The 55000-nt window shown below is 39.1% G+C and overlaps 1 protein-coding gene and 1 long non-coding RNA gene across 2 annotated transcripts; both read left to right on the forward strand.

The window, feature by feature from the left end:
• Nucleotides 1–26749: 26749 nt before the first annotated feature.
• Nucleotides 26750–28970, forward strand: LOC118762191. The gene is made up of 2 exons (XR_004997967.1): nucleotides 26750–27777; nucleotides 27823–28970. It is a non-coding gene; the product is annotated as an uncharacterized LOC118762191 (long non-coding RNA).
• Nucleotides 28971–32770: 3800 nt separating this feature from the next.
• Nucleotides 32771–40915, forward strand: LOC118762190. Its single transcript, XM_036500721.1, has 2 exons — nucleotides 32771–33849; nucleotides 40808–40915. Exon 1 carries the CDS (start codon nucleotides 32866–32868, stop codon nucleotides 33589–33591), a length of 726 nt encoding a protein of 241 aa, XP_036356614.1. The 5' UTR covers nucleotides 32771–32865; the 3' UTR covers nucleotides 33592–33849; nucleotides 40808–40915.
• Nucleotides 40916–55000: the final 14085 nt, after the last annotated feature.

Genomic DNA, 55000 nt, shown 5'->3' on the forward strand with positions numbered 1-55000 from the left:
CTCGCCCTTCCACTTGAAATATTGATTTCTTTCATAGGTACAAGGACATACATTTTGTAGGGAGGCGGTAGTCAAATCAGTCTATCCCCAAACATCACTGGTACTTCGTTTTATTAACCCAAGTCAATGATAATGGCCATATCACAAAATATCGCAATTTTGGTAGTCGTCACTCTTCCGATTCTAGCAAGCACAATTATTAAAGGCGTGTAAGTTTAGAACTGCGACTATGAAATCTTACATCAAACTTTTATGGGGGGGGGGCAGTTATTTCCATTCCTCTAATGTGAATTTTGCTATTAGTCGTCCTATGAAAAAGAGAAAAATAAAAAAAAGGTTTCAGCAAAAATCACAAGTGTAATTTGTTATGGATATTATTAACCCCACTCAACGACTGAGCCCTGATCAAACATCTCTGGGATCAAAATCATTCCATCCGTAACCAACCAGATCTTATTTTCCCGTGCATAGTCTATCTCGGACTACATTGCTAATATGCCCTTTAAAAAATGTGTGAAATCTGGTTGTATTCGCAGCAGACTATTAGGCTGTCTCCTTGGTTCATATTCCTAATGTAACATTGTTTAGAGGTTTGTTTGTACATAATGTGAAATTTGAGTAGTTTAACCAGTTCTTGTGCAAACATTTAACCATTAAAGTAGAATACTTAAAACATATATAATTGCAGTGGATATGACATGCTAAAACAATGAACAGCTCTAAATATTGCTGTCTCAATTTTATTTAGTTTTGGTAATGGCCACATCTTCACAAAATTGATATAATTATTGTCTGTCGCTATGTTGAGGTTCGCGGTTGCGATGTAATCGAAGTATAGAAGAATGTTGGTATTACCAATACAAAGGGAGCAGTGACAGTTATTGCTTGGTTATTAAAAGCACTGAGCATTTATAACAAACTACATAAATAACCAATAAGTAATTCACTTGCTGAAAAATTATCGAATAAATCGTAATTTCGAGAATTTGATAGATGCAACACATTTGCACGTCAATATATTTTAATAAAAGTATTTGTTACTAACAAAGCTTTGATGTTCCGTTCTATAAACAGAAGGAATAAGAGAGGAAGGTGGAGAGAAAATAGAGGAAGGGTTGAGAATCGGTTGTGATAAAGCTAAGCACATGATGAGCGATGTCTGCGACTCGGATTTGATTCCCATTTCATATGGAAATTCGCCACTTGGAATTAGCAGAAACCTTACAACTTCTCGTTTTCTCCGTCTAAAACCATCTCCAAGTCTTGCGCTTTTATAATAAAGGCACGTTTGTGCCTCCGTACAATAAACGTGTTTAGCATGTGCCTGAATGATGGTTTCCTTCCTCTTTTTCGTTATATTTGTCTCGTCTTTTTCAAATTACACAGTCAGGCTTCGTTCATTTTGTTGTTATTTCGACAGATCTTAATGACAATATACACAACAATCTATTTTAGTGGAATTCGTTGTAACTAATTCCGAAAACATTTTCAAAACAAAGCATTCATTAAAGAACTATATAAAAACGCGCCAAAGCAATGTCTGTTTACGGAAAACACGTGCTACTGCTTTTGTAAGGTATCTGCAGGGAGCGATTTTCTGTCATCGTTTTATTGAAGCTTTTCTATCATTTACAGATGCGTTTTCACTGTCATTAAATTAGTAGTCTTCATAAAGGACTAAATATCGATTTTCATCTTCGAATAGTCGCAAACGGCGATATTTTTGGAGCCTGCTCACACATCGCTTTCCCTCCTGGCGAGTAAAATTGTCTAGTATTATGTCTTTAGTTTTACTTACATGGATTTTTTTTAGTGGCTAAATGTAAATATATCGTATATAATATCTTTTACTTATTTCAACCAGTGACCTACAGTCATGCTGGAGCACCATCTTGAAAGGTTTTAGCCGAACAAATCTACCCCAGTACTTAATTTTTAAAAGCCTGGTACTATATTCTATCGTTCTGTTGTCGAACGTCTGTTACGGGGACGTAAACAAACCACCATCGGCTTTCAAGCAGGGGCCGGGACAACACAAACACTAAGATGTGTGTGTGTCTCATCGTCATTTAACGTCCGTTTTCCATGCCAGCGTGGGTTTGACGGGAGTTGGCAAGCCAGAAGACTGCACCAGGCTCACTGTATGTTTTGGCATGGTTTTTACTGCTGGATATCTTCCCTAATGCCAGTCACCTTACAAAGTAGTCTGGGTGTTTTTTTTACATGGTACCAGCACCAGTAAGGTCTGCTTTGATACGCTTTTTACAGCTGGATGCCCTTCCAAATGCCAACCACTTTACATTGTAGACTGGTTGCCTTTTACACCATCATTGGCGGGATTACAAAGTAATTTGCAGGACAAAGATCCTACGAGAGATGGGGGTTGTATTGGAGGACGTGGCCTTGTGCCAGGTAATGAGAGGTTAGAATATGATGAAAGAGCAGAAACACGTGTTTTGCTGTAGAAGAGATATATGGTTATCGCAGTCAGAGAGAGGGATGGTGGAAATGTGCTAGAGTATACCCTCAAAGTACAAGGATGAGAATATAAAAGGGATGATAGAATAATGCCATGGTGCACAAGTAGGGAGAAGAAAGTTCAGATGACAGCATATATGTATATATTGATTTCTTAACATGTACAAATTTTATATATTAAGCAAAAGGACTTTTGAATAATTATTTATTTAGCACTTTTAAATATATGTGAATTAGATTTTAAAAAAATCTAGAACTGAATTGGAAAGAGAATGTTCTTTGTTAATTTGAATCTTTCTATGTGTGTATATATGTGTGTGTGTGCATATATGTATGCATAAGTATGTGTGGTGAATTTTTAGTGGCCTTGTTAGGAGAGGAACGGAAAAATGAAAAACAGGAAAAGTCCTTTCTTTTACCGCTTTCCTCCCACTAATCAAGCCTCCAAAAATTCACTACACACTTACACATATTGGTCCAAAATAACAAAAAACATTCTCTTCCAAATTCAACTCCAGATTTTTGCAGCTAATTCACATAAATATATATCTAAAAGGCATAAATTTTCTGTCAAAATATCATTCCTAATGATTCTCTGAAACAAGATGAAAGTCTTAATAATTAATTATTCAAAATTGTGACTTCCTCTTTCTTTTTCTTATATATATCTGTTATAATGAATCCATAGACACATACAAAACATCCAAGGGTATATTTTTTCCCCCCTCTGAAGATATTTGGCTCAGGTCATATAAATATAAATTTAATATTTACTAAGTATTAATTGAAACAGCTGTAAGTGAAGATGATTAATTTGCTGTTAATAATAAGCAATTATTAACTTCCCAATTTCCATTTTCTTTTTCTTCTTTTACATGAATATAAACTATGTTTTTATGTATACACCTATTATTCTAAGGAAATTAATTCTCCGAACATGCTAGGTATTGAACCAGTATTTTGTTGGATGAAATCATCCCTTCATGAGGTTAACACAACCTCTAATCGAATATATGTAGCCGGTTGAGTAAAAAGTAAGCAACATTTTGAACCATGAAGAATTTGTACTGGATTTTTGTAGAGTTTTGAATTTTTTTAAACATTTTTTTGCAATTGTCTGATAGTGCAGACATAGACTTGCCCAAATGCATCAATAGATCAACATTGATATTTTATCACCATTGTTACAATCATCTGAAATGGAACTGTCAAAGTGTCATATTCGAGCAATTTTGCCATTCAATTTCAAAAAGGGACATAAAACAGCAGAAACTGCTCACGATATCGATGACATCTAATTGAGGAGATGACCAGTTAGTGGTCAGCTCGAAAATGGTTTAAACGATTTCGCATGGGAAACCTGAGCCTTGGAGATTGTGAACATAGTGGACACCCATCTGTAGGTGATGGCAGTCGATGAAAAACCATCGAGAAAGATCCATGTAAAACAACTCAAGAACTGGCAAAAGAATTTGAACTTAACCAGAAAACTGCCTGCAACTATTTGCATGCAATCAGAAAATCAAAAAAGCTCAACAAAACAATTTTAATGAAAATCAGAAAACACACAGATATGAAATTTGCTTGTACTTTTGTAAGCAGACCAATCCATTTCTTGAACATATTGTAACTTGTGATGAAGTACAATAATAAAAAATGTTCTTCGCAGTTTCTGAACCAAAATGAAGCACCAAAAACCTTCCCTAAACCCGAGCTCTTCAAAAAGATGACTGTTTGGTGGTGTACTGCTGGACTCTTCCATTTATAACTACTTAAAACCCAGAAAAACAATTACTGCAGAAAGATATTGCCATGAAATTGTCAAACTGAACAAAAAACTGCTACTCCTCCATCCCTGACTGGTCAACAGAAGAGGGCCAATCATTCTTCATGACAATGCTTGACCACATGTTTCACTAATGATGCTCCAGAAATTGAGGGAACTTGGCTACAAAGTTCTTTCCCATCTAGCCTATTCTCCAGACCTTTCTCCTACCAACTACCACTTTTTCAAGCACCTTGATGGTTTCCTGCGAGAGAAGGAGTTCAAAAATCAAACCGATGCTGAGAGTGCATTCAAAGAGTTTATGTTACTGCAATAAACAAACTTGTAACTCATTGGCAAAAGTGTGTTGATTGTAATGGTACTTACTTTGATGAATAAAATTTCTGTATTATTGAAATGTATTGTATACTTTTTACTCAGCCTGATAATTAATTTCGGCTTACCAATGTTTCCACATTTTTTTCTTTATAATAGTCCCATACTGTCTCATACTCTCCTGTACTGTCTCATACTCTCCTATTTATAGTGACTAAGGTTATTCTGCTGATTACATGAGAGGGGTGCACCATTATTACTAATCCCCTACAACACATACATCATTCATATGCAGCCTGAACACCACATGTCAAATCCCACACTAAAATGAACCTTGAAAGGATCCTTTAATAGCAATCTTGTCTTCTTCAACACAAACACCATATCAAGAATATTATTTTGTACTTCTTCCCCATCACCCCACCATAGAACATGAATAGCATACCACTAGAGCCTCACAGTTGTTCCAAAAGTCAGGCGTCGTTATCAAAGAGGACCTCCTCCAGCTAAAACATCTTTTACATGTCTAAGGACACGTGTAATAGAGTAGCCCTCCTCAGAGTCAGAAAATACTTCAGTTTTCCACAATTACTGACGGTCTAGAAATTTCAGGGCCTCATCATCATCATCATTTAACATCCGCTTTCCATGCTAGCATGGGTTGGACGATTTTGACTGAGGGCTGGCGAACCAGATGGCTGCACCAGGCTCCACTCTTGATCTGGCAGAGTTTCTACAGCTGGATGCCCTTCCTAATGCCAACCACTCCGAGAGTGTAGTGGGCACTTTTTACATGCCACCGGCACGGGGGCCAGTCAGGCGGTACTGGCAACGACCTCGCTCGAATCTTTTACACGTGCCACCAGCACAGGTGCCAGTGAAGCGACGTTGGTAACGATCACGCTCGAATGGTGCCCTTTTACGTGCCACGGGTACGGAAGCCAGTTGGCTGCTCTGGCAACGATCACGCTCAGATTAGAACCCTGCTGGCACATGCACAAGTGCCAGTAAGGTGACACTGGTAATGATCATACTCGAATGGTGCCCTTTTATGTGTCACTGGCACAGAAGCCGGTTAGCTGCTCTGTCAACGATCACACTTATATGGTGCTCTTTGCACCTCATGATAGAGTATTTCTTGCATCTCTGGGGTGGTGATGGTGGAAGTGCTACTACTACATACACAGACATTGTAGACTTCATTCACAGAAGACTAAATCAGCTTGTTACGGCATTCTCCATCTGTTTCTCTTCCTTTACTATATAATAGCCACTCTTCCTCAAAGCTGGTTGTTCTCATGCCACCAGCACTGAGGCACAGCCAACTCATTTCTCATCATTCACATCCTGTCAAATTCACCCATGCACCACAGTAACCTTTACCCCCCACCCCTAGTCCTGCCTCTCCAAAACATACAAAAGTTTGAGTGACTCATAAATGGAATGTATGTCACCAGATTTAGGTGGCAATTGTTACTACACCTTCATTCAGTCCCTCACCAAAAATCATCACTTACATCATTATTGTTTTAATGCCTCATACTTGCATGGGTCAAATGGAATTTTGTTGAGGAAGATTTTTTATGACCAGATGCCCTTCCTGTCACCAACCCTCAACCATGTTCAAGTAGATTGATATTTCCCCAAGGCTGAACATATTTTCACAGGACATTGGAAATGAAGGACACTGCTTTTATGAAAGTGATTCATTTTTTGTAACATTCATAAATACAGATTTTCTATGGCCAAATGCCCTTCCAGTTACCAACCTTCACCTGTTTTCAGGCAACATAATATATCCTCATGGCTACACATATTTTTAGTGGACGACTGGAAACAAGTAACAGTGCTTGAATGACAGTGATGGTCATTTACAACCTTCAAGTGATATTATGACAAAGCTACACATACACACACATACACATATGTATGCATATATACATACAATGGGCTTCTTCAACAAGGCTTTGGTAGGCTGGGGGTGACACCAATTTGGTCGAGGTGCCCTGCAGTGAGACTGAACCTGAGACTACATAGTTGGAAAGCAAGCTTCTTGACCATTCAGCCTGGCCTGGGCTTCAGCTGACAGTAGTACCAAAATTATACGATATAGATTTTCTAGTCCAATAATCATCATTAAATGCAATAATTTTACTCCTTGCTGCTAAAATTACATCTAAATCTCATCTAAATCTCTCTTAAAGAAGAAACCGTTTTAGTTAAAGCAAATACTTAAAGAGTAAAGGGGATATCATCATCATCATTGGGATATATGTAAAGAGAATTATTGTTAATATCAATCTGTAGAAATCTAAAATCAATATCAATCCATAAGGTGTACCCAATGCAACATATGGACACATAGGAGGTGCAGCAATATCAGAGGAAAGTTAACAGGGAAAATAGTTTTTTGTGGGTGGAAGGTGCACAAGTACAATAAACACTAAAAATGTACAGAAAATAGACTCCATCCAATGCCAGTGGGGTAAGCTAGAAGTAGTTCTAAGAGTTAATAGCCTCTGTTATCTAGGTAACAAAGTTAGTGGCGGAGGTGGATGTTCCGAGAGTATAGCTGCCAGAATAAGAATAGGCTGAGCAAAGTTCAGAGCACGCCTACTTCTGTTGGTAACAAAGGGCCTCTCCCTGAGACTGAAAAGCAGACTGCTGTGTGCAAAGAGCCATGCTACATGGGTGTGACTGGCAAGGACATGTGGAGGCTTGAAAGAAATGAAGCTATTATGCTTCACTGGGTGTGTAACGTCAGTGCGCATGCATGACAGAGTGTGAGTGTCTTGAGAGAAAAGTTGGGCCTAAGAGGCATCAAATGTTGTGTGCAGGGAAGACAACTGCACTGGTATGATTGTGATGCATATGGATGAGGACAGCTGTGTAAAGAAATGCTGATCTCTAACAATGGAGGGAACCTGTGGAAGAGGTAGAGCCAGGAAGACATAGGATAAGGTGGTGAAGCATGATCTTCGAACACTGAGCCTCACAGAGGCAATGACAAGTGATTGAGACCTTTGGCAATATGCCATGCTTGAGAACTCTCATCAAGCCAAATGAAACCGTAGTCATGGCCAATGCTGGTGTCACATAACAGGCACTCATGCCAGTGGCAGGTAAAGGGTAACATTGGGCCTCACGGAGGTGATAAGTGACTGAGACTTTTGGTGATATGCCAAAAGTGGACAAGAAAAGAAGACAACTTGACTGCAGGAAATAGCAGCCAAGACATAGAAATGAGATGGACAAAGAATGAGACTTGAGTGCTAGAGAAATCATTGCAAACTAAGGAATAATGCCACAAAATGCAATGAGTTTAAAAAGGTCAGAAATACATGCCAATCTTGACTGAAGTAAATGAAACAGACATGGTGGCAAAAGAAGGCAGGAGTTGCAGGATGCTGCAGATAGATGTGACTTCAAGTCATTCTATTCTAAAGGCTGTTTTTGGAATTGAGTCTGATGGTTCAACTCTCGTCACTCAACTGAGGGCAATCTTTAGACAGACAAAAAAGAGATCACGAAGCGCTGGGCAGAGCATTTTTCAAATGTTCTGAATATGGACTCAATTGTTGATGAAGAACTGATCAACAACCTACCACAGAGGCCTATCCTTGAAGAACTGTCCGTTGTTCCACGAATGGAAAGTTGTCTGGGAATGATAACATACCAACTGGAATATATAAATGTGGTAGCAGTTTCCTGTTGAACAAATTATGTGAACTCCTCTCCTTAATCTGGGAATCAGGATCAGTCTCACGGGAATTTAAAGATGCTTCTCTTGGCTGTCTTTATAAGCACAGGCAACGAATGGGAATATGACAACCATAGTGCTATCCTCCCTTTTGTGTATTGGAAGGGTTACTTTAAACAGACTAAACAATGCCAGCTTATCATCATCATCACCACATCATTTAACGTCTACCTTCTATGCTGGCATGGGTTGGACTGTTTGGTAGGAGATGGATAGGCGGAAGACTGCACCATGTTTCAGTGTCTGTTTAGGCATGGTTTTTTACAGCTGGATGCCCTTCCAAATGCCAACCACTTTACAATGTGGACTGGATGCTTTTCATGCGATACCAGTACTGGCAGGGTCATCAAGACAAAGAATCTTTGAGAGGGGAGGGGGGCATTAGAGGAGGTGATTTTGTGTCAGATGATGGAAGGTTAGAGTGTGACAGAGAGGCAGAAACAGGTGTCTTGCTGTAGAGGAGGTACATTGTTACCCAGCCAGATAGAGAGAGAGAGAGAGAGAGAGTTAACAAGAATGAAGACAAAAATAGGTGTGCTGCTGTAAAGTAAGATACATGGTTACCTAGACAGAGAGAAAGAGAGAGAGAGAATGGGTGACAACAAGAGTGTAAGAAAGAGCAGGAGAGAGGTGGTGGTGAAGTGCCAGGGCATACTCACAAGGAACAGGGATCAGATCATAGATAGGATGGTAAAGTAAGAAAGAGAGAAATAAATGATGGCTAGTGCCAGGGCATACCTTCAAGGTATGGAGGTCCTTAATATACATGGCAGAATATTGCCAAGAAGGTGCAAGGAGGGATTGGGGGTGGGGAATGCAGTGACTGGTGAGAACCTTGGTATATTGAAGGGGTGGAGAAAGCAATGATACAGTGAGCAGGGCAGTGAGGATAGGATTGGGGAGAGGGAGATAATCATAGTGTATGGAGAGGAAATGTGAGGAAGAGAAGAGATGCAGTTTGGGAGAGGAGATGTAGTTTGCTTTGTTGGGGTAGGGTGTGTGAAAATTTTATTGTTATGTGTGGGTGGAACACAACGCTTCTAGAACTCAGTTTCACTGATGTGGGTGGGTCTTCTCATATCGCCAGACATTTTGGTCATTTTGTCATTTCCTCCTTAATGTGGCCTGAATCTCAGTGTGGCTTTCGGGCTAGTAAAGACATAGTGGATATGGTTTTCAGCCTGAGGCAACTGCAGGAAAAAGGCTTATGAGCACAACTGAGGCTTTTTTTGTCACTTTTGTAGATTTTAGTAAAGCTGTCAACACTGTCTCTAGGGACACTCTTTGGGTTGTTCTTAGAAAGATAGGTATTCCCAAAAATATGTTCAATGTCATCATTTCTTTTCATCAAGAGATGGTAGCTTCTGTTAGATCTGGCAGAGAAGTGTCTGATTCATTCACATTCTCAAATGGGACAAAACAAGACTGTGTTCTTGTACCCTTCTTATTTGCTTTGTATTTCTTTGTCATGTTGGAAATGAAGGTGTTAAAGAAGGAGTAAAGTTTGAGTACAGAACCAGTGGTGGCATGTTCAACTAACACTGCTTCAAAGCAAAAGCTAAGACTTTGGTGTAAAAAGTTTGTGATTTGCTCTTTATAAATGATTGTGCACTTGCAGCACACACTCTCAAAGACATGCAATGGTTTCTAAACAACTCCTCATGTGCACTGTAGGCTTTTGGTCTGACCATCAACATTAAGAAGGCTGAGCTTGTCCATCAGCCCATTTGTGACAATCCTCCTCCTGTTGTCCCTACTGTGTATGTCGATGAGAATGCATTCAAAACTATTTCCTCTTTCATTTATCTTGGTTCCATTGTGTCCAGTGATGCTAAGATGGATAAAGAAATCGAGTCCAGAATCAGGGAGGCTAGTTCCACTTTTGGTAAGCTTTATCACAAGGTTTGGAACAACCACAATGTATTGTTGAAGCTGAAAGTCAATGTCTATAAGCTCGTGGTTTCGATATCATTGCTTTATGGTGCTAGATCTTGGACCCTGTACTGAAAGCACATCAACCAGCTTGGTGCCTTTCATATGTAATGTTTTCATACCATCTCCAACATTAAACCGAGTGACCATATTCATAATAGTGAGGTTCTAACAAAATGCAACAAATCAGGTATAGGAGCCATTCTCATCAAAATACAGCTTGGATGGTCAGGTCATCTCTCACATATGAGTGATATCGGAATTTTGAAGCAACTCTTTTTTTTTGGTCAATTACCAAAAGGAGGGTCAGTTGGAAGGCCATTCTTGCACTTCAAAGGCTAACTAAAAGACAATCTGAAGCGATGCAACATTCCCTTTTCTTCCAGGAAAAACAAAGACCTGGGACCAGTCCTGCTTCTCAGTTCAAAGATTTTAGTAAAGTTGACTCCAGCATTGGGACTAACTTCAGCAAACATGAAGGCGAGCTGTAAAAGAAAGAAGCAAATTTAGTATATTTCATCATACATTCATTGAAAGATATTTTAAAGTGGTTTTGTAGGGGAAAATGTCTGATTCCATTCATGTAAATACAATATACCGGAATAAAGTATAAAGTCAAAATTTATCATAAATAAACTGTTATATAAGTGTTGTAATTCCGTTCTATCTTCTTTCAAAGCAACTGTATAGTTGTTTATATTTTGGTCAAAAGAATTATCATACAGGATGTACAAACCTAAAATTTTGGTTTGCACAACTAGAATCATCCTTCAAGGTTGTGTGCCACTGCTATGGTTTTGTTGTCATCTATACATTGTAACTAACTGATAGGTGGATGAAAGTTTAACATTATTTTCACCGTTCTAGGAGAATTTTTCATTTAAGTAATTAAAAAATGTTTCTTAAAGCTAACATAGTAATTAAATAATGTAAGTCACATGTCACTTGTGAGTTGTATATGCTGGGGGAAGATGTGATTTCCCCACATAACTACTGACATATTGTAAGCAATTTTTTGTAAGTTTGTTCCAAGAGACTGTGATATTTTAGTAGGTTTTGAATATTTTATTATTAGTAACAGCCATTGTACCTAGCAGGTTTATACTTATCCAACTCTTTAGCCTACAACACTCGGTCTTCCATCTATAATATGGCTGCATTAGACACAATTTTGGGATACATTTGAAAATTAAAGAAACTGCATTTTATACACTAGCAAATATGGTAAGTTCTGAAGTAAAACTTTACTTACAAATGAATTTATGAGTTGGAAATAAAACCTAGGATCAAGAGGCCTTAAAATAAGCTTAGAAAAGACTAAAGTGTTTGTAAATATGAGAGAAAATAGAACCCTACTACAGTCAGAAAAATGGTTGTACTTCATCTACAAAAAGTTGTAGGTAGAAACTCTATATAGTGTGCTCATACTCAGTTTAAATTGTGGATATACAAGAGATGTAGCAGTCTCACTGGCAAGCTGACAGAAAAGGCAAACTTTGTATGTGTCAGATACACAGGAGCAGTAAACTATAAGAACACATTAAAAAAATTCTTTTAAATGTCTGGAATGCTTCTTAGAAATAGTTGATAGTTTTTGTTACCTAGGTTATCTAATTAGCTGTAGGGATAGGTGTTTTGAAGATATAGTTATCAGAATAAGAACAGGTTGGAAAAAGTTCAGGGATCTACAAATTTTGCAGGATAACAAAGGGATTCTGTCTTTGAGGGAAGAATAGGATTGTATGAATAGAATTGTGTAGATGTACTGAGGATTTTCAAAGATTAGAAAAATATGAAGTAAACATGCTCCACTGAACCATGATATTTGTATGCCTAAGCATTGGCGAGGAGACTGCACAGGTATGGATGGTATGTAATTCATATGGAGGATGATAGCTGTATAAAAAAAAGATTCAAGATGAGGGTCTGTGAAAAAAAGGAGAGCTACAATGAAGTGCTGAAGACTGATTTCAGGATATTGAACCTCACAAAGGATATAGCAAGCGAATGCAATGACTGGTGACATATAGTACCTAAATTTGCTTAATGTGTAAATAATTTTGGTTTCAAGTTTTTGCACAAAGCCAGAAGTTTGGAGGAAGAAGTAAGTCGATTACATCAACCCCAATGCTCAACTGGTACTTATTTTATCGTCCTTGAAAGGATGAAAGGCAAAGTTTACCTCAGTGGAATTTGAACTCAGAAAGTGAAGACAGACTAAATGCTGCTAAGCATTTCACCTGGTGTGCTAACGATTCTGCCAGCTTGCCACCTTCTTTATAACTCATATTAAATTGAAATTAGAACTGACATTCTGTAGAAAGCATAAAGTAACAAAGAAAATAACAGCTATTTTCCCCTCTAATCTTTAGTTTCCTTTTTTCTTCATCCTTGTTATTCAATGTGTCGTCTGTTCACTGAGTCGTCATTTCTGTGTCAGCAACGCTATCTGTTCCTCCTCCCTTTCTCTCTATTCGTCTCCTCTTCTTCTTTAGCAACATTTCTCCCCGTCTCCTGCTGCCTTTCACATATTTTTCCCACTCTTTGAACACACACACACTGGATTTTATACCATCTGTTAGGGTTTGGGGATATGACTGCAGAAAAGAGACATAATAGCTAAACACTTTGCAATATTTCGTTTCTTTCTCTCTTTTTTTTTTTGCCTTCAAAATTTGGTGGTGGCAATCAACATTATAATTACGTGTATTCCATCTGCAATAAACGAGTACAATATGTGTAATACGTCAGCAATAAAAGAGTACAATATGAGTAATACGTCAGCGATAAACAAGTACAATATGTGTAATACGTCATCAATAAAAGAGTACAATAAAATTCTGTTAAACATGGCGACGTTAATTAATTAAAAAAATGTATTAATTGAGGGTAAATATCAAACTTTTGATTTAATAATCACCAAAACAGCTCTTTCTTCTTTGATAGTTTGTTATTTGAATGTAAAGAATGTTTATTCATTATTTAATCGATAATAAACATTCTTAGACTTCATCAGACAACTTTTACACACTTCTGTGATGTTTTAGAAATTAACGTACAAACTAAATTATTATTATATGAACTTAATTAAAAATTACTGAAATTGTTGTAGCGAACGATTTGTACTTCACCTTTGAATTCCTAACCACCTTTTTATTCTTGACCACATTCTTTTTTATTCAATAACGGAAATTCCTGTATCAATGAAAATAACGACAAGCTTCCCTTAGAATGATGCTTTAAATTTCAGTTGTTTTCAGACCAAGATGTTTAATTATAAATTATTATTTGTAAAGTCATTTATTGTAGAAAGAATCAATTAAGCTGATATGTGATATTTCCAAGACGAAGAAATTACGTTTTCAAAATACTCACCTGTCATTCTCTTTCTAATTAATAATTAAACACGTTCAGATTTTTTTAAACAAAATTTTTTTTTTTTAATGTTTTAAGGGTGATCTTTCGTTTGTAGTAGCACGTTTCCGTCGATGATTTCCGTAAAAAACTTTTATTTTTTTACATATGGGCTTGCGGGAACATTTGAAGTAATGAGAGCGAAAGAGACTAAGAGGAAGCGATTTTATGACGAGGGAATTTCTTTTGAAGTAACCGAAGCATTGATGTACATGTGTGTGTGTGCGCGCGCGCGTGTGTGTGTGTTTGATGGGGTGTGGGAGACAGACAGTATGTTGTGTAAGTGAAGTGCTTCTGTTAGTGTGTGTGAAGAGACAGAGAGAGTAATGTGTGAAAGAGAGAGATAACTGAAATTTTTTACTCGGTGTATGTGTATATGTATGTATGCATGTATGTGTATGTATGTGTGTATGTATCTATGTATGTATGTATGTATGTATGGCCGATTCAGTGTAATTTTTTACTCGGTGTATGTGTATATGTATGTATGTATGTATGGCCGATTCAGTGTACACTGAATCGGCCATACATACACACACACATACTTACACACACACACACATACATAGATACATACTCACACACACATACATGCAGACATACATATACACATACACCGAGTAAAAAATTACACTGAATCGGCCATACATACATACATACACACATACATACATAGATACATACACACATACATACACACACACACATACATGCATACATACATATACACATACACCGAGTAAAAAATTTCAGTTATCTCTCTCTTTCACACATTACTCTCTCTGTCTTTTCACACACACTAACAGAAGCACTTCACTTACACAACATACTGTCTGTCTCCCACACCCCATCAAACACACACACACATGTACATCAATGCTTCGGTTACTTCAAAAGAAATTCCCTCGTCATAAAATCGCTTCCTCTTAGTCTCTTTCGCTCTCATTACTTCAAATGTTCCCGCAAGCCCATATGTAAAAAAATAAAAGTTTTTTTACGGAAATCATCGACGGAAACGTGCTACTACAAACGAAAGATCGCCGTTTTAACTTTTACTTGAGTAATATTTCCACTTTACAAATTGTTCGACGCACTTAAACTTTGAAATAAACTACACTAATGTTTTTTGTATTCGAAATAATCTAAATGGATTTGCGAATGCCGGCTCATTCTTATATTTCGGAGTTCTTTGATTATTTATTTCGCTCATGTTTAGCTTTATGAAGAACATAATTGATTTTATGCTTCAATTACTATCTCTAAATTTCTGTCCGTTGCATACCATTATAAATACTAGTCCCTAAACAATTTTTTTTCTGCAAATACTTATTTTTATACTATCTAAGGTACCCACTAAAAGACTTCATGTTGGGAACATACATATTCCATACAGCAAAAACCTGGAAAGCTGATACAATTTTTTTCTTGATTGCACACTTAGATGCTACCATGAAAGGGCCTTAAAACCTAAGATTAAGGTATTAGTTTTATTATTTTTGTTTTGAAATTTATATATCCTCAATATCATTTTCTACCGTCTGCTTTCCGTGCTAGAATGAATCGAACTGTTCAAGAGGATCCGAAGAGTTGGAGGACTGTATTGTACTCCACTGTCTACTTCTACTATAGCTGGATGTCTTTCCTAACACCAACCATTTTACAGAACGTACTAGTTGCATTTTTCATGGCACCAGCACTAATGAGGTCATCATGTGGCTCACAAGATTAAGACCTCCTTCAACTGAGTGGGACTACATTAGAAAGGGTAGCAGCTTTATGCATAGTAATGAAATGTTGTAAGATTGTTTCAACAGAAGTTTCTTGCTGTAGAATTGATGCAAAGACACTTGTATTATTTAGGAGTTGGTGGAGCTGTAAAGTGAAATAACGATGGTGGTAATGAGATATCAGGGAGAACCTTCAAGATGCAAGAAGGTGAAAAGGTGGGAGTGAGGACAGAAGAACAAGAAGAGTGGATGTGTAGAGGCGGCTGTGGAGGAGAGAATAAGGAATGGTTAAAGATGGAGAAGGGTTGAGGTTAAATATAATGAATTATAAGAATAAACGCAGCTACCTTAAGAATAAACGCAACTATGCCTCTCCTGGTCTCAATGGTGTTACATACTTACTTCTCAAGTGCGGTGGGTACTTTCTTCTAAGCCAACTTTCTCTATTCTTCCAATTCTGTCTTGACAAAGGTGTTACTCCAGAGCAGTGGAAAACTGCCAGTGTTATCCCTCTGTTCAAAAAAGGTGACCGCACATCGCCTGTCAACTACTGCCCCGTTAGTCTTACTAGCTGCATCGCCAAAATGATGGAATCCTGTATCAGGGAAACCCTCTGGAACTTCTGGAAGTCTCACAGCCTCATCCAGCCGTCACAATTTGGATTTATTCCTAACTCCAGCTGCTGTTATCAACTCATCGAGTTTCTTGAGGACGTTACCCAAATCACTGATCGCGGATCCTGAGTGGATGTTGTTTACCTGGACTTTGCTAAAGCTTTTAACTCTGTGCCACACAAAAGACTTATGGTGAAGCTCTCTGCGTTGGGCGTAAGAGACGAACTCTATAACTGGTTGAAGTCCTTTATTTTCGGCCGAAAAGAGGTTGTCACAGTTCTAGGACAGCACTCTTCATCCTATGAGATGACATCTGGTGTACCACAGGGATCTGTTCTTGGCCCCCTTTTATTTGTTGCATATGTTAATGACATAGATGCCAACTTAAAGAATGCCACAGTGCTGAAATATGCAGATGACATCAAGCTGTACCTCGAAATAAAGAGGTCAGATCCTGTACACGATAGATCTCTATTGCAAGCAGACCTGGACACAATGCAGCAGTGGATCATGGACTGGCAACTCAAGCTGGCTGTGGACAAATGTACCACCATGCATTTTGAGAGAAAAAACCCAGCGTCTATCTACTCCCTCCACAACACTAATCTCAAAAAGTCTTTGTGTGAACATAACCTGGGTGTTACTGTCGACAGCGATTAGCGTTGGACAAAACACATCGCTAAAATTGTCAAGAAGGCTGAGGGCGTCTTGGCATCACTCACCAAATCCTTTGTGAGCCGCTCTCTGACTATCTATCTGCGGCTTTATATAGCTATGGTAAGACCTCACCTGGAATTTGCATCACCGGTCTGGAACCCCTATCTTTCCCAGGATATTAATCATCTGGAAGCTGTTCAGCGACATACAACCAAAAGAATACCCTCCATCAGGCATTTGCCATATTCTGAACGCCTTACTTCCCTGGGCATGGACACATTGAAACTCCGACGTCTGGCAGCTGACTTGGCAGACACCCATAAAATTATCAACCATCTTACAAACAATAACTCTGAGCACCTTTTCAAACTCCACCCGTTTAACACCCGTGGACATATTTACAAAGTCAGAAAACAGTACAGCTCCCATGACTTTAGGAAACATTTTTTCACGCTGAGAGTTGCTGAAGCATGGAACAAACTGCCGGCATCAGTTGTTAGTTGTCGGAGCACTGCATCCTTCAAAACTTCCATGCTTTCTGAGATTCGCCAACACTACACCTGATTTTCTCCCCTCCATACACACACAAGCATGTATCTAACTCATACACTGTTCACTTCCCAGACATTTTTACATTACTGCATACACTTTATACGCACTTTTTGACAAGTTGTGGTGCACCTGAGCACTGTATACAATAATTTCATTATTATTATTATTATTATATAAGCAAGTGCAGAGGGGTGGTCAATGATGAGAGTTGGCAGGAAGAAAAGAGAGAGCAGATGATGATCATAAAGATAAGTTAGGGTTGTAGGTGGATGTAGTGAATGGTGAGCAAGGATAGAAGGGTGACTGAGGATATATAAGCATTGGAAGGGAGAAAAGGTGATGGCTAGTAGTACTGAAAGAAGTGAAGAGCAGCAGAATAGTAATAATGATGCGGTAGATAGGAGAAAGATGACGGAAAGGGAAATGATGCATGAGAGGTCAGTTGTAAAAGTGTGTGAAGAGAATGAGGGATGTATGACAATAGGGGCAAGTCAACAGGACATAGTTCAAGGGACTGGGAAAAATAATATGGTAGCATAGATGGGTCATGTGCTGGGTAGTGAGAAAGCTAATTGGAATCACATACTTAGTAGTGTATTCTAGTTCCGAAATGATATACAATTGCTTTACCAGCAAATATATGTACCAGTTGCCAGGAATGTGTTTAATATGTAAATTGGTCTATCCAATTATGTTACACCACTAAACCTAGTGGGTATTTAAACCATGTGTTTGTGAATACTTGATAGGTTGGATGAGGTGCTGATGAGAAGGCAATAATCTTTGAAATATGCGTATATACCCATTACCTATTTTTCTCTCTTCAATAATATTTTTTCTCTTGAAGTATTTGTTTATGAAATGTCATAATTTACAATGCTGGCTCCGAATTCTATCGAAAACTATAGATAACATTAAAATGAAACTGGAATCACAGGACAAAATGATGAAATATGTAGTTCTGTTCTTATTTAATTACTGCAGCAGAATACTTCATTAGGCAAGTGATGTAGGTATCAGTGAAGAGAGATGGGGGATTAGTGGAAACTGTTTCATAGCAAATTGAACAATCGGCCTAGTTGTGTAGAACCTCAGTTTAGCCAAAATGAATTGGGACTTTTTAAGCACTGCGTATTGTTAGTAATCCCAGCTCTTTGTCATTTCCTCTGTGAGATTCAAAGTCCCTAGGTCAGCCATCACTACTCCATCCATTGTCTTTTTAAATCTCCCTCTTCTTTAAGCCACATTCATCTTAAGTGATCAGCACACTTTTTTATACAGTTGTTCTCACCCATATACATTGTATACCCATACCAGTGCAGCTTTCTCCCTTACACACTGCATCTAATTCAAATAGAAACTTGTTACCCATTCAGATATGTTTGAGACATATTTTATCCTGTAAGAAGGTCATTCACAGCATTTTGTCATGGAGAAATATTTTTGCTGTTGACAAATAGGTGTAAACACACCATAGTCAGTTTGAAGTACCTGCTATCCAGGTTGATGGATGCATGCATTTTGATGTAGTCATCTTATCATCAGCATCGAATACTTCAGAAGAGAGACAACTCTGAACTGACTCTAAGTCTCTCTTAGAATCCAATCCAAATACTTTGACTGGTGCTACTGACTGGTTGGTGGCCGTAGTAAAGTACAGATTAGAATTGGTAAGCAATGACTGATATAAAAATAAACTTGTTGCCACCATTTCACAGAGTAAGGGATCGTTTCAAAGGCTTTCTCCAGATTGATGATGGTTTAGTACAATGGCTTACTTTTTGCTAAATATTTCTATTACAAGAAAGAGACCATCAGTAGTAGTTCTCCCTGGCCCCAAACCAAACTATATCTCATCTAACCTAATTCTCTTCTTAACTGGGCTATAACTTTTTCCATAACTTGCATGATCTGGTCTAGCAATCTGATATCTCTGTAATCCTATCTAGGGTATCTCCTTTACCCTTGTAACAGTTGACTGTAAGGCTGCTATGCCAATCATTGGGTTTCAGATCTCCCTGTACAACTTGATAAATTATATGGGTAACTAGGCTATATCCTACTTCACTAGAGATTTTAAGCATCTCAAAGGTAATTCCCAATGGATGAGGAGCTTTCCCTGACTTCACATCCTTAATATATGTATTTGTGTTTATATAAATATGTATTTATATATATATATATATATATATATATATGTCATCGTCGTTTTATATATATATATATATATATATATATATGTATATATAATAATATTAGGGAGTAAATCCAAACTTACAGGGAAAAATTAGATTTAGGATTAAATCTAATTTTACAGTATAAATATAAATTAAATTAGAGATAAAACCACTATTAGGCAAATCAAACAGTGAAAAACATAAACCAAAACATAGAAATAAAATTAATTAATATAACATACAAAATATATAAAATATAAAATTCAAAATTTAAATTATTTAAATTTAAAGTTAAAAATTTTAAATTAATTTATATTTATAAATTTTTATATATATATATATATTTTTATTTTTATTTATATTTATATTTTTTATTTATTTATTTATTTTTTTATTTTTAAAAATATATATAACTATCAAAAAGTATTAAAAAGTTTAATATAAGATAAAAAGTAAAACCACTACGATCGTTTCATGCCCATAATCTAATTTGAATAACAATAATTTAAATTCAATTAATAATTCGAATTATGGTTATAGTCAATCTTCAGATTAATGATAATAGTTAAATAAATAATCAAATATATTTAAACAATATTTTTTAATAAATAAATAAAATAATAATTTTTCTTATAAAAAACTCTATTATCAAACTAGAAACTTTAACGATTATGATTATGTCATACAATTGATTATAATGTTAGATATTAATTTTTAAGGTAAGAATAGATAGAAAATAAAAATCTATATATATATTTATAAATATAAATTAATAATTTAAAATTTTTAACTTTAAATTTAAATAATTAAAATTTTGAATTTTATATTTTATATATTTTGTATATTATATTAATTAATTTTATTTCTATGTTTTGGTTTATGTTTTTCACTGTTTGATTTGCCTAATAGTGGTTTTATCTCTAATTTAATTTATATATAGAGACCCCCTTCGGTCAGACAGTGACCATGGGTTTGCACCTAGAGAGTTACTCTCTGAGGCACAAGTCTGGGCAAGGTTGTTTCATGGAAGACCAGCAGTCGCCCATGCATACCGGCCTCCCCTCTCCACGTCACCGATGTTGTCCAAGGGAAAGGCAAAGGGACCGATGCAGCTTGGCACCTGTGACGTCGCAACTCATTTCTACAGCTGAGTGAACTGGAGCAACGTGAAATAAAGTGTCTTGCTCAAGAACACAACACGCAGCCCGGTCCGGGATTCGAGCTCACAACCTCACGATCGTAAGCTCGACGCTCTAACCACTGAGCCACGCGCATATATATATATATATATATAAACGATGATGATGATATGTCTATACAGGTGTGTATACATGTATGACCGCATGTGTACTGTTGGCGATTTTTTTTCCTTCGTATTCCCTTCTCTGGAGCTTTCCTTTTCATATGTTTCTGACGAAGAGCTCCGCTCGAAACGTAAAACCCTCCTTCTTGCCATCCTTCCTGAGCGTCCAATAATACTATATTTGTTCCACGTCCTCGCGTTGTTGTGTTTTCTCTTGGTGTTTTCATGTTTGGATTAACTATATATATGTGTGTATCAATACAAATATGTTGTGATCATCATTAATGTCTGTTTTCCACGCTAGCATGGTTAGGACAGTTCAGCAGGAGTTGGTGAAGCAAAGGACTACGTCAAAATCCTGTCCGTTTTGGCATGATCTCTATGGCTAGATGCTCTTCCTAACACTAACCACTTTACAGAGTGTACTAGTTGGCTTTTATGTGGTACCAGTGAGGTCACCAGGTAATGTTACAGGAAGGTAAAGTGGTTGAGAGGATTGGGCAGGGTGAGTGAGTATGGTAAAAGTGGCATTCAATGGAAAATAAGGGGGTAAAGAATGATACTGAGAACAGTGTCCTTTGCTTAGATGGACATGTCTTCTCTAGCACAGCAAATTGTTAATTATCTTGATCTTTTATCATCTCTACCTCAAGTTTCAACATCCAGAGGTCATCATCATCATCATTTAGTGTCCGTTGTAGTCCACGCTGGCATAGGCTGGATGCTTTGATCTGAACTGGGAAGCTGCACCAGACTCCAGTTTGATTTGGCATGGTTTCTATGACTGGATGCCCTTCCTAGCACGAACCATTTTACAGAGTGTGTTGAGTGCTTTAACATGGCACTGCTCAGGCACTTTTATGTGGCACTGCACGAGTGCTTTTACGTGACACCATCCCAAGTCTTCTTTGGTCTTCCTCTTCCACACGTTCCATCCACATTAAGAGATGAGCACATTTTCATGTTGCTGTCCTCATCCATACACATCACCTGATCAAACCAGCACAGTTTTCTCTCTTGCATACAACATCTGATGCCTCCTATGTACAATTTTTCTCTCAACACATTTACACATTGTTGTACACATGCACAATAACATTGCACATCCAGTGGAACATGCTGGCTTCATTTCTTTGTAACCTCTAAATGTTCTTCGCATTCATGGAGCATGTTTCACTACCATGTAGCTAAGCAGTTCATGCACAAACATTGTACAATCTGCCTTTCACTCTGAAAGGCCCTTTCTTACCAACATGAACTGTTATCATCCTCTTCTTATTCTACTTACTATGCTTTCAGAGTATCCCTCTCCACTGCTATTTTGGTTACCTAAGTAACAGAAATGATCTACTACCTCTAAGGATCCCCCTTAGTATTTGGGGAAATTTACTTCCTGTACGTTTTTAGTGTTTATTGTTCTTGTACATCTGCCACACACATAAACTACTTTCTCTGTTAAACTCTGTTAATTTCTATCTAAATTCACCAATGCTGTACTCATTGCCAACTCTCACCTTACTGATAATATTCCTGTACATTGCCTATATGGCTCTCATAAGCCGTTTGTCTACCCTCAGCTTCCCCAGGGACCACCATATCACTAAGTAATGACACTTTCAAAGGCTTTCTCCAAACTGACAAATACTAAGTGCAATGGCTTATTTTTAGTTAAATATTTCTTCTACAGTTGTCATTTTCAAGAGAGGCCATCAGCAGCATTTCTCCCTGGCATAAAACCAAATTGCATCTCGTGGAATCCAATTCTCTTCCTGATTAATTAGACAATAATTCTTTCTGTAACTTTCATGATCTATTCTCTAATTACTTCTCTCTGAAGTAAATCCTTAACCTTTGTAACATCACCATTGTCATCATCATCATCATCATCATTTAACGTCTGTTTTCCATGCTGGCATGGGTTAGAAGGTTTGACTAGAGATGGTATGCTGGAGAGCTGCACCAGGCTGCAGTCTATTTTGACTTGATTTCTATGGCCGGTTGCCCTTCTTAATGGGTGTAGAGGGTGTCTTCTATGTTTCCCTGTTATGGGTACCTTTTATGTGTCACTGGCACTGGCAGTAACTATGATTTCACTTAGCTTGATGTATCCTCTCAAGCACAGCAATTTGCCAGAAGTTCTGGTGACTTATCATTGCCTCCATGGGACTCAACATCTGAAGATCACATTTCACCACTTTGTCCCACGTCTTCTTGGGTCTATTTCTTCCATAGATTCCTTCAACAATTAGAGATTGGCACTTCTTTACACAACTGTCCTCGTCCATGTGCATCACATGACCATACCAACACAGTCTTCTCTCTTGCACACTACATTTGATGCCACTTATACCCAATTTTTTATCTTCAGACACATACACTGTCATATGTGCACACTGACATTGCACAAACAGCGGAGTATACTAGCTTCATTTCTTTCAAGTATTCACATGTTCTCTGCAGTCACAAGCCATTTTTCACTGCTATGCAACATAGCTGTTTATACACAGGCATCATACAATCTACATTTCACTCTGAGGGAGAACTTTTACATTTGGGGAGCTTCTGAGAGCTTCTACATTTCCTCTTCATACACTATGATTATCTCACACTCCCCAATCCAGTTCTTGCTACCCTGCTTGCTGTATCATTGTTTCCCCTTTACATACCCAGATTCTCACCAGTCACAGCATTCCAAGCCCCCACTTCCCAACCCAGTCCTCACTGCATCACTGCGCCTTCCTGTCCCCTCATCCTCTACTCTGATTCTCTCCAGTCATTGCATTCCTCGACTCCCAACTCCTTGGCGATACCCTGTCAACACCTACCACCATTCATCTCTCTCTTTCTTACTCTACCATCCCATCTATGCCCTGATCCCTGTTCCTTGCAAGTATACCCTGGCACTTGCCACTGTCCCTCTCCTACTCTCTCTCTCTCTCTTCCTTGCTCTCCCCTCTGGCTAAGTAATCATGTATCTCCTCTACAGCAACAAACCTATTTCTGCCCTCATTCTTGATCACTCTCTCCCTTTCCTTCTCTTGCCCTTACCTCTGACTAGGTAATCATATATATCTCCTTTACAGCAACACACCTCTTCTTAATTCCCACTCCCTCTCTAGTTAGTTGTTTCTGCCCTCATTCTTGTTAACTCTCGCTCTCTTTCTCTTGCTCTATCTCTCTCTCCTTCTCTCTGGCTGGGTAACTATGAACCTCCTCTATAGCAAGATATCTGTTTCTGCTTCTCTGTCACACTCTAATCTTGCATCATCTGACACAAGATCACCTCTTCCAACGTGCCCTCTCTTCTCAAAGACTTTATTTTGCAAAGTCACTTGGTGACATTGTCAGTGAGGGTGTCACTTAAAAAGCACCCAGTCCACACTGTAAAGTGGTTGATATTTGGAAGGGCGTCCAGCTGTAAAAACCACGCCAAAGCTGACCTTGCCTGTGCAAGTGCCATGTAAAAAGCACTCAGCTCACTCTACAGAGTGGTTGGTGCTAGGAAGGGCATCCAGCTGTAAAAGCATTGCTAAAACACTTAGAAGCATGGTGCAGGTTCCTGGCTAGCCAGCTCCTGTCAAACCATCCAATCCTTGCCAACATGGAAGGAGGATGTTAAATGATGATGATGACACTTTGGCTACCTCAATATCTCAATCACCTTTCTAACCACTTCTCTGCTAAAAGTATGTCTACACCTTCCACACCATTACTATTGCCTACCCAGAAAAATTTATATCTTTGTTCCTTGTCTCTTAGAAGTCTGACTGAGTCTCCTCTCCATTTTCTCTTGTGTACATAGCACATATCTACATGCCTCCATTCTAGCATTTCAACAATTTCACCAGACTTACCTTTGATTGTAGTTGTTCTCAGGTTGTGGACTGGAGGGTAACAATGAATGGGTAGCATCTGAAAAGAAGATTTTGTGCCAGCGTTTGCTTGAAGGCAGAGGACTTTTACCCATGTCCAAATTAGTAGACAAGTATTACTGCTCAATGAATTATCATATCCCCTAGATCCTGAAATTCTCAAAGGAAAATGTGTGTGTGTGTGTGTGCATACATAAATACATACATACATGCATGCATGCATGCATACATAAATGCATGCATGCATACATACATACATACATACATGCATGCATGCATACAATCATATGTGTATGTGGATAATTGTGGGTGACCAATTTGGGTCAGCCACAAATAAAACACATTTGATGCAAAATGTTCTTGATACTAATATGATATTGGTATCTCTTCTTATTAACAGAATATTTAAAAGAACAAGTGTAGAAACAAAGCCAAATCAGACTGGAACCTGGTGCAGCTCCAGTCAAACCCTTTAACCCTTTGCTAGCATGGAAATTGGATGCTAAATAATAATGATGATGATGATGCTGTGACAGTTATTTATAGTCTCCATCTGTTGAATTATATGGATGGGCATGTTAGGAGATTTATAACTCAGAGACAACACAACCTACTGTCAATAGGTTCGATGTGTGTTGAAAAATCTTCCATATCTTACAAGATCTGATGAGAATGACTGAGGGCTAATTGTTTCATTGATTCACTGACAAATTATGCACACAGACCAATGTATAATGTGGAAACAGTTTTTCTAGTCATCTGAACAATTGTAACATTGAATAAAGTTATGTAACAACCTTCGTTTATGTCTGCTTGCACACTCACACCACCACCATCATTCAGTCAATCAGGTATCATCTCTGTGTAGCAGGGGTTGGCTTGCCATGAGTCACTAGTTCCCTCTGTGTTGTGCTACATGAATACAATCGGCCAGGCTCTTGTTTCCAGTCCATTCCTTGATGGCTTTTTGTTCTCTTCAACACTTCCTTGGCAATGACTTCTGTTTTGTATATTCATTGTGGACTTGATTTTCAATAGCAGCTGTCTTTGGACTTCCAGCTTTTCTAGCACTGCAGCATTCGTTATCCTGTCTTCTCAGCTTATCTGGGAAAGGTTTCTATCCTTTCCTTCCACATATTCATACATTGTTCGTGTTTCTGCTCTGTAGAGGACAATTTGCACAATATAACAGTTTATTAGCTTCACCTTTAGATGTAGTGTTATTCCTTTTCAGGTGAACATTTTATTTTGTTCATCCTTATAAATGTTGCTTTAGCATTTATTCTTTGAGTAACTTCTTCACAGCATCCTTCCTTATTTATTACTTGCCTGTAGTTTGTCTGTGTTTATGTGCATTTGATTATGATTTTAGCAAGAAATATAAGAACTATTTTTATACAAGATATAAAAAATGTGCAAGTTATATGAAATGCACACATGGAGGCTCTAGTAGTCACTAATAGGTGTGGGTAGTCTGTGGTTTGTTGTTTAAATTTCAGCTAGTTGGCTGAATAAAGTTTTCTTCAGAAAAACTGCTCACAATACAATTTGTTAGTTCAGCATGCCTTTTTGGTATGGTCTACTATCACTTATTTGCATGGGTAGTCTGTTTTTGGTTTGTTGTTCAAATTTCAAATCACTATGCAAACGGGATCCTAGTCACTTATATATGTGTGTAGTCTGCTCATAGTTCTTTGATCAAATTTCAGTTATTATGTTATTAAGTTGTTATGCAAGTTAAGGATTCTTCTGAAAAACCATTCATTATTCAGTTTGTTCATTTAGAGAACCATTTGTATATGGATATCTCACTGTTTATGTATGCATGTGTGTGTGTATGCTTATACCTGTACACACACACACACACAACACACACACACACACATATATATATATATATATATATATATATGGCATTAGGAAGGGCATCCAGCCATAAATCATGCTTCAATCAACAGACAGCTGGAGTGTGGACAGCTCACAGCTAGTCTGCTTCATGTCAAACCAGCCAACCCATGTCACCATGGAAAGCAGACATTAAACAATGATGCTATATATATATATATATATATATATAATATATATATATATATATATTCATGACCATAGTTGAGGAGAGGCAAGAAAGCCGAACTGAAGGAAAGATAGTGAGTTTGGTTTGTTTCAATTAACCCCTTCTCTTCTGATGATCGCATGTTGGAGCTGGTGCATTACTTTGCCAGCACCTGCAATTCAGCCTCTTGCTTCCCCATTCATCATCATCATCATCATCGTTTAGCGTCCGCTTTCCATGCTAGCATGGGTTGGACGGGTCAACTGGGGTCTGTGAAGCTGGAAGGCTTCGTCAGGCCCAGTCAGATCTGGCAGTGTTTCTACGGCTGGATGCCCTTCCTAACGCCAACCACTCCACGTCCAAAAGATACTTAAACTTCTCCACTTGTGTTGGTGATGTTCCACTAAAATGCAGAATACACTGAGAAGACTTTCTTGAGAGTCACCAGTGTCACGGTCTTCACAGTGCTAATTCTCATCCCTACCTTGTAGTACTCAGCAGTGAACCCATTCAGTGCATGCTGAAGGTCACATTCTGATGAGCCAAATAACACTATGTCTTTAAATACCAGCTGACAGATCCTTAACCCACTGATTGTGATACCACTATTGCAGTGGCTGTGCATGTTAATCTCATTTATAAAAATACACACCCCTACCTATGTAAAAAGGTAACAACTTAGCACCACTTACCATACACAAATATCAGGGCATTTATATAAGAACTTCATGGCAACTAGATGCAAAATAATCCCAAATTCTCCTCAGCATAACTGCCACACGTGGTCATATGCTTTTCTGAGGTCTACAAAGAAAGCATATACATCTTGGCAAAATTCCCATGATTTCTCAAAGATCTGCCATAGTGTGACTATCTGGCCAGTTTTGCTGCATCCAAGAAAGAAGCCACATATTTCTTCAGTGAGTTCAGGCTAGACAACTTTCTTACATATCTTTTTTCTCAGACACCTAGCTTAGACTTCATTGGGAAGGCTCAACAATGCGATTCCTGTATAATTAGAGCATTCTCTCTTTCTCTTGTCTCCCTTTTTTTAAAAATTGGTCTCATCACCTGAGATTGCCATTGTTTTGGTGTCTTTCCAGAGATCTTAGCCACTGGGCAAATACTAGTTAGCCAGTGTATTTGTGATAAGGAAATACACAAATATAGGGGATAATGTAGTCTTTTCTATTCAAGACTTTTAATGTTTAGGGTTGCATGTCATCCTCTCCAGCAGCCTTGCTACATTTAAGCACTTCAGTTCCCTTTATGACTTCAGCCTCTTTGAGGGAAGTCTTCACTCTTAGATGTACCTTGTGCCTACCAGAAGACTTAATTGTGACAGGATTTAGATCATCTCAAAGATGCTCTTCTCTGTAGAGAGAAGAACTCCAGATGAGTTCTTAATGCTATGTGTGGAAGAGGGCTTCTTGTTACAAAGTCAGTAGATGGGCAGCCAGAATCTGTTATTGGCTGATCTAAAGCTTGAGTCTAGTTTAACCCCCCCCCCCCCAAGCCCTCCCATGACTTAGCCTTGGATATTTTTACTCTCTCTGCTGCAACTTTTTGCACCGCAGTGTACTACCTGTGCCAAAGGACGTGTTGTACAGAGATCACGGAATCTTTTGAAGCTGAGGTTCTACCTCTCTGCATTGAGATGTCACAGTTATGGTACTACGGACATGTGATTAGAATGTCATAAGAATCAATCACAAGGTGGATTCTTTAAGTGCCAACCAGCATGAAACCTAGAACGAGATGGCTAAATAATTTCCATAGTCTCGGTTGTACTTGAGAATCTAACTGGAAGATCTAATGATAGTTGCTTCTGATAGGACCCCATGGAGATGATGCCATGACCTAGTGGGTACAGGTGGATGGAAATTTCACTTCCAATGTACTGGTTGACTTGTCTCTGTTGTTGAAGGGATGCAGCAGTGTTGTGTTTCACCTGGAGCAAACCCCTTAATTAAACAGCCACTTATTTTTGGGTTGGAAACACTGTTACAGTTTGTAATGGAACTGTAACAGTTGTTGTTCTAATCTGAAACCAACAAACATGCCTTGCCATTGCCATTCTGTCTTTATTTCAAGAAGTGTATCTATGACCACATTATCTGATGTGTTCTTCCTTTTGTTAAAACAGTCGGATAGGATTTAGGAAGGATTTGGTTTCTTTTCCAGATGCATACAGTCTTCTATGTGCTGCAAAATAGTAAGGAACTGTGTGACATTTCCTTGGTAATTTCTAGTCACTTGATTGTGCTCAGCTAAAAATCTATAATTTATCCAGTATAGTTTTTTAATCTATTGAATTATACTGTAAAAAAGGAAAACAAAAAAAAATAATCATTTAATGCAAAGGATAGAAATTATATTTCAAGATCATATTTTTTATTAACAGCATTTTTTTACAAAAAAATTTATTTTGTCAAGTTTGAAATTTAAAATGAATAAAATTTTGATATCTTCAAAGACTAATATTGTTAGGAGAAATATATTGAATTATGAAAAAAAAATGATAATAGAATTTAAATCTGTTGTTTTATTTGAATTTTATTTGTGTTTGAATTATAATTTCATACCATGCTCACTCCCTGATTTTGGTTTCTGAAAATATCTCCATTTGTAAAGATTAATTTGAAATTTCAAGTCAAGAAAACCGGTGATGGTGATATGGGGGAGAGATTTAAATTGAAATTTAATTTGTCACTCTTGCATTTTTGACAGTAGCTTTCATGTCATATCAGCTGCTTTTTCATTCTGACATGGGGCTGAACAGATACAGAGCACATCATCTTTCTTTGTCTTCATCTTGACACATTTTAACATCAGAATTATTCTATTGGTGTCAGGTTCTGTAATGATGGCTTATATTAATATTTTCCATCCAAATAGCATTGAGATGGTTTTTGTAAATTTGGACATCAGTATATATATAGTTCAAGCAGATGTCTTTGGAAAATAATTAAAATAACATTAGTCATTGTGTGACAATGGTCTTTAGGTTACTTCATAATTATTTCTAATTAGCTTTTTAATGCCTCCACTTGCATTAAATACGTGGTCTGATCAATAAGTATCTGGACTGTTGTCATAGCAACGTAACTACAGAATGAAGCCACTTTGCACAGTTTTAACATTCTAGCTCACTTCCCCTGTTTACAGCAGTGCTTCAAAGTAACGTGTGATCATTGCATTGACCCTGACAGAAAATGTTATTATGGTGAACCTTGCTCAGAGGCCTATGTAAAGTTGAAGGAAGTGTATGGGGAGGAATGTAAGAGTTTCACCCAAGTGTACGAGTGGTTCAGATGTTTCTAAGATAGCTAAGAAATGTTGATAGTGATGAACATTCTGGGAAACCCATAACCAGCAGAACTGAGAAAAACATTGTAGATGTGTGTGCAGCTGTGAGGAGGAAATTGTCGAATCACCTTCCATTAGTTATCAGAGGATGTGCAGATTAGTTAGAGTTCAGTTCAGTCCATTATCATTGAAAGATTTGGGTGTGAGACACGTATTTGCCAAGTTTGTACCAAAACTGCTTTCAGTTGACCAAAAAGACACTTGGGCTTCAGTTGCACAAGATTAACTTGATTGTGCCGAGATCAATAAAAACTTTGTGTAGGCCTCTGAGCAGGTATCACCAAGCTTTTGGCAAAATTTGATGCAGAGTCTCTGCTCAACTTTCTCCAGTATGGTCAATGCAACGGTCACACGCTACACAGGTTCCTTCCAAGCACTGCTGTAAACAATGGAAGTAAGCTAGGACATTCAAACTTAGTGTATATATGCTTGGCAGAGTCCAAGGTCAATCTGTGCCAAGCAGCTTCACTCTGCATACTTTAGCTTTGTTACTATGGCAACATTCCGGATACTTATTGATCAGACCACGTATGCTAACACTAACTTGATTGTTTGACTAAAGGAGTCTAAGGTTGCTTGTTCAAATCCATAAGCATCCAACACCATCCTGAAATCACATTCCAGTCAACTGAACCTTTCATTCCTAATTTCAAGGGTCAATAAAAACCAGTAATATCAAGAGGTTTTTGTTTTTGTTTTGGAGAATTGTGAAATATCCTCCCCATCAGTGTGACTTCCATTGAGGATAATGTTTTTATCTTTTATTGTCCTTCACCTTTATCTGGTTTCCGTCTCCTTCAAGATGGTGGACTGGAATTTCTGTCTGGTCTTGTGCTAGGCTGGTGGCATTGAGAATGAAGGAATTTCTCTTTTCTCTCTTCTGGTCTTTCATCCTTTCAACAGTGAACGATGGTTGCTATGGAAATAAGGGCAGCAGCAACCATGTTCTTCATCTTAGCAATGTGCTTCTGTTGCCATGCTACATCCGGGCAAAATCTCTCATGTAGTTCTTGCATCTTCACATGTAGCAACTTGGTCTTCTGTCATACACTGCCAGCTTGATTGACTTTGTTTCTGCTGCTTTATACTGCCATGAAACTCCATAATGTCCTTGTGGTCTTTAAAATGTCATCAGGATTTAGCTAGCTCTGTTGACTCTTGAAACTCTGCATGCTGTTATGGGTCATCTCATCTGCCCAAACATTGCTGCAATGATAATAACAATTCAAGGGACAGAATTCCTACTGATACCTCTGGTTGTGATAAATTCCTTTTCCCCAATTTACCATGATGGGCAAGTGTGTCACACACTGTTCTGTCTTGTCATATCTTCCTTGGTTTTAAAGACTAGACATTTACGTTTCCTTAAGTCTTGCTTCACTTGAGGGGGCGCATATCATCCGGAGCTCCCTCTACCTCCTCCTCTTGAAATAGCTTAACCTTTTAGCATTCAAACTAGCCAAATTCGGCCCAAATATTCTACTAGGTTTTTGTTCAAACTGGTCAGATCCAGCCTCTCACACCTACCCTACAATTTCATTCTGACAATAAACAACCACATCATAAAAATCTGAAAGCTTTGAGATAATGCATGATTAATTCAAAACAATAATGGAAATAAATAAACATGACATTCACTTCCGTTTTCAGTTTTTGTTGAGTTAATTCTTTGGGCTGAAAACATTTCTTTTTGTGACATGCCTTTCTCATGCTTTTTTTCATTTTTAGTCTGGAGTTGGCAAATGATTAATTTTCCTTTTGCATTTGCAATATTCGCAATTAATAACACAAAGTTGTTGGAGCTTTTCTTTCTCTCATTTTGCATTTTCATTTTTACCACTTATTTTCCTGAAGTTGTTGACTGTTGAATTTTGACATTGTTTATTTTGGGTTTGAGTATGGGATGGCAGTTATATTATTGAGGCTGTTGCTCCCAGCACTAGCAAGCATCTCTTCCTCCTATTTCTAATGGCGAACGGACTGGGTGGATCTTTTTATCTTTTACTTGTTTCAGTTATTAGATTGTGGCCATGCTAGGGCACTGCCTTGAAGAACTTTTAGTCAAATGGATTGACTCCAGTACTTTTTTTTTAAGCTTGGCATTTATTCTATTGGTTTCTTTGCTGAACTGCTAAGTTACGTGAACGTAAGCACATGAACACCGGTTGTCAAGCAGTGGTAGGGGACAAACGAGGACACATGTATGATGGGCTTCTTTCAGTTTCTGTCTACCAAATCCACTCACAAAGCTTTGGTTGGTCTGAGACTATAGTAGAAGACACTTGCCCAAGGTGCCACATGATGGGACTGATCCTGGAACCATGTGGCTAGGAAGCAAACTTCTTACCAAACAGCCAAAACTTTTTGTTGTTAAAAACAAATAAGATGGGTTTTTTACTTCTGGATTCCTTTATTGTGGAAGCTCTGACCGTAGATGTCTGAAATTTGAAATATAATTCCAGTGCAAGAATTCCAGCTTGATGAAGGAGTTGGATGATATTCTGATGTTTGTCTTTCTCAATGGTCTTTAACTAGGAAAGGAAAATAAATTGGATTTGATTAAAAATCCAAAAATTGACCTTCAAACTTGTGTTGCTGTCCAATGTTTATTGATTTCTTACATTAACTGGTTACTAAGAGCAGCAGCAGAGTTAATAGACCACAGTATATGACTGGTACTAAGAACAGCACAATCTTAGACAAGCAGAGTCAATAGAACTTGGTATATGACAGGTAGATGCCAACTTAAAGAATGCCACAGTACTGAAATATGCAGATGACATCAAGCTGTATCTTGAGATAAAAAGGATAGACCCTGAACACTATAGATCTTTCCTGCAACCAGACTTGGACACAATGCAACAATGGATCATGGACAGGCAACTCAAGCAGATTGTGGACAACTGTACTACCATGCATTTTGGGAGGAAAAACCCAGCATCCATATCCTCTCTCCACAACACTAATATCAAGAAGTTTTCTTGTGAACGTGACCTGGGCATTACTATCAGCAACAATTTAAATGGGACAAAGCACATCTCTAAAATTGTCAAGAAGGCTGAGGGTGTCTTGGCATTACTTAGCAAGACATTTGTCAGCCACTCTCCAGCTATCTATTTAAGGCTGTATATGGCTATGGTGTGGCCACACTTGGAATTTGCATCACCAGTCTGGAACCACTATACTGCTCAGGACATTGACCTCCTGGAAACTGTTCAGAGATGTGCAACCAAGCAAATACTCTCCATCAGGTATCTACGATATTCTGAACGCCTTGCTTCCCTGGGCATAGATACATTGAAGCTCCGACATCTGGCAAATGACTTGGTAAACATCCACAAAATTATTAACCATTGTGCCAACAATCACCTTCAACACCTTTTTGAGCTCCATGTATCTAACGCATGTGGGCACGCTTACAAAGTCAGAAAACAGCACAACTCCCATGACTTTCGGAAACATTCTTTCACACTCAGAGTTGCTGAAACATGGAACAAACTACCTGCATCAGCTGTTAGTTGCCTAGACATTGCACCCTGTAAAATCTCCATGCTTCCTGAAATTCGCCAACACTACACCTGATATCCCCCTATCTTCCCCTCCATACACATGCACACATGTATATCATGGCTCAAACACTGTTCACTCTCCTGACATTTGTACATAATTCTATGTACTGTATATGCACCTTTGATGAGTTGTAGTGCACCTGGACACTGGACACAATAATTTCATTATATTATATCTGTCAGGCAAGCAGTGACCAATAACAGAATGTTATAGTCGAGTCTACTGTGTGTCTGACAATATATACCCAGACAGAAGATGATGGATAGAAAGGTTAGTCATTCTCCTAAAATTCTGTATAAATACTTAAATATATTTCCTTCTGTATATATACTTCTTATACAACCATGATTTTTGATGAACTTAAAATGATTATAAATTTATTTTACAACTTATTTTGAACACTTTAATGTAAACCATTTAAACAAAAAAACCCTCTTAACATTTTCATCATTATAAAAGACTGTATAACTTAGGTAAACTTATGTTTCAACCAAAGATTGGTCCAGGCCATGTCTAACTTAATAACACTACCTGATAGGATTATCTAAATCCTTTTAATGTCAAGTTTTGCTTATGGTTCATTCAAGTAATGAGTTCTTATTGAGTGTGTTGTATCCAGGTATGGGCAGCTTGTCTGGTATTTCTTGAAGAAATCTGTGCAGACTCCGTTTAAAGGTGATGGGATCCGTTTCCTCTTTGATGTCTTTTGGGACAATGTTAAACAGGACAGGGCCTGTTGAGGAAAAGAAATTATGTCGCAGTGTACCTATATGCTGCAATCCTGAATTGGGCAGGGGACGTATGGCCTGTGGTCCCAGCCTTGGATGAACCTTGAAACTAATGTTCAGATTGTTTGGCCAATGCTGATGGCATATTCTCCAGATCGTATAAATGATGTACCACTCATGGCGGTGCTGGAGAAAGTAGAGTTTCAAGGCTTTGAGGCGGTCCCAATAATCGAGATTAGTTATGCCTTCAATTTGTTTAGTGAGTGCTCTCTGGGGTGATTCGATCCTCGAGATGTTTTGTTTTGTATGGGGAGACCACAAGGGGCATCACTATTCGAGGTGTGGCAGTACAAAGGAGGAGAAAAGTGGAATGGTGACACCTTGTTCTCTGGGCCGGAAAGTTCTTAAGATCCAGGAGCTCATCCTACGAGGTATATCAACCTTATTGTCGATGTGGGCACTTCAACTGTGTATTTTAATACTTTTGTGATAACCATTTTTTAAAACAACAAAGCTTATACAAAGCTTTACATTTTACTTTTGATAATCTATTTTTAAACAAGTGAAACCGGTCAAGTCAAGTCTTTAACCCTTTCGTTACTATATTTCTGACCAAAATACACCCCTCATGAGTTTCAATTAAATTCTAAAATAATCATGAATCTAGGCTTGTTTCATTAAATAACTGTAACTTTTTTACTTATCAACATATGAATGTGATATTTGGAACATAATTAAAGAAAGGGTTCTTAATCAATTCTATTGCATAACTTTTGTCTCAAAGTGACTTTAATTACAGGTAAATCCAGGTAAATTGAGCAAAAGGTAAAAATATTAAAATTTTAAATTGAGCAAAAGGTAAAAATATTAAAATTTTAAATTGAGCAGAAGGTAAAAATATTAAAATTTTGTTTAAACATCACCATAGAAAATGAATCATCAGCTAATATTCAAATGGGTATGCAACAAAATTTTGATAAAGAAGAATTGTGCACATCACTATATCATCAGTTGAATTTAATGCACAACAGGTGTACCATAAAGGTGGAATAAAGTGAAATACTTGAATCCACCGTAAGTTTGACCGAACTAAAGAAATCGGTCAAAAAATAATATACGGCCCTGGTTATGGTATGGAAGGGATAAAGGCCATGCTGACTAACATTATTTTCCCTGTATAAAAACTAAATCCACGCAGTACCCAGTATTTGCTTCACAAATTTTCCGAAATTTGAACCCCCATTCTGTGTTTGTTTACGTTCTGCGTAAGTTTGTTTCCGCATTGATCGCTTCAAACAATAACTTCCAGACCACATCATACCCTAAGCCATGCTGACTAACATTAGTTTCCCTGTATAAAAACTAAATCCACAACAGTACCCAGTATTTGTTTCACAAATTTTCCAATTCAGAATCAATGCTTGATAACATGAAACTCCTATCCATTTTCAAAGTTGAAGAAAAATCGATGCCGAAAAAAATGTGGAAAAAAAATCTCCCAAAATTCAGGGAATTAAAATTACACGTCGATCGTTGTACAAAACTGTCGATGAACTGTTTACGAAGCATAATCACGTGTTTTCACGAATGTACTAAAGAGATTAGCTCTGATATTCTCATTTAAATATGAATAGGTAAATTCAGGCGGGTTTGGTCACATTAACCAAAATTTTTTTCGGGTGGCTTTGGGCGGTTTGGTAACGAAAGGGTTAAAAGACCTCTGCATTTTCAAACCCTCTTTCCTATATATATATATATATATATATATATATATATATATATATATATATATATGCATGTATATATATATATGTATATGTATATGTGTATATATATATATATATATATATATATATGTGTGTGTGTATATATATATATATATATATTATATATATATATATCATCATTTATCGTCTGTTTTCCTTACTAGCATGTGTTGGACGGTTCAACTGGGGTCTGGTAAGCCATGGAGGCTGCACCAGGCTCTAGTCTGATTTGGCAGTGTTTCTACAGCTGGATGCCCTTCCTAACGCCAACCACTCCGTGAGTGTAGTGGGTGGTTTTTACGTGCCAGAGCAGGCTGGCAAACGGCCACGATCGGTTGGTGCTTTTACGTGTCACCCACACGGATGCCAGTCAGGCGGCGCTGGCATACCATGTTCGGACGGTGCTTTTTACGTGTCACTGGCACAGGTGTCTTAACTATAATTTCCATTTGATTTTCATTTTGATGTTGGTGTTGACGTACTTGACTCAATAGGTCTCCTCAAGAACAGCGGGTCACTCTACGATCCAAGGTCAGCACAGCAGGCCGTCCTGCAAGCCATAAACTCACTTCATTTGTCGGGTCTTCAAAGTCACAGCATATCTCCAGAGGTCTTGGTCTTTCGTCATAGCCTCTGTGAAGCTCAAAGTACGAAGGTCATGCTTGACCACCTCGTCCCATGTCTTCCTGGGTCTACCTCTACCCCGGATTTCTTCAACAGTTTGGGAGTGGCACTTCTTCAGACATCTCTCCTCATCCATCCATAGTACATGACCATACCAATGCAATCGCCTCTCCTGCACGCTGCATCCAATGCTTCTTATGCCCAACATTTCTCTCAGGGCGCTTACACTCTGTTGTGCAGGGACACTGACATTACACATCCAGTAGATCATGCTAGCTTCATTTCTCTCGAGCCTACGCATGTCCTCCGCAGTCACGGCAGTTCGCACACGTGCGTCATACAATCTACCTTTCACTCTGAGCGAGAGACCCTTTGTCGCCAGTAGGGGTAGAAGCTTCCTAAACTTTGCCCAGGCTATTCTTATTCTAGTCGTAACACTTTCTGAGCATCCACCCCTGCTACCAACTTGGTCACCTAGGTAGCAGAAACTATCAACTACTTCTAGTCTCTCTCCAAGGAGTGTAATGGAATCTTTTTTCTGAGTATCAATGGTGTCTATTACCCCTGTGCATCTGCCGCACATGAAAGCTATTTTCTCGGTTAATTTTCCTTTGATATTGCTGCACCTCTTACACTGGGTACATCTTATGGAGTTTCTACCTACACCTTTTCTACAGATCGAGCAGGGCCACCTACCTGAAGGAGTGTGTGGTGAGTTTGCCTTCCTACTTACTAGAACTTTGGTCTTTGCTACATTGACTCTAAAGCCTTTGATTCTATTATATGTATAATATATATATCTATATATATGTGTGTGTATATATATGTATATATATATATATATATATATATATATTATATATATATATATATATATATATATATATATTATATGTACATACCATATGTAGTTGATAAGTTTGTCTACCTGGGAAGCACTATTAATAGATATAGCAATTTGGATGATGAAATTCCATATAGAATTAGGAAAGCAAGTGTTGTTTTCGGAAGGATAGAAAAGCACCACTGGAGTCGGCGAGACATATGCAGAAAGACAAAGATAAAGGTGTACAAGGCATGTGTGCTCCCTTCTCTTCTATATGCCTGCGAGACGTGGGTCATATATTGATACCACCTTAAACAATCGGAACGTTTCCATCAGATGTGTCTCAGACGGATCTATGGCATTAAGTGGAAGGACCGCATCAGTGATCTTGAAATATTGGAAGGCTCTCGGTGTGAAAGTATAGAAGCTCTTGTGTTAACGCAAAGGCTCAGATGGGGTGGTCATCTGGTCAGGATGAAGGATTCAAGGATGCCAAAACAACTCTTTTATGGAGAGTTAGACAAAGGAGAACGACCTCCACATAAACCAAAAAAGAGGTATAAGGACTTGCTGAAGGCTTCCTTAAGAGATGCTTGTATCTCTCCTGACACATGTGAAGGCATAGCTATTGATCGTAGCAGGTGGAGAAGGATTGTGCACAAGGGGACAGCCACTTTTGAGAAATCTCGAGTTGTACATGAGAAAGTAAGGAGGGATGTCAGGAAGGGCATCGCTGTTACACTTCCAGATAGGAAGGGTCTTCCTATGATTCTGACATGCAGTGTCTGTGCAAGACTCTGCCTCAGTAAAGCTGGACTCAAGAGTCATCTTCGTAGTCATAAAGCGAGACAGATGAGTGACAACCTGGCCACTGGTGGTGGTGTTACGCACCATACTAATCATATCTGTCGGGCATGTGGAAGAGAGTGTAATTCGGCAAGAGGACTTCAACGACATGCAAAGGTACATGAAGCCCAGTTACAACTACAGCCGGCTATTACCGGTAAAGGTTTTAGTTGCCAATTCTGTACAAGACATTGTAGATCTTTGGCTGGGCTAAAAAGTCACATTCGATCACAGCACCAGTAACAGTTAAGCTTCGTGCAATGGCCATACTCGATAACGAGGGGGCAGCCGTGATAGATATGTATCTATATATGTATGCATATATGTATATATACATATATATATATTTATATATATGTACTAGCATTATGACCCGGTGTTGCTGGGTCATAGTGCTAATGGAATCCTATCTTGAATTTCTCTGTTATTGCCTGGACGACTATGATGAATAAGAGAAGGCTGAGGGCTGATCCTTGGTGGACCCCTACTTCTACCCAGAATTCTTCACTATACTCATTGCCAACCCTAACCTTACTAATGGCATCTCTGTACAGCCCTTATTAACCATTCGTCAATCCCCAGTTTCCACATCGCCCACCAAATAAGAGATCAGGGGACCCTGTCAAAGGCTTTCTCCAGTCCACAAAATATCCAAGTATAAGGGTTTATCTTGGCTAGGTATTTCTCCTGTAGTTGTCGAACCAGTAATACAGCATCAGTGGTGCTTCTACATGGCACAAAACCGTACTGCATCTCATTTAAGTAGACTCTCTCCCGAATTAGTTGGGCTATGACCCTCTCTGTGACCTCCATCACCTGACCCAGCAGTTTGATACCCCTACAGTTATTTCTATCTAAAGCATCACCTTTACCCTTGTAGCAGTTGACTATGGTGCTGCTATGCCTGTCTATGGGTATGACTCCATCATGAACTACCTGGTTTACAATCCGGGTGACTAGGCCATAGCCCACACCATCAGATGTTTTAAGCATCTCAGCAGTGATTCTTGATGGGCCGGGGGCTTTTCCTGGCTTCATACCCTTAATTGCTTTATCTACCAGGGTGCTGTCTATTCGGATAGCTGGTTCCTCAACTGGGTCAACATTTGGCAGGCTCTCCTCCTCCCATTCATTCTCCACATTCAGCAGTCTTTCATAATGGCTTCTCCAAGCCTCTTTCTTTTCCGAATCATTAAAAGCAAGTACACCATCATCCATGCAGACACATTTCTCTCCTGTGACATCACAATTTTCTCTCACACTGTCTTGCCATCCAAAATACTTCAGTTCTTTGGTCCTCACGTCACTGGACATTAGCAAACTTCTTTTCTGCTTCTCCCTTGCCTAAGTATATCTGTCGCCCAACCTCCCTTCTGGCTATCTGGTACAGTTCCCTGCTACACTCACCCTTCCAGGGTTTGCAGGCCTGTTTCTTCATTCTAATGGCTTTGTCTACCGTATTATTCCACCACCATGTTACTCTAGGTCTGGAAGGGACTTTGCACCATCCGCAGACTCAATCTGTGGCACTCAGTAAGCTGTCCCGTAGGAATTTCCAGCTACCTTCTATATGCATACATATGTATATGCATATGCACATATGGGTACAGGTATGTAGTTATGTGCATGTATGTATGTATGTGTGCATATGTATATATATTATTTACTTTATTATATGATTGAATGCCACACATCCATTTTCACATAAGTTTTATCTATCTATCTATCTATCATGATGATGATCATCATCATTGTTTAACGTACGTTTTCCATGCTAGCATGGGTTATATATATATATATATATATATTATATATATATATATTATGTTTATATATTTGTTTTACAAGATTTTTGATGTGAAATTGTGTTTTGAAACAGATATTGTTGTATTTAGGAATGGTCATTTTGCCAGTTTAGCCAAATACAAAATGGCTGACCGTTAGTAAGGAGAGACACACAAATAAGAAAGAAGAAAGCAAAGGACCACTGATGAGGTCACAGGAGTGTGATGAAAGAACTCTAGCTGAAATAAGATTAAGATTAATGTAAAAAATAAATAAAGCTGAAGCAAAGTAACACCAAATATATAGTGCGTGTGTTTTTATTGGCTAAACTGGCAAAATGACCATTCCTAAATACGACAATATATATATATATATATACATATATATATATAAATGGATGAATGAATTATCCTTTGTTTACCATTAACATGAAAAATTCAATAAACAGTTACTAGGGTAGCAAAATTCACGCAAGTAACATACCTTTAGCTCATATAAGTGATTTTACCAGTCTTTATAGTTTGAACATTTTGTTCACCTTGCACTTTACTTCAATAGAGAAATCTATTCCAAGCCTTTGAACATTTTTTCAACCAATATATCCCTCTTTATTTGTTCTCTACTTATTACTTCTTTACCTCTTCTCTTCCTAGGGTCTGCCTTTGACGTTGGATCTACTAACGGTTTTTAAAAAAATACTTAATAGTGTTCTGTTTATCATTTATGCAGTCATCAAAATTGTTATAATGTCTTGTTGTTGAGATAGGTTCTCTTTCTTTCCTGATGAGAAGATTGCATTTTACACCGTTTATTCCTTTGGAATAAAACCAATGTTGTCTTTGAAACATGTCGAAAGTAAAAGAATTTGAATAGCATCTGTGTTCAACTCCATTTATTTACTTATATATATATATATATATATATATATATATATACTTTTCAGAAAAACAAGACGTCACCAGTATTTTAATGAATCAAAAGTCAGATCCACTTACAGAAAAAATTATAAATACATCTGGTTCCAAAACATACCATTACAAGCGAAAGTGTCTATGGTAAGAGGATTAGTGAAATTGTAAACCAAATTCCCTTTTTTTACTATTTTCATTTCTCCCTTATTTTTCCCCCTCTTAACTCAGTATGACTTGCCAATCACCACCAACATTAATTAGTTTTGTGCATTCAAACAAATTGATATACAGTTTTAATATTATTGACTGCTATGAACATTTAAACTTGTACCTGTCCTCCTAATTCATAATGCTAAATTCGTCTATTTTGAACATTTTTATTTGTCAACATTGAAAAAGATGTTTTTCTAATTCATAATTTTAAACTTTTACCATTGATAAACAAAAGATGTTGTTGAAACTAGTTTGGTATATATGTAAATAAATGTATTTTAAACAATTGTGAATTTTCCAACTTTAGGTGCATTTTCAACAACAAATTTCCCTATATTTTTTCCTGCGTGGAAACACCCCTCCTCTTTTTCAGCAATATCAAAATCAAATCAAATGGAAATTGTAGTTGTGAGCCCCATGCTGGTAGCACGTGAAAAAGCACAATCCGAACGTGGCTGATGTCAGTACCACCTTGACTGGCTTCCGTGCCTGTGGCACGTAAAAAGCACCATCTGATGGTGGTCATTGCCACCTATCCTGGCCCCTTGTGCGGTGGTTGGCGTTAGGAAGGGCATCCAGCTGTAGAAACACTGCCAGATCAGACTGGAGCCTGGTGCAGCCTCCTGGCTTCCCAGACCCCAGTCAAACCATCCAACCCATGCCAGCATGGAAAACGGACGTTAAACGATGATGATGTTGCGAATGAAAGTGTAAGGAGGCTGTGGCTGTTTGTGTGGTGATTGCGTTTTATTGGTTGATTTCCAATAATCGTCAGCTGATGAGTGATAGTTTGGCATGCAGCTGTCTTCAAGAATTTTGTCTCTCATTTTCTCTTTGTTGCATTGGATGTCATTTTAGATTTTGCTAATGATTTTCTAAAAATTAATATTTTAAAAAATATATTTCTTTATAGTACAGCTTATAATATTCTAGCTGCTGCTGTTCAGTATCTCTCTGAATGAAAATAAACAAATACGACAATAATTATTGATTTTTATCGGACATTTTTTAATATTGTGACAGTCACACTATTTCAGTTGGTCAGTGTTAGAGTGTCAGATTATTAGAGGCTGCCACACCATTAGGAGAAATATGGTATATATATATAAAATAAATCTTTCAACATCAATGGAAATTGTAGCTGAGATACCAGTGCCGGTGGCATGTAAGAGAACCATCCGAACGTGGCCGTTGCCAGCACCGCCCCGTCTGGCCTCCGTGCTGGTGGCACATAAAAAGCACCCACTACACTCTCAGAGTGGTTGGCGTTAGGAAGGGCATCCAGCTGTAGAAACACTGCCAGATCAGACTGGGCCTGGCGCAGCCTTCTGGCTTCCCAGACCCCAGTTGAACCGTCCAACACATGCTAGCATGGAAAACGGACTTTAAATGATGATGATGACGATGATGATGATGTTGCCTTAAAAAGTACGAAACTAGAATTGAAAAATGTGCATGCTCAAAAGCGTTACAGAATGTCATAATAAAGTGCACATGAATGCACAACATAGAGGGATTCCAACATTTTTGAGCAACAATGCTAGTCCCATACTTTTTAAGGTTTATTATGGCATTCTGTAACCCTTTTGAGTGTGTGCATTTTTCAATTCTCGTTATATATGACTGGTACTAAGATAGCACAATTCAGGAGAGTAGAGTCACTTGACCACAATATATGACTGGTACTAAGGCAACACTTTCCTAGAGAGAAATAGAGTCAACCACTGGGACTGATAGTTATTTTAATAATGTCTATGACTCCAGTCCTGAAGAACTTTGAATCTTGAAAGATAGAAGCATTTCTTGTGTTGTCACCCATTGTAAGGATATTAAAAGACAAAGCTAAATACTTTGAAACCTTCCATCTGATGGCCTTCTCCTCTTTCTCTCTCTAACTTGCATTTCCTTAGAAATAGTAATGTTATTGGCAGCATTCAAAACAGTTTATTTTGTTAAAATATTTTTGTAAGAACAAAGATAACTTTTAATATAAAAAAAATGACTGGTGGTCATTAGCACATTGGACAAAATGCTTACTGGCATTTTATGTCCTCACATTCTCAGTTCAAATCTCACCAAGGTTTACTTTGCCTTTCATTCTTTCAGGGTCAGTAAAATAAATACCAGTTGAGTACTGGGATCAATAGGATCGACTTACCCCCCTCCCCAATCTAAAATTGCTGACCTTGTGTCAAAATTTAAAACCAATATAAAAATATATATTGAATATGATAATAATAATAATATAATAATAATAATAATAATAATAATAATCATGGTGACAGTTTATATAATTTTTTAGGTCTTCCTTGAAAAGAGAGACTGATTTGATAGGAATAATTAACCATGGCTTTGGTTCATTATTATTTATAAGAGAGAAATATATTGGGCTTAGCATTTCAGGCTACTAAGTTATTTGTTTAGTATGTAGGAGCTGTTAAGTGTTTTTGGCTCCTGTTTTAGTTGATGACAGGTCACACATGAATAGAGACTGTTTAGATGTTGGTGGCAGCAGCAGCAGTAGCAGCAGTAGTAGTAGATATGCTGAACTGGGGATATGGTCTTTGTTGACTATAAAGTTATATACAAAGAAAAATAAGGCAGGAGAGGTAGAGAGAAAGAGTGAGAGAGAGAGAGAGAGTGTGTGTGTGTGTGTGTTACCGTGGTAGGAGGATAAAGTCCAGCAGAGACTGGAGTTAGGGGTGTGTGAAAGCTAAACTGAGGAATAGGAGAAGGATGAGGCAATAAAATTGGGTGAGATGCTCTTGAAAAAGTGGGTAAGAATATACATTGGGAGGATTTGTCTTGCTACAAGGCATTAAATGCTGTTGTGTGTGTGTAATGTATTGTCATGATAGAGCGATGGCGATGGCGATGGTGGTGGTGGTGGTGGTGGTGGTGGTGGTGGTGGTGGTGGTAGCAGTGCAAGCAAGCTTTGTAAATTGAATAAAAGCTGTTTATTCAACACTGATGAACTGATGTCTGTAGATACACTCACACACGCACATCTAGCATGCTAACTTAATTTTTGCTGGTTTCAAAAGAATGCTAGTTGGTCTTCTGTAAGTGCTAGAAGATAATTTATGCTGTGTTGTTGTTAGTGGTGGTGGTGGTGGTGGTGGTGGTAAAAAACAAAACAAAAGTAGGCCAGGAGTTTGGTCTCAAGCTTCCTGGATTTGCTGACAGTGGTAGGAGTGGGAGGAATTTGTGGTATTTCTCTGGAAGCTGAGTATTTTGTGTTTCCCTATCTCCACCTGTCTCCTGCTTAGATTCTCTCATATTCCTTTCTTTCTCCTCTACCTGCCAGCTTTCTTTCCCCTCTTTTAATGAATACTTTCGCACTCCCTCCTTGTTCTCATATAAACAAAATGTGATAAATCACTACAGCCTTCTCCCTTTCACCCTTTCTTATGTTCCCATACACCCCAGATTCATACTTTCACCTGCCTAACACACACCAACACCACCACCTCCACCCTACTGTATTGTTTAAGCTGATGTTTGTAAGACATTGAAATCAAGCCTATTGTTAAAGCTTCTACTGTGTTGGTGTGAACTAAGGCAGACTGGATTGGTGCTGAGGAAATTGACCCCTTTCATTGGGTGGTGGTTGTGGGGACTTACTGACAACATGAAGTAGTAGTGGACAACCAGCACTTAATAAATTGTTGAGCACATTTCAGTTACACAAGTGCTTGGAACTTGTTTGCAGTAATTCACTATAATTCATTTAGCCTTTGTAAGAAGGTTTTGACAATAATTTCTGGCAGGCACATGATTCTCGGTTCAACACTACTGCACAGTACACTTGGTCGTCTTCTTCCATGGTCTCTGCTTGACCAATGTTTTGTGAGTAAAATTTAATATACATGCACAGACTGTGTGGTAAGAAACTTGCTTCCCAACCACATGGTTTCAGGTTCAGTCCTACAGTGTGACACCTAGGTCAAGTGTCTTCTACTATAGCCTTGGAGTGACCAAAGCCCAGTGAGTGGATTTGGTAGACAGAAACTGAAAGAAGCTCATCATCATCATCATCATCATTTAGCGTCCGTTTTCCATGCTAGCATGGGTTGGACGGTTCAACTGGGGTCTGGGGAGCCCGAAGGCTGCACCAGGCCAGTCAGATCTGGCAGTGTTTCTACAGCTGGATGCCCTTCCTAACGCCAACCACTCCGAGAGTGTAGTGGGTGATTTTATGTGCCACCGACACAGGTGCCAGACGAGGCTGGCGAACGGCCACGCTCGGATGGTGTTTTTATGTGCCACCGACACAGGTGCCAGACGAGGCTGGCAGACGGCCACGCTCGGATGGTGTTTTTATGTGCCACCGACACAGGTGCCAGATGAGGCTGGCGGACGGCCACGATCGGATGGTGTTTGTTACGTCCCCAAAGCACGGAGGCCAGTCTATGCGGTACTGGCTACGGCCACGTTCGGATGATTTTCTTGTGTGCCACCGGCACTGGTACCACAAAGATACAAATTCCATTGATGTTCATCTATTTTGATTTGTTTTGATTTGATTTTCACTTGCCTCAACAGGTCTTCACAAGTGTCACAAGAAGGAAGGTATGCACAGGTGGACTGACTACGTCCCAGGTAGGGGCCACGGGTTATGGCCTGACTAGTCTTGCCGGGTCTTCGGATGGTGTTTTTATGTGCCACCGACACAGGTGCCAGATGAGGCTGGCGAACGGCCACGATCGGATGGTGTTTGTTACGTGCCCACAGCACGGAGGCCAGTCGATGCGGTACTGGCTACGGCCACGTTCGGATGGTTTTCTTGTGTGCCACCGGCACTGGTACCACAAAGATACAAATTCCATTGATGTTCATCTATTTTGATTTGATTTGATTTGATTTTCACTTGCCTCAACAGGTCTTCACAGGTCTTCACAAGTGTCACAGGAAGGAAGGAAGGTATGCACAGGGGACTGACTACGTCCCAAGTAGGGGCCACGGGTTATGGCCTGACTAGTCTTGCCGGGTCTTCGGTTGGTGTTTTTATGTGCCACCGACACAGGTGCCAGATGAGGCTGGCGAACGGCCACGATCGGATGGTGTTTGTTATGTGCCCACGTCACAGAGGCCAGTCGATGCGGTACTGGCTACGGCCACGTTCGGATGGTTTTCTTGTGTGCCAACGGTACTGGTACCACAAAGATACAAATTCCATTGATGTTCATCTATTTTGATTTGGTTTGATTTTGATTTGATTTGATTTTCACTTGCCTCAACAGGTCTACACAAGTGTCACACACTTGCCTCAACAGGTCTTCACAAGTGTCATAAGTAGGTGTCACACACTTGCCTCAACAGGTCTTCACAAGTGTCATAAGTAGGAAGGTATGCACAGGTGGACTGACTACGTCGCCGGGTCTTCGGATGGTGTTTTTATGTGCCACCGACACAGGTGCCAGATGAGGCTGGCGAACGGCCACGATCAGATGGTGTTTGTTGTGCCCACAGCACGGAGGCCAGTCGATGCGGTACTGGCTACGGCCACGTTCGGATGGTTTTCTTGTGTGCCACCGGTACTGGAACCACAAAGATACAAATTCCATTGATGTTCATCCATTTTGATTTGGTTTGATTTGATTTTCACTTGCCTCAACAGCTCTTCACAAGTGTCACACACTTGCCTCAACAGGTCTCCACAAGTGTCACACACTTGCCTCTGCCTCAACAGGTCTTCACAAGTGTCACACACTTGCCTCAACAGGTCGTCACAAGTGTCATAAGAGGGAAGGAATGCACAGGTGGATGACTACGTCGTCGGGTCTTCGGATGGTGTCTTTATGTGCCACCGACACAGGTGCCAGATGAGGCTGGCGAACGGCCACGATCGGATGGTGTGTGTTGTGCCCACAGCACGGAGGCCAGTCGATGCGGTACTGGCTACGGCCACGTTCGGATGGTTTTCTTGTGTGCCACCGGTACTGGAACCACAAAGATACAAATTCCATTGATGTTCATCTATTTTGATTTGGTTTGATTTTGATTTTCACTTGCCTCAACAGGTCTTCACAAGTGTCACACACTTGCCTCAACAGGTCTCCACAAGTGTCACACACTTGCCCCTGCCTCAACAGGTCTTCACAAGTGTCACACACTTGCCTCAACAGGTCTTCACAAGTGTCATAAGAGGGAAGGTATGCACAGGTGGACTGACTACGTCGCCGGGTCTTCGGATGGTGTCTTTATGTGCCACCGACACAGGTGCCAGATGAGGCTGGCGAACGGCCACGATCGGATGGTGTTTGTTGTGCCCACAGCACGGAGGCCAGTCGATGCGGTACTGGCTACGGCCACGTTTGGGTGGTTTTCTTGTGTGCCACCGGCACTGGTACCACAAAGAATACAATTCCACTGATGTTCATCTATTTTGATTTGTTTTGATTTGATTTTCACTTGCCTCAACAGGTCTTCATAAGTGTCACAAGAAGGAAGGTATGCACAGGAGGACTGACTATGTCCCAGGTAGGGGCCACGGGTTATGGCCTGACTAGTCTTGCCGGGTCTTCTCACGCACAGCATACTTCCATAGGTCTCGGTCTCTAGACATTTCCTTAGTGAGACCTAAAGTTCGAAGGTCGTGCTTCACCACCTCGTCCCAGGTTTTCCTGGGTCTACCTCTTCCACAGGTTCCCTCAACTGCTAGGGTGTAGCACTTTTGCACACAACTATCTTCAGCCATTCTCATCACATGACCATACCAGCGCAAACGTCTCTCTTGCACACCACAACTGACGCTTCTTAGGTTCAACTTTTCTCTCAAGGAACTTACACTTGACGATTATGAACACTGACATTACACATCCATCGGAGCATACTGGCTTCATTTCTTGCGAGCTTACGCATATCCTCAGCAGTCACGGCCCATGTTTCACTACCATGTAGCATGGCTGTACGTATACATGCATCATACAGTCTGCCTTTTACTCTGAGCGAGAGGCCTTTTGTCACCAGCAGGGGTAAGAGCTCTCTAAACTTTGCCCAGGCTATTCTTACTCTAGCAGTTACACTTTCAGCACACCCGCCCCCGCTACTGACTTGGTCTCCTAGGTAGCGGAAGCTATCAACTACTTCTAGTTTGTCTCCCTGGAACGTGGCAGAAGTTGGTCTCTGCACATTTCCAGTGTTTATTGCTCCTGAGCATTTGCCACAGACAAAAACTATTTTCCTAGTTAGCCTTCCTTTGACATTGCTGCACCTCTTATGTGTCCATAGCTTACACTTGGTGCATCTTATAGAGTTTCTACCTACACCTTTTTTACAGATCGAGCAGGGCCATCTACCTGAAGGCGTATGTGATTGATCTACCTTCCTACTTATTAGGACTTTGGTTTTGGCTAGGTTGATTCTAAGGCCCTTCGATTCTAATCCTTGTTTCCACACCTGAAACTTCTCCTCCAGTTCTGATAGTGACTCAGCAATTAGAGCAAGGTCATCAGCATAGAGGAGCTCCCAGGGGCAACCTGTCTTGAATTCCTCCGTTATTGCCTGGAGGACTATGATAAATAGGAGGGGACTGAGGACTGAACCTTGGTGGACCCCACCTCTACCCGGAATTCTTCACTGTACTCGTTGCCAACCCTCACCTTACTAGCAGCGTCTCTGTACATGGCTTGCACAGCTCTCACCAACCATTCTTCTATCCCTAGTTTCCTCATTGACCACCAGATAAGGGATCGGGGGACCCTGTCAAAGGCTTTCTCCAAGTCAACAAAAGCCAGGTACAAGGGCTTATCTTTAGCTAGGTATTTCTCCTGCAGCTGTCTTACCAGGAATATAGCATCAGTAGTACTTTTCCCTGGCACGAACCCAAACTGCATATCATCTAAGCTAACTCTCTCTCTAATTAGTTGGGCTATAACCCTCTCCGTAACCTTCATTACCTGATCCAGCAGCTTGATGCCCCTGTAGTTATTTGTCTCTAGGGCGTCGCCTTTACCTTTGTAGCAGTTGACTATTATGCTGCTCATTCAAGTAATGAGTTCTTACTGAGTGTGTTGTATCCAGGTATGGGCGGCTTGTCTGGTATTTCTTGAAGAAATCTGTGCAGACTCTGTTTAAAGGTGATGGGATCCGTTTCCTCTTTGATGTCTTTTGGGACAATGTTAAACAGGGCAGGGCCTGTTGAGGAAAAGAAATTATGTCGCAGTGTACCTATATGCTGCAATCCTGAATTGGGCAGGGGACGTATGGCCTGTGGTCCCAGCCTTGGATGAACCTTGAAACTAATGTTCAGGTCGTTTGGGCAATGCTGGTGGCATATTCTCCAGATCGTATAAATGATGTACCACTCATGGCGGTGCTGGAGAAAGTAGTTTCAAGGCTTTGAGGCGGTCCCAATAATCGAGATTAGTTATGCCTTCAATTTGTTTAGTGAGTGCTCTCTGGGGTGATTCAATCCTTGAGATGTTTTGTCTTGTATGGGGAGACCACAGTGGGCAGCAGTATTTGAGGTGTGGCCGTACAAAGGAGGAGAAAAGTGGTATGATGATACCTCGTTCTCTGGACCGGAAAGTTCTTAAGATCCAGGAGCTCATCCTACGAGCTATATCGACCTTATTGTTGATGCGTGCACTCCAACTGAGATCGTCATCAACAATTACAGCCAGGTCTCTGATATTATTAGATACTGTGAGTGGTTCCCCTGAAGGAAGAGAGTATGGCTGTTTTAGTCAAGTCTTTCTTCCAAAATGCTCGTTCAGTTGCATTTTGTTTCTGTCTGCCCATTGACTCACAGCATATAGATCAGACTGGAGTTGAGTTCGGTCTTCTTCTTCATTGATGATTTACTGGAGCTTAGTGTCATCAGCAAATATTTTCACTTTGCAGTGTTTTATGACACTGGAAAGGTCGTTTATATAGATTATAAAGAGGAGCGGACCCACGACTGTCAGTGGTGACTTTTGCTCGGCTTGAGCGGATTCCACCGATCACAACATGTATTCTGTTCTCCAAGAAATACTATATCCAGTGTAGTAGTTTTCCACGGATTCCAACATTTGCCAATTTTGAGAGTAAGATATTATGGTCAACTCTGTTGAATGCTTTACTGAAGTCAAGATATATGACATCAGAGTTCAAACCTGTTCCCAAGGCTTTAAGGATATGATCGATGTGGTGTAAGAGCTGTGTTAGACAGTCCCTGCCACAGTGAAAGCCATGCTGATTTGCATTTAGGAGTTTGTGGGTCTCCAGGAAGTCAGCTATCCTTTATCTCATCACCCTTTCAAACACTTTAATGATGTGGGAGGTGAGTGAGATTGGATGATAGTTGACTGCGAGGGATCTGTTTCCCTGTTTGAAAACCGAGATGACAGACTGGAATAAGAGCTGTTTCGAAAGAATTTCTCCAGAGGTTGGTCTGAGGAACAGCAAGTTGGTGTCTACATTCCTTCAGGAGACTAGCGAGGAATCTATCAGGGTCTACATCAGAACAGTATTTGATCTCATTTATTGCTGCTATGATGTCTGAAGCAGTAAAGGTGATGTCCAAGATTTTATGTTGGGAATCAACTTCGTTCGCTTCTCTTACATCAATATCCGTGGGATCACTAAAGACACAGCAGTATCGTTTCTGCAGTATTTCTGCCATTTCTTTAGCATCGTGTTGGGGAATGCCATTATTATTGATCAATGGCCCAGTGGGTGAGACAGCGGTTCTATGCTTATTTGCATAAGAATAGAAAAATTTTGGATTCTGTTTGATGTTTTTGATTACCCACTGTTCCTCTGCTGCTCTTTGATTTTCAATGGAGGTTTTCATGTTGAGGTTTTTTCCAACTCCAGCCTTTTCATTGTTGTTGAATGTAGCTGTTGTATGTGGGAGTATTTTAATTGGTTGATTTTTTTATCGAGTCTTTTGATGCGCCTGATGGGTTTTTTCTTTCTAGGTTTCTGTTTGTGTTAGTGGATTTTGTAGGCACTCTTCAAAGCACTTTAGAGGTGCTTGGGGAGGCCTGTAAAGACCAACAATGATCATGTTTTTGGCTTTGTTGAATAGTGATATTGATTCACAATAGCCATTGGAAAATATGTCCTTGGCATCAACTGAAAAGGAGTCTTGTACATTGTGTTAAAGATAGCTATGGCCAGTCTATGGGGTTACCCTGAGTTTCATGTCCATAAAGCACTTAGCTTTACAGTGTTTCTTCAGACACTAATCCTCTTTTCCTACACCAGCTAACGAGCTGACTATATACATATACATGTATATGTGTGTGTGTATGTGTGTGTGTGTGTGTGTCTGTCTTTGTCCTCTACCACAGCTTAACAACTACTGGTGTTGGTGTGTTCACATCCTTGTAACTTAGTGGTTTGGCAAAAGAGACTGATAAAATAAGTACCAGGCTTAAAAAGAAAGTAAGTATTGGGGTTAATTCATTCAACTAAAATTCAAGGCAGTGCTCCAGCATGGCTGCAGTCTAATGATTGAAACAAGTAAAAGATAAAAGAAATTGTATGAAAGCTCAATGTGTGTGTGTGTATTGTATCTTTCACCAAATGTTGTCAGAAGAGTTACACATCAGTGAGGAATGTGATAAAGCAGTGCTTTCTTCTACAGCCTCAGACAGACCAACAACTCCTTATGAGTGAATTTAGTAGATGAAACTAAAAGAAGCCAGTCATATATGTGTGTGTGTGTTTATATATATATTGGGTCAGCCCATAAATAATGTGGGTTCTTTTATACTGTTTACAAAATTGAAATAAACAAAATTCTTTTTTAGTCTAAAACATACTCTCCTTCATTTTCCACAATACTCTTCCATCTATCTGGTAAACTTGCAAGGCCCCATCTTCCAAAATTCACTTGTCCCTGACGAAAAATACTTCTCCAGTACTGTTCTGACCTCGTTTACAGGATTCATGTTTTTTCCATCCAAATGATTTTGAAGACTGTTGAATAAATGTTAATCAGATGGGGCAATATCTGGCGAATATGGTGGGTGGGGCATCGTTTCCCATTCAAACTGCTCCAGCTTTTGGAATGTCATCCTTGCTGTATGTGGTCAAGCATTATCCTGATGGAAGAACACCTTTCATCTTGAAACCAAAGATTTTTTCTTCTAGCGCTGACTTAAGCAGCTGAAGCTCCTTGCAGATCTCCTTTGTTATCGTTCGGTTTGGGTTTAAAAGTTCAAAGTGGACTAAACCTTTCATGTCCTACCAAACAGATAACACTTTACGTGGGTAAAGATCTTCTTTAGCCTGGGATGTCAGTGTTTCTCCTTTCCCTTACCCACTGTCTTTGGCGCTTGACATTTTTATAAAGAACCCATTTCTTGCCATGAGACATGACAGCAAAGAAGAGTACACATTCACTCTCTGTACACAATTAGACTTGGAAGGTTTGTGACGAACCCTTTGACCCAATTTACTGACTTTTCTGATGGCATGCAGGTATCAATGAATGGTTGAATGGCTAAATCCAAGCTTCTCTGCTAGTTCTTCAACAGTTACAACTGGATTTTGTTTCACCAGGATTTGCAGGACATCCTCATTGAGCTCTGCAGATCATCCAGGATGAGTCTCATCTTCTAGGCTGTAGTTTCCAGCTTAGAATTTTTGGAACCATCGTTGACACTGACTTACACATATTGTCTGATCCCTATATACTGCATTAATATTCCTTGCATTTTCTGTTGCATTGCTGCCTTATTGAACTCATACAGAAAAATATGCCAAACATATTCTTTTGCCACTTCCATTATAGCTTTGAAAAAATAACTGTTAAGATCAAACTGCACTCTTCAAAACTTGCACTAAGAATAAGTACCAGGTAAAATTACTACCTGCTTTTATAGTAAGTTGATGCAGGTAGTTTATCCTGTCCTTCTCCAACTTTTAGTTCATGTAAATGAAAAACTGCATTATTTATGGGATGACCCAATATATATATATATATATATATATATATTATATATATGACTGAATATTTTTAAAATCTTAGAAACACTTGTAGGGTTGATTAGAAATACCTTTTTTCCTCACAGACTAATAACAGGTAAGTTTTATATATATTTTTTCAAACAATTTTATTGTATTTTGTAGTAGGTTTTTTAACTGCTTATATTATTTTATTGGATACTAGCAGCATAACCCGGCATTGCCTGGGTATGTAAGAAACTTTGTCGATAAGCAATGCCCTTTACCTTTTTTGTACTCATTGAACCGTTATTTTGTAAAATGAAGCCTAAAAGGCATGAAGGCACCGTTCCCTTGCATGCATGAAGAAAATCTATGACAGTCAAAGTGCATTTTCTGGTTTTGTTTAGCACACCCAACCCAGTTCTGCGGGATCAGTGTCATGACGGGAACGTATGGGTTGAGAGTTTGACAGGCAGAGGTGATAAGGTTGCACATGCCGGCCCTTTTGAACCCCCCCCGAACCCAAGTTGTGTTCGGACCACAGCTAAGCCCTACCTAATCCTGACTTAAGTCTAGCGAAAGGGGACTCGGGAGCCTCTAGTAGGCAACGACTAATCCCGATCTAGTCCTTTCCCTCTAAGGAACGAAGGCGCTTGTGTAGGTTGCAACGTCTTCTCTTCACTCCAATACTTCTATGTATACGACGTTCCAAGCTGAAGCGGCAAAAATCGACTAAATCGCCTGAAATCTGCGAACTATTTAACAAAAGTCAGTTTTGTAGGGTTCGCATGGTCGGTCTCAAAGTGATATGGTTTTGTCGATTTCTCCCAATACTTGTTAACTGCATTGACAAAAGGTCGTTAGTTTGACATTTAATGCAAACTTGATGTCTAACATCGGTGTAGGGAAAATCTATGTGAACTTTCAAAAATTATCGCAGAAAAATCGGTTTGCTATGTGTGCCACATATGATATAATTAACCGATTTTTTCCAGTAATAACGTATCCTATTGGAATCAAAAGGGCCATATAGCTCCTTGGAGCAGACATGATGCTCGCTGTGAATTTCAAAATAAATTCTTGCCAATTTGTTAAAGATATTGTCGAAAATATGTCATCTTGAATTTGAATGCGATTTCCCAAAATGGCATGATTTTATCAATTTTTTTCTGATGGTAAGGTATTGCATGGAAAACTAACGTCAGAATTAAGTTCCTTAGGGTAACATTAAGCTTCAGCATGAGTTTGGTGAAAATCGATTGCAAGTTGCGAAAACTACAACGGAAAATGTGTTGCATATGATAAGCTTAGATTCTTGACCCCATGTTGAATTTATCGATTTTTTTCAGAACTGGGGGAACTTTTCAAAATTTTCGCTGCGTTAGTTTTGAATTATGACATTGGGCTATGTGAGTGTCAAGTTTCATCAGAATCGGTTGAAAGCCGTGGTCAGGGTGAGGGTACAACCTGACAGACAAACTGCCTTTTATATATATAGAGATAACTTTCTATGTGTATTTCATACAATAAGTTTATCCTGAAATAGGAGTTGCAGTTCTATTGGTAAAATCCCAAATTTGTAATATATCATCATCATCGTTTAACGTCCGCTTTCCATGCTAGCATGGGTTGGACGTATGACTGAGGGCTGGTGAACCAGATGGCTGCACCAGGCTTCAATCTTGATCTGGCAGAGTTTCTACAGCTGGATGTCTTTCCTAACACCAACCACTCTTAGAGTGTAGTGGGTGCTTTTATGTGCCACTGGCATGGGGCCAGTCAGGCAGCACTGGCAACGACCTTGCTGGAATCTTTTACACATGCCACCGGCGTGGG

This window comes from Octopus sinensis, linkage group LG2, assembly GCF_006345805.1.
Source record: "Octopus sinensis linkage group LG2, ASM634580v1, whole genome shotgun sequence".
Classification (NCBI taxonomy): domain Eukaryota; kingdom Metazoa; phylum Mollusca; class Cephalopoda; order Octopoda; family Octopodidae; genus Octopus; species Octopus sinensis.

What these genes read in the sequence shown, in the direction of transcription:
- LOC118762190 (XM_036500721.1), top strand. Translation starts at nt 32,866, where the DNA reads ATGCAACAATGGATCATGGACAGGCAACTCAAGCAGATTGTGGACAAC.